Below are 69970 nucleotides of genomic sequence, written 5' to 3' on the forward strand. Positions count from 1 at the left end.
AAGTAATTCTTATTTGTTTTTGTCTTTGTATTTTTACCAAGTAAAAATTTATTGGACATGACCTTCATAAATGTGACTTTTGTAATGCAACTAAATTAAAGGTGCTTTTACAAATGCACAGCTCACTTGATGAACATTTATATGAAATCAATTATAGCGACACTATTCCTCATGCGAATTTAAAATAAGACAAAAAACAAAATGGTCCTAAAAAGTCTATAAAATGAGATTTTTTATTTTTTTCTCTTTATAGTCATGTAAAATGTGTACACCTTGCTAAGAAAATTTAAATTAACACTAAATTATTATTCAACAAATTATATTTACGACGTTCGCTCTGTACCTATATGTAGATATGTATTTACAAAGTGATCAAAAAGAAAATAAATCAAGAGTGCTACGTCATCTTTTGTTTTATCGAAGCGTTTGTCGTGCTCGTTCGTGCTTTAGGTCGTACCGAAAATTATGCTTTCTGTGCACAGTCGTTTTATTAGTTGCCTACCTCTAGAAAAATCACGAGCGTCTAGCTGCAGGGATAAACCCTTCAATGAAAATGTAGAAAAAATACGCATGCGCGAGTACAAATTTTAGGCGATCAAATATAGTCCGGAGAAAATAAATCTGAATCCTGACTTTATTAAGTCAAATTATTTAAGAACATGTTCAAATAAAAATGTAAAGACAACAATAAATACCGAGCGATCATTTAAAAAATAAATCGAGTTTGCTTTGGAGTCTATGCTATAGCATGGGTTGCCATAGGTAACACGCCGACTCGATTTATTTTTTAATTGATCGCACCGTATTATAATAAAGATTTATGATGGGGAACAGATGATTATCTACCACCAAAGTTGCAGGTAGAGAATTTCGAAAACTCGCTGTATTTATACCTGCTCCTTTTCGGGAACGACCTACCATAAATCTTTACTATCGTTATCATGTTGTTAAATAATTTGACTAAATGAAGTCAGGATTCAGATTTATTTTGTCCGGACTATACTAAACCTGGCAATAGGGATTTTACATGAAAAATAATGTTTGCATGATTTCTGGTACCTAGTCGTATCTCATTAAAAAGTTAATCAAAAAATAACATTTGTAAAATGATCAAGTTATTAGAAACGAAAAGAAGTCACATCGTACAAGATCAGTTGATCTGGGCGGTCAGTTTATGGTATGTACCACCACGACCGATCCAGCAATTTGGAAAGGCTTACACCAAAAAGCGCAGGACTTGCTGGAACCAAACCTCTTGATCTTCATGTGCAACTTCTTCAATTGCAGAGCCGACCTCATTTATCAAAATGTCTACATAGGTATGTTTGTAACTTTACATTTCCTACTACCTCAAATGGCCCAATTAGGTATTTGATTATTAAAAATACCGGTCCAAACCTTAATTTTCTAAGGGTACTGCGTTCTTATAGTTAAATTTATCCGCGGATTTTCTTGAGACACATATCGAGTGTTCTGGGTTATTTAACGTAAATGTACCTACACTTATATTTTTATAGGTTTTTGTATAATTTAAAAACGGACTTTTTCTGTCATTTTGCCAAAAGTTATAGCACAGGTTAAGTCTTAATTTAGAGAGAATTTCATTTGAACATTACATTAATATTTGGTCGTGGCACCGTAGGTATGCATTGATAACAGCAGTTAATCTACGTGGCATAGACTGCTCTAAATTCCTACTTTTCTTGTTTAGAAACTTTTGGTATGTGCATTTTTGAATAACTTAAGTGTCACAGTATGACGTTAATAGACGCCAGAACAACAAAATTACACAGGCAAATAATAGTTGTACCGCTGCGCGTCGTGTTTCAAATTAAACTTCGAGCTGCAAAATGTAACTTTCCACCTCGATTGTAAATAGCTATTTTACTTCAAAAATGTAATTTGATTTTTACTGTAAAAATCTTAATTGAACTCAAACAAGAACAAATAAACATCTAAGGTTAACCATAAAATTTAACGCTAATGTTGAAATTGCCGTCCACCAACCATTTGGCACTCAACGACACGAGTGTACGTAAAGCACGTACTGAGTACTTACGCTGTACAAAAACGTTCTACGCCCCTCTCAGCGTCGACCTCCGATTCAAAGACTTCGAGTTGTTGAATCACTACAACCCCACTACCCTAAGACTTCCTTGACCTGTTCATGACAGCCTCGGCTGTAAAATTGTTAATGTCGTCCTCGTCTTTAGCGATAATCAAAAATGTATCCAGCAACATCATCCAATACGTTCCGAAATTTTGAATCAAAAAAGCATGGAGAATTATTTCAAAAAAAGGAGACGAACAAACTTCCTCCTTGATCCATGTCATCACGGACAACAAAAACTCTTGTTTATCGAAGGAATTAACCTCTACGACTAAAATACCGGTGCGAGACGTCTAATTCGAGAGCCCCCACAGTACCTGAGGTGCTTCCAGTGTGTTAACTGGACTCCACCAACAGGCAGATCTGCCTCTGATGCTCTGAGAACCAAGTCTCCAGTAAGTACCCGGCCAAAGACTCCAGGTGTCCTTCTTGCAAGGACATTCACCCCGTCTAGTCCAGGCGTTCTCTCAAATTCAAACAGTTTGAAGTCTCCGACGACACTCCTGTTCTTCCAATTAGTATCACAGTTCCACCATATGTGTTCGGCGATCCAGAGCACAGCGAATCCGAACAGGAGCATTTCAAACGTCCCAAGCTATCTTCAACATGAAGAAAAAATTTCGCACTTCTGCAAAAAGATTCACTTTACGAGTAATTTAAACCAGTAGAGTGTTCCGCCAACCGCCCTCATAGAATTGTTTTGCTGCAGTTGTGTCCATCCACTTAGTTTGCGTGAATATGGTGTTTCCTGAAAAATGCACACATAAAACACTTTATGGCTCAGAACCAAATCTCCATCATGGCACTCTCCGAGACAAAAGCCCACCCCGTCAACTCGGTTTTCAATGTGTCACTGAGGAAGCACCGCTCGGTTTCGGATGACACAGAGGTAGAATGTTATAGGTACGACCCAATGGGAGCTAGGTGACATTCAGGAGGTCGTGGGGTTAGCTAGTAAAGTAATGTGGGGTCAACGGTTAGTTAGCGGAAGCGGCTCTGAGATGTTAACGTAAAGCCCCGCGGCGGTTCTACACCTTGTGGTTTTTCGGTAAATGATTAGTTGGGGAAGGCGGACCTAGGTCTTGTAATGTAAACCCAAATATCGCTAGCTCCGCGCAAATTCAAATATTTGAACAATCAAATAAAACCCGCGAAAATGAACAAATGGTCAAGTCGTGATCGTCATAGAAACGGTAAAAACCCTAGGAAACCCCTACGTTGTGTGTTTTATACAAAATGGCGGAAGACTAGCTCGAGATGCAAATGGCGGACCTACAGGGTGGACAAACTTTGAAATAAATATTCATAAATCGGTGGAAGGACGCCTGTATTCAATTTGCAAATATAGGAATAAATACGTTCTCGTTTTCATTCATTTACAAGCAAATACATAACAACACAATTTATGAACACTAGCCATGAGATTGAACAACAAACAAATAAATGAACAACACGACATCGAGAGACTAAATAATCTTTTCTAATCGTTAAATTTTATACAACATGACATAAGAATGAATAAACAAAACTCGAATTTACAGTAATTAAGGCCCTAACTGAATACTACGCTCTCGCTCTCTCACCTCCTCGCGTAACACATGGTTTACCCTCGCGAAGTTAACCTAGTTCTCGCCCCCCGATCTATGAGTCTCTGACCTACCACGACGCATTCGTCCAAATCCCTGCGACACCTAACTCGTTATGGGTGGAGTGCCCCGGTTTGTGTCCTCCGAAACACCCTTGCGGGTCCCACACCAGATAAAACAGAACCTTCCACCAAGTGCGTGAGAAGCTCCACGGCCAGGGTCACGCTTCATGGAGAAGCCTTGCGGGTCCCACACCGGCAACCCCAGAAGGCCCCCTTGGTAGGCTCTCGTTTTTCATTGCAACGTGGTCAAACTGCCCCCACGTCTCCAGCCTAATTCCGGCCAAACACGTGTCTCGGTTTTCCTTGCGGCAAATGTGAGGCCGTTCCCAAAATGGACTACCGTGTACCGTTTGGGAAAAAAAAACGGTAATTGGTGATGATGAGAAGAAATCATTGACAAAATTTTCTTTTTATAAAAGTTTTTTCGTTTTCGAGATACAAATGATTGAAAATTTGGTCAAAATACTCCACATTTTTTTTCCAAACTTATTTCAGAATCACCCTGTATATGGAATACCGTTAATAAATGACGGCCGTGGCTGATATGACACACATATCAATTGAGAGAGTACTGTTATAGCAGGTTAACAGTATGGTATCATGAAAAAGGTATTTTGCGTCCCTCACTTGTGTGTTTTATTTTGCGGTACTCTTCCAACTGGAACACTCAGCGTTTGCATTCCGAACCTTTTCCGACAAAAGAAAAACCCAACGTAGGGCCCTTAGCTTCGATGACGACCACCACCACACTTGTATCAGTTTGGATATTCGAATATTTGGCGGAAGGAAGTAATGTTTTAGATCATTACAACTAAAAGACTCCCCTTCAGCTCCTCGCTCAATGCTCCGTGCTATCATCTCTCCTCTGTACATTTTTTGCTGCAGTGATTTTCTTGTTGTAGGTGACCATCGAGCGAAGGCGAGGCTACTTGCTGATGACACAATGATATAAAAAAGACACAAAAATCCGACGATGGCCAAAAAGATCCTCCAGGGGAAACTCGAGGCCGTCACCCATTGAACAAGCACTTCAAGTGTCAGTTCCAACGTCCGCAAATCCAACTCCATCTTGATGACATCTTTCGACTTCCGGTACCATCCCGTGAATTCCGGAATCAGGATCTTCGTCTTAACAGCCAACCCATTCTCACGAGCCCCTCCATTCGATTCTTCAAAGTGACTGGACTTTGAACTTCGATGTCCAAAAAGCTCTCAAGAAGACTCGCAACCGAGCGAATCTTCTACTCCACATCCACGGACACTTCATAAGACTAGCTCTGGAAACCCTGCTTATTAATATTCTTCTCTTTCAGGTAGGACCATTAGCAATGAGGACCCAAAAGAAATGAAAAAAGGAGAAACCCTAGCTTGCCATAAATTATTGTATTCATAATAATTATGTAAAAAGTATACAATAGATTATAAGAAAAATCTAGACTTTCATTGAAGAAAATATATTTTTTTAAATGTCAAATTTGACGTTTTTGCCAAAAATTGATTTTTTTAATTAATAATTCGCAGCCGTAGATAAAATGTTGTACATAACACGTGGGCTAAAGCATATTACAGGAAACTCGTGTGTTACAGATGAACTCGGGCTAACGCCCTCGTCATCTGCTATCTTCACACTCGAGTCTTGTAATATTGCTTTTATCCCACTAATTATGTAAATAACTATTATCTTTTTTTGCCAACTGAATCAGTTATTGTTGCTCACCCTGTACATTGGGGTTACCCCGACGTCAAGTGAGAAAAGTACCAGAACCTGGAACGGAAACGTGTGTGATCCTGTTTCGAGGACGACCTGGAGCGCAAGAGACGAGCGTCTCTGGAGATGTCACTGCAGTTTGCGTCGTTTTTCCAGTATGGCGTGCATTACCTACAAAGTGGTCGCTTGTGCGAGCAACCCAAAAGAGAATAGTAGATGATATCATTAAAAGTGGAAGTGAGTCTTTTTGTGCCAGGCCCAGAGATTGAAGACCGAAGCGAAGTCGATGCCGGCAACTGGGCGAACAAAATGCAAGAACTGTGTTATGTATTTACAATAAGTACCTAGCTTTTCTTTTGTATCGTTGTCTTTCAATAAATTTTGTCTGTTTGCTTCTAAATAAAAATGCGTTACGTAATGAAACCAGTGCGGTAATGAATTACATTACGCAACTCAAATGACTATAAATGAATGTGGTTATAAGGTCTTATCCAAGCAGCCGTAGATAAAGTTATTTAACTTTGACTTTAAATTTAAAATAAGGTACGATGCTTATTGTTCTCGGAATGCATTTTATAGCTATTAAGACTACAAGTGTTTTACAGACGATTTAAAAATCGAGGTCCTAGTTTAAATCAGAGCGACCGCAGGGAGCGAGGATTTAATAGATCGAGATTTTTAAACTATGAAACACGCCTTGTCTTCAAGATTTTTTCTAACACTAACATCTTATCAGAAATTTTAATAAATTCAGAAATTATTCGAGGCGCGTCATAATACACAAAATGCGGAGGTTGCCGTGGGTACTATGGTAATAATATCAACAAATTTGGAAAAAAACAATTTTCATCGTTGAAATGTGCCAAAACGTTCCAGAAGAAATAAGAAAAAAGGGGCAATTTGTTACCAATGAAGTCTAAAAGTGCATACGAAAAGGTGTATGTTTCGTTTCAAGGCCGGAACAATAAAAAAAAGCATCACGGAGGTAACGGAAGATGTCATTTTGGCTTTTCTTGATATGGGGTAAGTGTGTAGAACTTCATTAAAAGTTAATTCACACTACGGCAAGAATCATTGGAAGAAAATGTAAAGATTGCCAGTTTTCGATGGCCGGGCACTTGCATTAGATGAAACAGCAGAAGTTAAAGAAGAAGATGTTAGGAACAAGAGCACGAAGCTAATGTGACAGTTCCAACTCAATAATTGTATTTTTCACTTTTGTGATAATTACTGTAAAAATGATGAATAAAATGTTACTTGAATAATATGTGTGAGCGTATTTTATGACTCTATAAGATACGTTGCTATTGACGACGTGTCTTATAGAGAAAACCGTATTTTATGGGAAACATAAGGTGTGAGCTCAAATGCACCATGGAAACAGTATAAGATATTAGTGTTAGAAAAAACTAATTTACCACTTTTATGTAAGGGCTTTGTTGTAAATCACATTATTCCTCCTGAAACAAACAAAAAGACATGGTCGCTGTTACTCACTTAACAGCATAGTTCAATTAAATAAAGGTTTAAAATCCAACTAAGTAGGTACCTACTACTAATACAGGGTTATTCACGAGAGGGGTACTTCTGAATTTTTATTTTGTCGCAACCAACAATACCAATGGCAGTAACTACTAAATCAAATGTGTTATTTCTTTTAAATTAGAAATCAAAGTAAGTTGGATAGATTTGTGAGAAATGTCAGATTGACAGATAACCTGTATTTAATCAAAATTCAACAAATAAATTAACAAATTAATTTAGTGTAAAAGGTGTTCGAAGTGTCTACCATCGGCTTCTAAACATCCGCAGCGGAGACAGAATTCTTTCCACACTCTCCATAAATGAGGAGCATGTCAGTCTTTTCGTCGTTATTGCAAAAACACATTTTTCGAATTGACAAAGATTTTTTCCGTTAACGTCAAAAAGACAGAACCACAGAACTAAGAGCCATCGTGGATTCAGTTATAATTATTTTCAAAATTTTAAATCAAGATATTGTTGCAATGTGTATAATGGGTTGCCGTAAAAAGAAATTCAGAAATACCCCTCTCGTGAATAACCCTGTATTTATGAGCATCGACTTATACGATAAATTACAAATACATAATTTATGATAAACTATCCCTCCGCCACCCGACGGCACGGCAATTTTGCCGGAGTACATACACTATTACGGATATTACTATCAAGTAATCGTGCAGTGCTTATCAACATAATTACCGGCGTCTCGCCTCCGCATTTTGACTTTCTTGTGTATTATGGTCTGTGTCAATGTTAAGGAACTTCCTCACGATATGACATGAGTATAATAATATACCTTTTTGAATTTCAACTACCAATGTGTTCCCTAAAGCCAGAATTTTTAAATTTTTGAAAAGAGATTGCGGTACTATTCCCGTTGCTGAAATTATAAGTGGTAAAATAGATTTTTTTTCTAAACTCCAAAGATTTCTCATAGCAACGGAGAGCTCTAAATATTTATAAATTTTTGTGTTATACGTCTGTGTTATATTATGGGAATTTGGAACAGCTATATCTAAAAGATATGCTTGCTTTTGTTGTTTATTTAAAATAATAATGTCTGGTCTGTTATGCTGAATGTGAATGTCAGTTAAAACTGTGCGATCAAAATATAATTTGTAATTGTCATTTTCTAAACAACTTTCTGGTTTATAAATGTAATGTGGTTGTGTATCCTTTAATAAATTGAATTTAACATCTAAATTCATGTGTATAATTTTAGCGAATATATCATGACGTTTCTTATATTCGCTTTGAGCCAAAACGGTGCAAGAAGAAATGATGTGTTCAATGGTTTCCCCTTCAGTTCCGCAAATCCTACATTTATCAATGATCGATTGTAAACCGCATATGTGTTTTTTATAATTTCTTGTATTGATAACACGATCTTGTATTGCAAATATAAAACCCTCAGTCTCAGGGTGAAAATTTGATTTCTTAAGCCACGCATGAGAAGCCTGAATATTACTTTTTGGTTGTTCCAGTTCTTTAAAATATCTTCCATGTAAAGACTTCTGTTTTATATTTGCTATAGTCTCGTCTCAGGTATATTTGGCTCAACAATATCTGAAATTATATTATCACTTAAATTTAAAGGTGTGTAACCTTTATGATTATGATTATAAACATAATCTACTATGTCTTAAGTTGAAGCGTGAGAACTGGTTAAATATGTGTTTTTAATGCGATTTGTGTCGAGCATTTTGTCACAAATCCTAAAGATGTGAATACTAGGTATATTATAATTCAGAATAAGTGGCATCGCGGTAGGCGTTGGAAATCCAAATTTACGTTGGCAGCGAGACACTTGCTAATAATACCCTAGTTTCGATGCTGTTGGTATCCTTCGCTTTTAATTTGGCCTTGATATTATCATTGGAATCGTTTTGTGTTTATTTTCTTGTTATGGTATTTGGAATTTCCTTATTTCATTTATGAAAAGTGTATTACTTGCCTGGGGGGTTACCTCTGCTGTGGGTGAAAATCATGTCAAAATTATGTAACGCATAACCTCAGAATAAAGTAATGACGGTTTCACATGTTTCCTAAATTTTTTGACATAACATAAAGCTCACTTTAGAGAATCAACGCCTACCGCGATGCCACTTATTCTGAATTATACTATATGTGTCGTCACGAATCAAATAAAAAAAAAAAACACTGCTCACGCCTGAACGACTAAATTGAAACACATGCCGTCTCGATTTTCCGATAGGTACTATTGGGAGCACGGAATTTCGGGCAGACTTGAAATTTGACTGATATAAAATGTGAAATAGGCTTTAGGTGTTAGACGTATTAATGACCTCATTTTAATATCAACTATTGTCTCATATCATTTTGCAAATTGCATTCATCAATTCTGAAGGGCTGCAAGTGCTTAGATGTAATTTTCTGAAAACTAAACCGTCTTTTTTATTAAACTTTGGAAATCAATAACTAAAATGTAAAATAATTGTGCATAATTGTGACAGTTTATTTTGAAGTTCCGTCAAAATTAATTATTATGACATTTATGACAATAAAACTTAGACTACATTGGGTTTTTTAAATAACATGTAAATTGCTGCCCGAAATTCTATAGTACTATAGAATTTTCCTCTACTTATCTTTGTTTTCTTGAAATTTCAAGTGAAACGCTGAAAAACACTAATTTCACATACCTAGATCTTACAACATTAAGATAGTTCTGTACTACAGTCCCGACCAAAACATTTTTAATTGTTTATAGTGAGAAATATGAAATAGGCCACCTTCGGGAGAACAATTTTTAGTAAAGACAATGGGCCGTATCACGGCACCGTTATTAAAGTTGCCGTTAACTAGAGTCGTGATTAAATACTAGTTTATTTAACGAGTTTGTGTGTAAATTTATACACGAACAAGTTGAATACAACGTTTTTTTGTTTGACGAGCCCCTTAAAGGCTCCAAATCGATTAAAATCTTTAAAATTAGCTTGACGTTTCGTTTTGACAAGTTATGACATTTATCAAAGTCCGTTCACACAGGAGAAAATTCTCAAATTCTGACAGTGTCGAACAAAAAATAAACATAAAACGATATATATTTATGCAATTATACCTGCCAGAATGAGATGAATTCGTCACCAAGGTAATTAGAGTCACGATTAAATTTAATAAGGATATCGTGATACGGCCCATTATGTGCTGCCCCCGATTGTATTAAATTCTTGACTATCCAAACTACCCGATGATAGCGACAATGCTGTGTCATTATAATTGTTCACTGTCATGATTTAACTACCAGCATTATGTATGTAACGGGTGTTTTTTTAAATTTGGCGTCGAAGTAGGCGTTGAACTGTCGATTGTGAACGCACTATACAGGTTACGGATCACGGATCGCTTTTACACGAGTGGTGCGATCTCAATCGACTCTCCAACGCCTACTTCGAACTTCGACGCCAAATTTAAAAAAAACACCCTTTATGTTTGTAAGGTAGGTCACTTCTAGCATTCATTAGAGGCAGTGTAACACCAGAGCGGTATACCGGTATATCACCAACATTCTGCAACAGAGTGTTAGGCCGTATCTCTAAATTCGCCCCAATACGATTTTTCAGCAGAATAACGCCACACCCCCTACAACTCGTCGAACTTTATAGTTGTTACAAACCTTTGACATAGACATCTTGACTGACAGATAAAGCGTACAGAGCATATTATGTGGAAAATAACGCTATACCAACTTCGGGTATGAGTAGCTTTTGGACGGTCGTAATTGACTTTAAGTAATAATAATAATTATTATTATTAGTATACCGGGTGTAAAATGGATTTTGGTACATAGGCACTTTACGTATAAAACTAAGTATCCTCGGATATTGGCTTCCCTAATTATTTTAGAACAAATCCTTAAATACAAAAGTTGTAGAGAGTTTTAAAAATGGTTCCCAAGTCTTGTTTGCTTTGTTTTTTAACATCTTCCGGAAGTACGCAATAATGGAAAAAAGAATTAATAGTTATTTACATTACCAGATGCGTATTAGGCATTCACGATCTTTTTGGGACCGAGTTGGCTATGATTTTTTCTTTTCATGTTGGACTAACTAATTCAGTGATGCAACGGATGCAACTCTTTTTTTCTGTCAGTGTCTGTTCGACATTTTTTGCCACCGCATTGCCAGATTTAGTATTTTAATATTCGTAAAAATGTAAATGATTTATTAAGCGTGTAAAAATAAATTTAATTTCCATCAAAGGAAAAATCAAAATTTCCAAAATAATTTTGTTACGACAAAAAATTTCCATTAAACGATGCTACTACCAATTTAAAAACGACAGACCAGATTTAAGAGATGCGGCAACCAGTGGCGGCTGGTCAGGGGCGGCAGATACGGCAGTGCCGACCCAGAAATTTATTTGAAAAGAACACAATTTAAAACAGTTCATTTATACTTTTTTTTTTAAACAAGTTTCATCATTCATATCTCTCTAATATGCATATATTTTTCAAATTTTATGACATTAGCCCTAACTGGAGATTTAAAGGTCCATTAATTCATGGTCCCAGTATCCCGTAAAAGTGAGCGCATTAAAATAAATATACGCGTGAGCATGTCCGATGAAATTGCACGCTGTTTGGGTTTGGGTCGGCAAGTAGTACCAGATCTAGATCAGCGACAGCGAGAGTTGCGTTAAATGCACCGATGCTTGCTTGCCAGATGCGCAGAACGTCGAGATTATTGCAATGCGGTTCCCTAGTTGGTACTGCATGCCGTACCGCACCGTTTTTCAGTCTTTAGATTCATAGATTCGAATTGTTTTTTTTTAACGAATCACTTAATTCTCATTGATCTTATTAATTAAAAAGTAACATTTTTAGTTGTTAATAAAATAATAGAAATTTGTATTTATTGAGAAAACAGCTGTGGGTTTTTGTGAACATTTTCAATAAAGCACTACATAATTAATACCTCCTAGCTCCTATTTTTTTTTATACCTTTAAATATCAATTTAATATTTACAGACCATAAGAAGCTTTAATATTATGTTTAAATTTTCTTCTTCTTCACTAAGTTCGATGAAGAAGAAATATTTAATAAAATTATTGCTCTTAAATTAAATGTTACATTTAGAAATTAAAAAAAAATCTATAGAAAAATAATGAAACTGAAATAATATAATTTAACTGGAAATGTAAGTTGATTGGCATTTGGCTTTGGCATAAAAATAGGAATTTGTTAGGAAGTATTGGGTGGCGACAGCGATTCAGTTTCTGGGTACGGCAGCGCCGTACCTCATTAACGCAGAGTAAGGGTTTTTGTTTATTTCGTTTCGAAGCACAATAGCACTCAACGGTTTAACGTTTAAATTGTGTTACTTTAATTTTTATTGTTCCGTGTTAATAATGGCAAATGTTCGACAAGTGGTGAGCAATAATAATTCAGATACTCTAGATTTTTTGCTGAGAAATAAATTCTCTTCATTATTTTACGATGACAAACTGTTTGTTAAGGATTTGAAACGGCCTCGTCCTGCCATGTCAAATTTAGTAATTAGTAAAGCGGACAGCTCCAATCGTGGTTTTTGTGTTTCATGCTATGAAAAGTGCAAGTGGATTACAGGTAGCGAAATTAGGAATAGATTGTTTTGTTGGCCGTGCTTACTTTTTTCTGAGCAACGTCCAGGTCCGTGGAACTAACTGTACAGGCTTTAACAATCGTAAAGAGATCGGTAGGGTACTGCAAAAATACGGTATTTCAAAAGATCACACACAAGGCCTACTAAAATTTAAATTATTTGGAAGAAAACAAAATATTGCAAACGTCTTAGACAATGCACATCGCCAAAGTGTTATTAATTGGACGATTAATTGACATCACTATTTATTTAGGAACACAAGAGCTAGCGTTTGGAGGGCATAATGAAAACGAAAATTCATTTAATCAGGGCAATCTTAGAGAACTTGCAAAATTACTAAGCGGCATAATGATAAATTTAAACAATTTTTAGACAAATCCACGATTTTCACTGGTTTGTCCAAGACCATACAAAATGAGATCATTCAAAGTATTAATAATGTATAGGCCGTGCCAAACCCAAATAACCACCATCTGTTGAATTATGTTGGTGAAAACAAAATTACACTAAGTGTATAATGGCAATTTTGATATTACTATGATGCTAGACCAATCAAATCTAAGTGTACAACGTTGCCGGTTGATTTTTTGGGTAGAATGCAGTGTTGGTGGTTATTTGGCTTTGGCAAAGACTATAATTACAATTACGGTTGAGGATGAAGTAAAAAGCGCCCCTTGTTTTTCATGGCAAACATAACTTTGCCTACTCGTGGTATATTTTTTTTTTGGAATTTGGTTTTCTTTTACATTTTTATAGTTGTTTCGTTACGTTTTTTTTTTTATAAATTATTAGTTACCTACGTTACCTTACCAAATTCCTTAATCCTCCCCTCCTAGCAAGAATTGCTCTAGCTAGACCTTCCTCTTGGTTCTTGCTGAACAGTGAATTTGTTCTTTATAAAAAAAAAAGTTTTTTTTTAAATTTCCATTATATTATTATTATTATTAAACATTATTTTAAATAAATATGGAACAAATACGGGGACAACTTTGAGCATTTAAAAAAAAATACCAACGAATCTGCCGTACCAGTTGAAATTGTTACGAGCCGCCACTGGCGGCAACAATGTACCTATTCAGAAAATATAACCTTAAACTGAAAACAACCTAACCCAACACAAAAAGTGTCAATTTCCTTTAGGGAATTTAGTTATCACTGAGGTACTGCCAACAGAAACACTAGATGGTCATAGCCAACTCAGTCCCAAAAAGATCCTGAATGCCTAATAAGTAAACTTTTTTTGGCAAGGAGGTAGTTCAAGACCCGAGGCGACAGCCGAGGGCCGTGAAACCTCCGAGGTTACAGAAGAAACTTAGGCATCGTGTATTGTATTAAATTTTTCCTACTACGAAGCACCAACATTTTATAATGTAAAGCTTGTTTGACACGATACTAAATTTTTGAGAAAATTTACTAGTAAATGAGAGAGGACCAATGAACGATCAGGATCTGACAAAGACAGACTATGATCCCGATCGTTCATTGGTCCTGTCGAGGGTCTCTCTCATTTTCTAACAAATTTACTACGAAATTTAGTATCGTGTCAAACAAGCTTTAGAAAAATCGTGCCGTATCGCGACCGTCCTTGGATCTTGGAAGCAAAAACCATAGCAACAGCTTTTACAAACATTTTATTTTTCGTCTTCAAACGGCGTGAATTGTGTAAGTGCGTGTAATCCGTAATAATGTTAATTTGATAGTTTGTGGTTATTGGTATTTATGCAACAAGCCTTCCCGCAAAATATGGAATGTGACGGAATTGAAAGAGCCGCTGGAATTACGTTAGGCCCATTGTTGCCTGTCAAGTCGGGTGAGCGATATAACCTAACTTTCCAACAATTCATAAATCACAATAAATGTGAATAAATAGATTAATTTTCCTTTGTTGTATTCAATTGGACTAATTAAACTACATATTATTATAAAATGTGTTGCTGTTTTCAATTTGATGATTTGGGTACCTCAATCGAAATTGTCGCAAAATAAAATAAATTCTCCTCCTTCCGTAAGGAATCTCCTAGTCGCGTAAGTATTTTACTTTCGTGGCTAGCAACCACACGCAAGATAGGTTTCACTCTCGATTACAAGTGTGTTGCTAGGACAGTAGAAACTTTCTAGATATAGTATAATTCAGAATAAGTGGCATCGCGGTAGGCGTTGATTCTCTAAAGTGAGCTTTATGTTATCTCAAAAAATTTAGTAAACATGTGAAACCGTCATTACTTTATTCTGAGGTTATGCGTTACATAATTTTGACATGGTTTTCACCCACAGCAGAGATAACCCCCAGACAAATAATACACTTTTCATAAATGAAACAAGGAAATTCCAAATACTTATAACAAGAAAATAAACACAAAACGATTCCAATGATAATATCAAGGCCAAATTAAAAGCGAAGGTTACCAACAGCATCGAAAATAGGGTATTATTAGCAAGGGTCTTGCTGCCAACGTAAATTTGAATTTCCAACGCCTACCGAGATGCCATTTATTCTGAATTATAATATACGTAGTAGGAATTTTTTTTTTCAAAACAGCAATAATAGCTGGAAAGTGTAACCGAGGTGACAACCAAAAATGACAATGTATGATATTTGACATCTCAACCTTGGAATTGGTCGCTCGGAATTGGACGTCTCTAAAAGACAATCCGGAGTAATGCCATTTTACGAAGATAACTTTTTCTTCTTTGTTAAAAGAGTTCATTCTTTGAGGAATCAGCAAACTCGTTACGTTTGTCAAAAAATGAACTTTATTGTTGTCGGAAGTCATGGCTATTAGGTACTATTTTATCAGTAGATTTTTAATATTTAATTTTTCTTGTCTAACAGAACCAGAAGGTGTTAGAAAATAATTAGAAAAGGATTTAGGTACAATTTTTTTTACTCTACAACTTTTGTGTTTAAGGTTTTGTTGGAAAATAATTACGGGAGCCAATATCAGAGTTGGCTATGATTTTTTCGTTACATGTTGGATTAACTGACTCAGTGAGGCAACGGATGCAATTTTTTTTCTGTCAGTGTCTGTTCAACATTTTCTCGCCACCGCATTGCCAGATTTATTATTTTAATATTCGTAAGAAACTAAATGATTTATTAAGTGTGTAATAGTATATTAAGTATAAAGAACGGTAATGACAATGTACCGATCGAAGACAATTGTTTGGAGGAGGAGCTTGCGACGACTCCAAAATTGTCTGAGATCGGTACATTGTCATTAACGTTCGTGATGCTTATGAGATTTTTTGCGCGATTGAATATTTATTACAAAACATTCACATCTAGAATAGGCCCAATGCAATACCTACGTGTTTATACCCTTCACATCGTGTTGCCACAATGTCGATTTTTGTATCGCGTTTCTAAGGCAATCTGCAAACAACTACCGCCATTGCAGTTTTTGTGCGCAAATATCGCCAGTTGTGTTGAAAAACAAGCAGTAAAATGAGTGATATTAGTGATTCCGAAAACGAAGTGGATGTTGTAGAAGAAACTTTGAATGTGGGGTGCGTCACAAATAAAGAATTTTTGAAACTAACGATCTCAACGTGTAATTAAGAAAACAAGGAAAATTTGGGTTATGAAAATTTTGATAATACTAATGTCGCGGCAAGTTCCCTAATATTATTTCATTGCAGCGGCAAGGAATGCTGACCACAAGAGCCGTGTAAGTTTCCAGAAAGTGCTAACATCTTGTCTTCAACTTCTGTCTACATAAATCAAGAATTTTTGAAACCAGCGAACTCAATATGTAATCAAGAAGACAAGGAAAATCCGGGGTACGGACATTTTGGCAATTCTAATGTCGCGGCAAGTTTGTTACTAAAATTGTTTCGTTGCAGTGGCAAGGTAGGCCGATTACAAGAGCCGTGTGAGTTTCCAGAAAGTGCTAACATCTTGTCTTCAACTTCCGTCTACATAAATGAAGAATTTTCGAAACCAACAACCTCAATGTGTACCTAATCAAGAAAACAAGGAAAATGCGGGGTATGAAAATTTTGACAATGCCAATGTCGCGGAAAGTTTGCTAATGCTATTTCATTGCAGCACCAAGGAAAGCCGACTACAAGAGCTTTATGAGTTTCCAGAAAGTGCCCCCACATCTTGTCTTCAACTTCTGTCTACATAAAAATTATTATAATAATAATTGATTAATTTTGAATAAACTTTACTTACCGTTCTAGAACACCAAAAATTACTTACCGTCTAGTTTATCGTTAGCAATGAGTAAACAGAGCTTACCGTCTTGGAAACAGACGTGGTAAACAAGCAAATAGAGTACAATCGCGCAAAAAAATTATTTGAATAAATGACACATCAAATGAAATAGTTCGAAAAACACTTCATTATTATCCTATTCCATATTTTTTTCGACATCTACTTTTTGACAGACGATAGCCAACTTTTTTTTTTCAAATTACACTCATATTTTTTTATTCGTTCTTATAAAGAATCTTCTTCTGAATATTCGTACATTAAAAGAAAAAAACAAAAAATGTATTTTAATTGGAAAAAATTGAAAATCAAAAATCAAGTAATCAAATTTGTAAACAATACAAAATCTATTCTGGTTGCTCAGAATTTCCTCAGTACTGTTGCAGACACTGTCGATACCTTCTAGAAATGCCCACTTTTGCATTCAGTAAAAAATTTCGGGGTTTTTCCTGACATACTCGCACTACCCGTTTTTGTAACTCGTTTTGGGTGCCTGGTGGGGTCAAATAAACATTGTCTGAAAAGTTTCCAATGAATATAAAGAAATCCAATGGATTCAAATCTGTGGATCTAGCGGGCCATCGAATAGCTCCATGAGCACCCATTCATCACCAACATAATTTAAATTATTTAAAAATACAAAATTCATGCGTGCATTATGTAGTATGGCGCCGTCCTGATGAAACACGACTCTATTCAACACTGCTAATGGTATCTCATCCAGAAAGTTGCTTATTTCGTTTGATAATAAATAATATGATATTTTGTTTGATTGAGACAACTATCAATAAAAAAAGGACCCACTAGTCCATTCTATCTCCAAAAATGCCACACCACACGTTAACACTAAATCGTCTTTGGAAATTTTCTTCCACAGCAACATTATTATTATTATTATCATGAAACTGTTTTGACAAATGAATATTCAGAGCTTACTTAGTCATTTCGAGCATTTAGAACAAACTTCTCTCTTGTTTATTTTGGCCACTTGATTTTTAAATTTTATACATTTACTCTTTAATTTCTTGACTTTTGTTTAACGAATGGGTATAGTTCTTTGCATTTTTATATTCAGAAGAAAAATCTCTACAATACTGAATAAAAAAAAATGTACAGTGCTATTTGAAAAAAAGAAGCTGATGTTCATCAGTCAAAAACTGGACGGAAGATTTTTTTTAATTAGTTGATAATAAAGTGTTTTCAAAATTATTTCATTTGATGTGTCACTTATTCAAATTGGATAAAAAATAAGCAAAATACAGCATCAAAGATTTTTCGTCAGTCACCCTGTATATTAGGTTTTATTAATACAGTATATTTTACGAGTGATAATGTGCCCGACGGAATTAAAAATACAATACAATATATTTTATTCGGAATCGTATTGTAATATGCACATTCCTAACCTTATACGAGGGCGGAAAGTTGACCATTCCTTTTTATCTTTACTTCCATCTCTTGGTCAGTAATAGGCCACTTTCCGTCCTATTATAAGGATTTTCCAGTGGCGTACTTACTAAAAGTCTAAAAACAGTAGAAATGAAACTGCATCAAATTAATTGTTTATTTGCTAAAAATGTAATGATTCCGAATAAAATAGTTTATTCGGAATTGTATTGTAATATGCACATTCCTAACCTTATTTGAGGGCAGAAAGTTAACCATTCCTTTTTATCTTTACTTCCCTCTCTTGGTCAGTAGTAGGCCACTTTCCGCCCTATTATAAGGTTTTTCCAGTGGCGTACTTGCTGAAAGTCGAAAAACAGTAGAAATAAAACTGCATCAAATTAATTGTTTATTTGCTAAAAATGTAATGATTCCGAATAAAATACGGGGTGATCAAGAAGGACTGTTAAAGTTGGTAACACTGGATCGTATTTTAAATCGTATAACAGGAGTAACTTCCGGTTGTTGGTGGCTTGTCGTTGTTAATAATATACCTATATCAGATATTTGTCAAATAAACCAACAAAACATATCCAGTTGCAGTGTTATAAATAACCGAATTAAAAAATTTTCTTAATTCTACTGCCAACTTAAACAGTCCTTTTTGATCACCCGGTAGTATACAAACCTCGGTGGCAATGTGTTTCACTCCTGTCTCGAGCATTAGTTCACCTCGGCTACGCCTTAATACTACTTAATACTTAATACACTCACTGGCGTTCGGGAGTATATCATGTATGCTCGTTGAAAAATCAGGCACTTTCATCACTTATAGTGTAATATACTATTTCGAATTTCCGAAAAACGCTGTCTAATGAAATTAAAATTTCCAGCTTTTTTCGAAAATGGCTAAACACAAACAAGAGATTAATATTTAATGCATGAACAAAAATTACCTCTGTCTCATTTTCGGTGTTTGTAATGTCACTTAAAGTGTTCATTATGCTAGATTCTTGAAGCACGCTGCACGCTCTCACTTCACAAATTCAAAAAAATCGGCAACGGAACAGATCAAAACAGCAACACGATCAAAATTAATAATGTTTAAAACCAGAGAAACGCAAACCAAAGCTCTAAAGAAAAATCGCAAATCTAAATGCTTAAACTACTTGACAGCACTGATAGTTTCAAATCTGAAATGTCATATACTTTATTTTTCGCTGGGTTTCATAACAACCAATGAGAATCAGTGGCGCCAATGTTTGAAGATATTACCAACACAATCTATGATACTTTGTTAATATTTCAATGTTATGGTTTGGGGATTTTGTTATCTAAGGATATTTAAAAAACTGCGTTCTATCAGTGGACGTAGTCTGCATAGCAGTGGCGGCTTGTCAGGTGAGGCAACTGAGGCCGGGCCTCATCCTCATTTAAGCATGAATTTAAATAAAAATTTATTTTTAAGAATTAGTATTTTGCAGATTTGTTTTTATATTATAATTATTGTATAATTTAATATATTTTCAAACTAGTAAATCCTAGTAAATCCTAGCAAGAATATCAGGAGTAGTATCCAAAGCATCTATTTTGTTTTCTGTGTTCCACTGGAGAGCGATAAATTTTAAATCCAGGGCTCCCAGTGCAACGGGAAATATTCAAATATTTGTCGTCGCGCCGCATCCACTAGTGGCCGCGTCAATTAATCCGAATCGAGGCCGATCTTACGTCACCTTCACTTATGTCACTTTGCGCATGCGTATTAGGGTCTAATTCCAGAGAAAAGAAACTCCAATTGAATGGTTTATCTGCTAGGTGGTATGAAATTTTCCGGACCTCTCGGTGAGCATCGTGGACTCTCGTACTACAATTTTGGCTGCATGCTTTGAGCTACACCATATTTTTTAACGCGCGCCTTTTAACCAATAGGAAATCATGCCCCAAAAATAACGTAAAGATCACGCCACTTTATTACTCCAGCGGGCCGTCGCGACGCGGCGCCTTCGCGCCAAATAATATAATTCAGTAACAGTTTGAATAATAATTTGTTCTGTGCTGGTCACCTTTGTGTCATTTTCCGAGGTTATTTTGATTTGGTTAAGTGTACATTTTTGATTTTTGGTAAGGTAACATAGGTAGATCAACCATCAAACATAAATCTCCAATTTGATTTAGTTATGTCGTTGTTAAATGTTCCAAAATATGCGCCTCACGCTTGGCCTCACCTCACCCAGAGTTCACGAGCCGCCACTGCTGCATAGGCACTTTACGTGTAAAAGTAAAAATCCTCGGATATTGGCTCCCCTAATTATTTTAGAACAAACTCTTAAATACAAGAGTTGTAGAGTTTTAAAAATGGTTCCCAATTCTTGTTTGTTTTGTTTTTTAACATCTTCCGGAAGTACACAATAATGGAAAAAATAATTAAAGAATTTCTCAAAATAGCAATAGCTGGGAAGTGTAACCGAGGTGACAACCAAAGATGACAATGTATGATATTTGACAAGTCAAACTTGGAATTGGTCGCTCCGGACAGAATACAGAAAATGTTGTTTGAATGTCTCTAAAAGACAATTCGGAGTAATTTTACGAAGTTAACTTTTTCTTCTTTGTTAAAAGAGTTCATTCTCTGAGGAATCAGCAAACTCGTTACGTTTGTCAAAAAATTAATTTATTAATTTGTTTTAGCGGTAGATTTTTAATATTTAATTTTACTTGTCTAGCAGAACCAGAAGGTGTTAGAAAATAATTAGAAAAGGATTTAGGTACAATTTTTTTTGCTCTACAACTTTTGTGTGTAAGGTTTTTTTGGAAAATAATTAGGGGAGCCAATATCAGAGGATTTTCACTATTGCACGTAAAGTGCCTATGTACCAAAATCCATTCTACAGTGCGCCCAGAAATGTGGTAGCAACTTTTACACAAAGTGTCACAAGATGGCACTTTCGAAAAGCCAAATTTGTTCAATCTTGCAACATTCAATTTTTGAATTTTTTCAAAAGAATATGTTAAGGAGGTTTTCCGAACAATTTTTACCCGCGACTTGTGCACTAAAATTTATCGAGATGTTGCTCGAAGGGTTCAGTTATGCATTGAGCATAATGGTGGTCAATTTGAACATTTTCAATAAAATTTAAATTTGAATGTTTTACGTTTGACAATTATTGACATTTATTTATCCCAATTTAGATAGCGGCGTTGCCATGCATAAAAAAGGTCTCTGTAAAAAAGTGTCATCTTGTCGGACTAATTGAAAAACTTGCTACCACATTTCTGGGCGCTCTGTACATACATTCTATGGGGTGTCACAAAATTCGCGCGTCAGCCGTAAACCACAAATTCAGTTCTTCCATCTGATTAGGATTTTCAAGAATTTTTTTCTTAAACCATTTAGTTTTTAAATTACATCAATTTTAAGATAGCCAATCACAGAAGGATAATTAACAAAGGGTATTAGGTGAATTGTTCTGTGAAGTGTTGTTACCAGGTAACAAAATTAATGTTAAAAGTCAATATTTGTCTGGTCAACTGTGCAAAAGTGTTATACTAACGTCAAAGTGACATTAATTAGTACATTTTTTGGAAAGTGTCGATTTTTGTACAACACAGTAAGACATGTTCACTTCCGAAGAATATATACCGAATACCGAAATGATGATCATTTACGGGAAAAGTGGTAGGAATTATAAAGCAAGGCTGTATGAAATTGCCGCGAACGTTGATGTTGCCATCTATGGCATTTTCTAGCAAGGACCGTCAATACCCCCATGTGGCAATGCCCATGCCACGACCTGCTGTATAATAACCGGCCTGTTCATTTCATTAAAAAAGCATTGCGAAAATGTTTCCGAGAAAGAGCCAATTTTCACCGATGAGGGCGCCACCGTACGGGCGCTTCTAAAGAATAAAAAATCAGAAAAATATGTTTAGACACGATTTTAGAGTTAAGATTGATTTTAATTTCGAATGTCATTTGAACGAGAAAAACTCTCGGTGACAAAAATTTAAGATGAATAATATCCCCAAAAAGCGCCCGTACACTAGCGCTCTGCGGGGATCACTCAAATTACACTTTTGAACAGGCCGGTTATTATACAGCAGGTCGTGGCCCATGCTATTAAAAAATCTGGCTGACGAAACATCAAAGGTGCCGACCCTAGCTGTCCCGGTAATTGTTCACTTTAACTACTTCTGGAATTTTCGCGTTTTTTCTGGCTAGACAGCCTCAGGGCGTCCTCCTAGATCGTGTCCCACCAATCAAACCTTGTGCAAATGCCTTTTTTTTCTCTCTTGTTGTATTTCAAGGTCGCGCCAAGTCTTAGTATAACTAAAGGGTAAGGAAAATTTTCATTTGCACAAGGTTTGACTGGTGGGAAACGATGTAGGAGGACGTCCTGAGGCTGTCTAGCCAGAAAAAACGCGAAAATTCCAGAAGTAGTTAAAGTGAACAATTACCGCTGTCCCTACTGAACGGGTAAATATACTGTGACTTAACGATGATTTATTTGTAAGACATAAGACTGACATTTCCCTTTACTTCAAAAATTAAATTTAGTTGTCATTTGTGCCGTAACCGTAGCAACGGCAGCAAAAATAACGGCCTCGGTCTGATAATTTTGAATAACGGCCTAGACTGTTATAGGTGTCATATCAATCAAGCATTGAGTACTGATAAATCCTAATAACAGTATGGTATAAAGAAAAAAATATTAAAATTCACAGTTAACGGCTGACGCGCCAGTTCTGGGATACCTGTATAGTCTAGTAATAGTAGTAGTAGTAGGATCTAGTCCCGAAAAGTACGTAATGCTCATGATGAAAAGTATCTGGTTACAAAGGTAAAATTTCTGAGTTCCCTAGAGGAAGAATTATGAATTATTATTGTAGGTTATGTTTGACCGGCGCTTGTGATGTGTGATGAATTCACCGGACCGATCTGACAATAAGAGATATCGAAGATATCTGCTATCTTGTTTAGTTCAAGATACTAATAATTAGTTACAAATCGCGATCATTCACCATTTTGAGAAAGTTTTACCTGGAAATTTGTTGAAAGTACAGTCGCGAGCAATAAATTTTGGCCGTCAATGTCATTCATAATATATAATTATGGAATCAGAGTCAAAATGTTAATTAATGCATTACACATGTAGCTAAATTTTCGAATGGGATATTTTTGACCACTTTTTAATCACATCCTCTATTATATCGGGTGAGGCTGGATGGCGTTGGAAACCGTCAATTGTTTTGCTTTTTTAAAGTGTAAAGTAAATTGACAATTGTAATTAGAGCATAAAATTTATAAACAAAACAATTTTTTTTTCTTTGCAATGTTTTACATTAAAAATAGAATAACTAACGATTCCTATTCTCGAAGCAAATATCTAAAGGCACCCTTTACTGAAAACAAACTGTTCATTCATGTGCCGATTAAACGTAAACAAATATTATTAGTGTCAAACGGTGGGAAATTCAAACTTTACACTGTTCCACATGTTTCAACGCCTGCACGGCCCATTTTTTAAAGATTATTATTGTATTATAGTGGTGCAATTTTTTTAAGCTTGTACATGAGAGAATGAATATTTTGAAAATAATTACATACATGCAAAAGGTAAGTACACCATACTAAAATGTTAACAAACAAAAATTTCTTGAATATCTAAATGCACATTATGCCAAGTCTGATTATTTTTTTTTATGATACACCTTTAAACTTTGTTAGCATGTACGGTCGATGGACAAATAAAATTGGGACACTTAAAATTTAGTCTATGTAAATCAGACTATTCAATTGTCAATAAATTTGTCAGGGTCTATATAATATGTCATTCCAAAGTTAACCTATTTGTGATAAAGCTGTAATTAAACGATGCAAATTTGTAAATTTTGACTTATGTGATTATCATTTTGGTCCCAATTTTATTTGTCCATCGACTGTACCTTTAAAAACATTTTTTGCATACCACTTCAACACAAGTAATTCACTTTTTAAAATAACAAAAATAATTCATTAAGAAATTAGAATTTCATTATGATAATTACAACAGCTATAACAATGTTGTTTTAATAACAGTCACAAAGTATCTTTAACCTTTATGAGTGAGTACACTGATTTTGATTAAGATTTATAGGGAAAGTTACATCATCAAAGATAATATTTCACACTTCAAAATTAGACCTCATAAAACTCAAATCTTAACAATTTACCTGGTAAAAGTTGAAAACATTTGATGCTCTATACAATTTTATTCTAAATTTTCAAAAAATATCAATCTATGAACATGATTATTTATTAGCTGCTTGAAAATATTCTTTAGATCCTTGAGGATCAGGTTTAATAGTCTTACTTCCTTTTTTCCAATTAGCAGGACACACTAAAATAAATCAATGTTACAAAAATGAAACATTATAAAGCTTAACTACCTTCTCCATGTTTCTCAACAAACTGTAAGGCTTCAATTAATCTAAGGCTCTCTTCAACAGAACGTCCTATTGGTAAATCATTAATTGTAATTTGCCGAAGAATGCCATTAGGGTCTATGATAAAAAGCCCTCTCAGTGCAACTCCATCTTTTTCCAGTAGTACTTCATAATCACGAGCAATGTTCTTGTTAATATCAGACAATAAAGGATACTTTAACTGACCTAAACCACCTTCCTGTAAGATTTAATCATTAATCTGATGAGCATATTATCTTTTTGATTGGCTAACAGATCTTTTGGTATTCATCCATCCTAAGTGGGAGAAATGAGAATCAATAGAACATCCAATTACTTCTGTGTTTAACTTTTTAAAATCTTCATAGCGTTCATCTAACGCTATTAATTCAGTAGGACACACAAAAGTGCTAAAAAAAGAATGATAATTTTAATTGTTTTATAATATTATACTACTTACAAATCAAGTGGATAGAAAACTAAAACAACATATTTCCCTTTATAGTCATTTAATTGTATTTCTTTAAAACTGCCATTAATGACAGCTGTTCCTTTAAAATTAGGAGCAGGCTGCTGAACCCGGGGTGCAAATAGAGTTTGACCTTAAAGCAGAAACATTATTAAATATACTTAAATTATATTTTATATTACTTTACCAGCTGAAAGGCTACGTAGCGCATTATTTTTAATTGTGGTGGAAGTAACTTTGAATAATTGGGGACCCTGGAAAAATAAATGAATAAGACATAACCAAATTTTTTTTATATAGTTTTACATACCCTTCTCACTATTGTACTAAATAGTCCTGCCATCATAAAGCAGTCAGTTATTGTTAACTGATCTGACTCAATAAGTCTTTAAAGAAATGAAATAAAATTATGTTCACTAAATTTTAAATCACCTTGAAGTAGAGACAGTTGCTAGTGACTTGCAATTTTGACAACTTTATTACCAACATACCAACTGAATTACTAAACGAGGAATACACAGGAGGAATATGAGCATGAGCAGCTGTGATGAGCAGTAAAGTTATAGTTAACTGATCTGATTGAATCAGTTTTTAACGAAATGAAATACAATTATTTTTACTAAATTTTAAATCACCTTGACCTGTCGACAGTTGTTAGTGACTTGCAATTTTGACAACTTTATGATCACCAACTGAATCACTAAACGAGAAAATACCTACTATGAATAACAAAATGTTTAACGGACGTCGTGATTATTCAAAAATAATGCAATATTAAACTAGTAACATTTATTTGCAAAAAATCAATTAGTTACCTTGCCTAATCGAGATATTTAACTATACAATGAAACATTTGTTTTCTCATTGAAATGTAACAAACGTAGCGTAATATGACTTTTAATGCGAGGTGAAATTTTAGTCCTTTTACTTCGTTAGGACAATGTTTTCAATTTGTTTCCTTGCTATAATAATTTTTTTTAATAACCCTTACATTTGAGGATAGACGCCCCGAGGGTGGGATTTATGCCCCATGAAAGAGAATATAGTTGCCCTGATGGAGACACGTCTCTGAATTAATTGTTTAGGTATTACTAGAGCTGTAGGAAATAAATTCGATTAAAAATATGTATATTTAAGTATTAAGGAAAAATTTAATGTACCTGCTAATGAAACAAAACAAAAATTTAAAAATTATTGATCATCTAATTTTCCTCGTTTTGCAGAAGACAATTTTTTCATTTTAATTTCTGTCTCGCCACATGTATTGGGTATTGCATTGTGTTTCGTAAGCAGTATCTACAGTTCTTTGAACAGCCGATGCAACTGATCCAATCGCAAGTATCTTGTGATAAATAATATATTTCATTACACTCAATCGTCACTCAATACACATTTCCTTATCTTCCTTATCTTTTTTCCGTTTCTTAGTTTCTTTACTTTTTGAATCACAATTTTTTTCATTTGTCTGACTGAGTGACTGTTTTCTTTTAGATTTTGTGATAGGTATTGTAGGAATAGAGGCAACATTAAACAAAATCTTTGTTGGCGTTTCTTCAGGGTTATTTATATTCGTTTCCTCATTAATAATAATTGAAAAAAAATCATTCAGGTATTTCGAACATGTAGGTTTCTGTTCATCGAAAAATTTACTGCCTAAGCGACTTTAAGTTCCTTCTTTTTAGCATTGTGTTCAAATAACTTAATATTTTTTTCTTCAAACATTTCATCTTCTTGTGCCTTATTGGGAATTATAGTTGTCACTTCTTGAATTATGTCATTATTTTTTTTTCCTATGGTGTCTGTCATTTGGTGTTTCATCAAATATGAAAACATACCCAATTGTTATCGTCCTCGAAAAATTCTCTCATCGTAGGATTTTCGATTTCCGAATGATCTGAATCATTTTCATTTTTTGAGTTGTCCTAAATGTTGAAGAAATAATCATCAGGAATTATATTTCCGTTGAAAGGGTAAATTCCTGTAGCAACAAACCCTGAAATGCCATTGGATGGTGTAGCAGCTCTTTTCCATGCCGATGCAATTAACTTTCCAATCACATTTCTACTTAAGTATAGATTTTTCTGTGAAAAAACATTTCATTCTGGGCTTCTTGGTTGTAATTCATTCCTTTAGCCCGTGTCAGAGATAGTCCTTCACTCTTTTGAATGAAAAGTTCTCTAGAGTTTCGTTCCATAAATGAGGCAAACCAATGTTTTCCAGCCAGTTCTTCTCTTAAACCCTTAGGACCAAAAATAGTTACTTTTCCTATCCTGGAAATCCTGATTTTTGAAGACGTTTGATATGCTTAACAAGTCGTTTCTCATTTGTTAAAGCCTAAACCAGGATGTTTTCCTAAGGTAATTTTTTGTGTTTGATGGTTTTTAAAACGCCTTCTAAGTGTTCTACACGGAATATTGAATTTTCGGCTAGCTGCGTTTAGGCCTTTTTTTTATAGTTACTAAGTTCATAGCTTCAATTAAACTTTCCTCTCTCCAGTGAGCACGAAGTGGAGCGTTACTCTTCCTTTGATATTTTCTTGGCATTTTCTCTATAACAAGACATCACTAAAAGTTTTCAATAGATAAAAATAGGGTGATTAATATAAGGGCATTTATCCTCATTCCATGTGGGGCATAAATTCCTCGCATAGGATTTAGGTATGGGATAGTTGCCCCAGTTAATTTTAAACTTCTCACTTAAACGATCTTGTTGAAACAAACACAAAGCGTAACTTATACGCATATTAGATCATGTGATATAAAAAGAAATAATTTACTACGTCAAATAACCTTTAGAAACCTTATTATAAGCACCACGTATATCCCGCAAATTAAGAACAGCAACTAATTCACTTCAGAGACAGTCAAAACAAGGTGAAACTTACCTCGCACCAGTGAAAACGTTATTGCCACCATTACTTTTCATACTATGGACATGCGTAGAGAAAAAATCAGAGTAACATCTGATGTAGTTTCCTTTTTAAAGGTGCTAGGTATGTGGTGCTAGCGCGTCTATCCTCCTAGGGCAACTATCCCCATTTTACCCTATCACAACAAATAGTTTTGAGATAATTAAATAACATCGTCCACGTTTAAGACAATATCAACTTCAACAACTGGTTTGATCAGTTGTTTTTGATGTTCATTTAAGCTGTGTCGATGTTTCTTTTTCCTTCGATAAAAACACAGCCATATTGTAACAGGTACGAGAATTAAACATAAAGGTATTAAAAACAGTAATGAAAATGATTTGTTGGTTTCTTCGCTCTCACTGATGTCTTGAACTTTAATGGTGATATTTTTGTAAGCGGTGCCGTATGATGAAACCACTAAACAGATGTAAGTCCCACTATCTACTCTACGCGAATTATAAATATTAAGTTTGTTGAGATAAATATTATTGCTTATTGCAAAAGCAGAATTCGATGACGGTATGGCACAATAGCAGTGCCCTTTATAGTTTAGTTCACAGGTTTGTACGTCGCATTCTTTAAACCATCGTATTTCAGGAGGTGTTACACTTTTCGCTTTACACTGAATTACCAAGGGTGTATTTGATAATATGGTTGAATTAGACGACGGTATCAACGACAAAACCTCTGGTGGAGGACCGTTGTATTTTGCTGAAACTGCAGAACAAATTATCATTTCGAAAAATTAGACGTACCTATATCACTTACCTACAACATCCACCACATATATTTTTATAACTGACTCATTGTACAAACATCTGTACAGCCCGATGTTCTCTTCAGTGGCATTTTTTATTTCTAACTTTTTTCTCATTTTATTAAAGTTCAACTTCTTCCATTCACCATCAGTGTTGCCCAGTTTATACATATTTCTTTTATTAAAATGGATTCCTTTATAATTATTCTCACAGTGCTGCAAATATTTAAGATTTATTTTTTTGTATCATCATTATTTTTTATTCATCGATTCATTGTTTTGTTAGTACCTAGATATTATACACTTACAGCTATTTTATTAATTCATTTGTGCATACCGGCGTTGGCTAATTCGTTTGAAAATTAAAGTACAAAATGTTTTTGAAAAGTCCAGAATCACGTAATAAAACAAAAACTTAATAACATCAAAAACAACAACCAAAAATATTTATAATTTTGCTTATTTCTTAATTCAACAGAAGCAGTTTCTAATTGTTTAGTTACAATTAATTTTCTTGAATAGGTAATGTACTACTTATAAAGAAAAATATGCTCCTTTAAACACATTGTGGTTGCTATATCTCTTATTGACGAAATTATTTGGTTTTGTATGTAATGTATGTACCTAAAGGATTATGGATGTCTTTATAAATTTCTTCATTTTCTTTGTAGGCACTGTTATTAGTTTCAACCTTTTATAAGACAAAAACCTCATTGTTTAGAATCGATTGTTACTGCATGTGGATCCGATCAGTAATATTTTTGCTATACATATGTAGGTAGATATACATGTTATTCGTTTATTCTGTATATCCAATTAAGTTACTTTAAATAATCGGCTTCAATACAATAATATTTTATTGGGCTTCCTATAATTTCACAATATGTATAATGTATTTAGGTACTTATTATACATTTCTTGTCTGCTTTAGAATGATACGAAACAATTGTTCTAATTGAAATTAACACAATAATATATAATTTTTAATGAAACAGAATAAATGAAACAACATACCTTAAATTCCCAAGTAATATTGTCCTTATTGGGGTGGTGATTATTGCATCCCATCAGTATATCTGATCCAGTTTTATACCGTGAAAATGCCACTTTTGGTAAAGTATCTGGCGAATCATTGGTGTAATCATATTCTACAAGAAAAGAAAATTACAAAAGGTCCATTATTCGAGTGTTAAATCAATCACCAATAAGGCCACAGGTTATCGCAATCTCTCTTTGGAAGTGTGCATAATTAATAGAATTATTGATCGGGTACGATTTTTCAAAACGGTATCAGTTGTTGATGTGTAGTGCAAAGTTTAATAAAAACATATTTTTTATTAGTTTTTGTGACAGTAAAGAATGTTATACGAGAAAAATATTTCATTGTGGCGTTGTTAGTGATCAAATTAACGTTACGATCAATCACAGCAGTCAAAATGATAAGATTGGAGAGGCGGGTGGAAATTGTTGGATAGTGCAAAAGATATGCTTACCTTCGCTTTCAATTCTGGTCGTCTGGCAACAAACAATCAACAAACAAATGCAGCAATAAACAAAAGTGATCATATTTTCATAGCCAGCTAAACAAACAGCGAGCTTTTACGGTCGATATAAATCTTCTTTTCGGCTTTGTAACTATACAACAAACTAACTAGAGTCTGTTTTAAGAGGAAAATAATCGATTTATTTTAAATCTTCAAGTCTGTGTTCGATCAGACAATCCAAACATTTACGAAAACGTCACAACAAATACCCCGGCATGCTTTTATTCAACGAATATTTTTAAAGTAAAACACCAGTAGACTTCTCGTCTTGTGTATTTGCATTACCCTATTTGATTTTATAACACTATTTCGCCATAAAATATTATTGACGGCTCCTGACAAATTTTTGTGATCGTTGAATGTCACCAATGTACAACACTTCGCCGGTTACAATTACACTAATTCTTAATCTAATCTGCAACAACTCCACGTAATTTTACTAATATAAACAGTACAGATTTTTTATTTGTATTTATGCGAAATTAAATCTTATGGGCGTACTATGGTAAGGTGATAACTACTGTATATTTATTGTATTATCCAAATAAAAGTGGCTAACTGGGGGGAGATAAAGATATCTGATAAGATGTAATAATACGATCGATTGAATTTTTCTCCTTTCTTATCGGTGTTCAAATGTGATAATCTACGAACTGCAAAATAATTATTATATGAGTTATAAATATTTATTTAAACTTGCCTCGGTAACAAATTTATTGGCTACCCAAAATAAATTTGTATATGCGACCTGCGCTTGTTTTATTAAATTTTTATTATGCTGGTGCTGGAGGAGGCAAAAATAGACTTTCTGTATCCTGCTAAAGTAAAAACTTTATCGGTTGCACAACTCCTTGAGATCGTTGGTTGGGATTGATGAAGATGAATGATATGTTAGGTTTGACATGTTGGCCTATATTTGGCAAAAACTGATTTAAGTGTTTTCTGTAGTGTTTCTGATAAAACTTCAACAAAATATATTGAATTTTGCCTACTCGTTATAAAGTAACAAGCAAAGTATTTTGATAATTATGGTAAAGCTCTTTTTGTTTTGTAAATACCTATCTCTTTACGTGTGGTAATATGTTTACTAAAATCCAATAATAAATAATATAATAATTAATGTTACAATAATCTGCACCTATCCCTCAAAAATGACCTACATCTAATCTTTTATTATAAAATATTTTTGTTATAAATAAAAAATGCTACATTTAAAGAACCGTATTTTACAATTTAAAAAATAGGTATATCCTAATATCTCAGACCAACTGAATAAAAGTGCAAAAACTAGGTTTTAAAACTTACGTAAAAAAAATAAAACGCAAGTTTAATTCATCAGAAAATCGTTGAAATTTCTGTTAAAAACTTAAAGTGCTGTATTACAGTTCGTTTCTTCATTTTCCTCGAAAACTAAAATAGTTACGGTCTAACTTTTATACCTACACCAAAAGAAGCGTCTTGAAGAGAGGAATCCAATCCAACATAAGTTGGGATATGAATTGATAGTGTGGTATTCATTAATTAATTATTATATGTTTATTGTACCAAGTACCTACATACTATGGTTTGTCCAGCAAGAGATTGGTTGACATAAAAATCACTAAATTCTACGTAGAGAAAGTAGTGGTAGTTAGCGCACGTAAAATTTGAAATATATCCTTCAAGCAGTAACATTTTTGTCCTGAAATTATGCTCTAGTTAATGTATTCTAGTCCATTTTCTAGTGTTGGGTACAAGGTACAAGCCTACAATTTAAAATCTCCCAATCTCTCGCTGGACGAAGTATATAAGTTGACGGTATTCAGCTAACGTTTTTGAAATATTTCCCCATAGCGTGAGATTAAGATATCCCGCTCTGCTATATTCCGGGTGTCCACGCGAAAAGTTCGGACCTAGATAGGTGTCTTTAACATTACAAATTTGAAATTTTAGAATGAAAGCCAACATTTGGGGGACCTAACTTTGTACCCTATATTAGTAATCACGTCATTACTCCGCTCTCACTTCAAAATATTAAATGACACACTAGATTTTTAACAACGCATTATGAAAGAGGATATCTTTTTAAAGTAAAACTTTTTTTATAATTTACATATATTCCACTACTATAAGTACAATATTTATTTAAAAATTATAATGACAACAATAAAAACAGTGACAACAATACCAACTATACCACAGATATTAGGAATAATCAAATTTATTACCAATAAGAATTATTGAAAATACCTTGAATCGTATGACCGCAAATTTTCAAATGGATCCAAACTAATATTTTTGAGAATTAAGAAAAGTTATACTGGCTGGGTCTATACCGCCTAATGATGGCGGGTGGAAAAGCTGGGAATATTCAGAACAGCATTACCATTTTACATCTCGAGCAAAGAATAAAAAATACTAACAAATAATTATAACTGACCGAGCAGGTCTTACTAGCTTCGAAAGACTGACGAAACAATATAAACAAGACACGGACCAGATCTCGATTATTTGTGTGACATGGAGGTGTGAATTGTCACAAAGGTAGTCTTAATCTAGTCTTTGTCTTGTTGGCAATTTTTAGTCAATTTTTCGAAGAGTTGGGTAAACGAGCCCGGTCAATGTCAATTCTCTGTCTAGGCTCTAGAGCGTTTACACTTTTAATCGAAATTTTAAACATTTCTAGTTTTCCATTTATCTCATACGTACAAAAAGTAAACGGGATTCTGAATAAAAGCATTGCAATACCAAAGAGAAACTAATAGAAAAATAAACTTGTAGCAAAAAAAAAACAGATATACGTAAACGAAATCTGTCGTTATAGGATCACGCAACTCAAGTAATCTTTTTCAATTGAAAAAAATGTGGATTATCAATCTTACAGTGAATTTACTAATCATAATCTAAATCGTACGGCTATCTACAACAATCTGTCACCCAATTCAGATGATCAATTTTGATTTATTTTAAGGTTCATTGTGTTTGAGTACAAAATATGATCATTTTGTATTTTGACAGATCTTTATCCATATTATTGTCTTCCATACAACGAAATTACTGTCATGGTTAGATATTATTAAGAAAATAAGTAATATGTACAAAGCCCATTTAAACAACATTAAATAACATAAAATAATGTTCAAACCAAATAATTAGTAGGTACGGTCGGTGGACAAATAAAACTGGGACACTTAAAATTTAATCTATTTAAATCAGACCATTGAATTGTCAATATACAGGGTGATTCATCTTTTACCGCCGGTGGCAAAATTATGATTTCACTTTCATATTTTGCAGACCTAATTTATTATCCATAAGGCACATAATATCAAAAAATGGAATTTATAAGTTAATTAGGTCGAAAGTAAGTTTTTCGACAAATCAACGCTGTAAATTTTATAAATTTTTCTCAATTCTTAAGGGTCATTTTGCCACCGGTGGTAAAAGATGAATCACCCTGTATTTGTTAGTGTCTATGTGGACTGAAGAAGGTGTGTGTGATTTAAAACATCCACGGCGCGCTTGCTTTTTTTTCAAATTCATTAATAAAACATTGTAACGTAATAAAAATGTTGTTTCTTGAATTTTTATTGGACAAAAGTCGACGTGTTAAGGTGGCCTTACACCAAGGCAACAATTGGCAACATGTTGCCTGCAACATTTTTTAGTAATGAACGGCAACATTACTAAAAATGTTGCGTGCTACATGTTGCCAATTGTTGCCTTGGTGTAAGGCCGCCTTTAGACATCATTGAAGTCAGAAAAAAATTCTCTACCAGAATAAAAATAAATAAATACTTATGACACTTATTTGACATAACAATTAATGTTGAAAAATAAAAAATAAGCCGTTTTGTAGTGTTTTTATAACTATTGTATTGTTTAAATAACGGAGCTACGGCTTGCGGAGTTTTTTAGGAAACAGCCCGTATATGTACAGCTTTGGCCACGGAATTTCGTCAGTCGTTGTGATTCAACTGACATTAGCTGTAAGATAGGTTTTATATACAGGGTTATTCTAAATGATTGTAGTCGAAGTAGGCCATGCCCATGTTATTACGTTTTTGCCGCTTTCATGTGAACTGTCAGTTGTGTCGCTGTCACTGTCATTTTTTAGGTGGAAAGTGCGGTGATGAGGATTTTATTTATTTTTGTTAAATTAACGATTGAATCCAGAAATATTGAGTTGTTCTACAATCAATTTTAAAAATATTGAGTTGTTTTGCACCCAATTTTACACATCATTTTGATGATTTTTTTATGTGGAGCGGCAACCATAAATTTTACATTCAGTTTTCACGCCTACTTCGACTACAATCATTTAGAATAACCCTGTATTTATAACCCTGGACATTGGAATTTTTGACATGGATGTGGCATTTTGATTTTTATTGTGCGTGACAGAACTTCTGTCACAACAAAAATTTTGAATGTCAGTCATAGTGACAATAAAGCTTCGACTTCACAAGTTTTTTTCGAATTGACAGTAAAATAACTGACGAAATTCCGTGGCCGTAACTGTACATGTGACAGAGCCCTCCCTCGTCAACGAGTCACGAGCCGCCACTGCATACTATAAACTAGATGTAGATGCTGGCTGGCAATCCATCTAAATGCACCAGCAAAGTGCAATAAGGATTCAGGCACTGATTCTATTTGTCACAACCTTATCCTATTTTCTCAGTGCTCAGCAACCTGAGTAATAAATTATGCATTTTCACTGCTTTTATATAAACTGTCATATTCATGCGGTAAAGTAAACCAATGAAGCAGTTTTGAAAATTGTGTACCTACCCAAGTCACATTTTGGAAATTTTGTAATTACCTTCGAATTAATTGGAACTGTAGCTTTTGGACTTACACTCTTAGTAACCACTGTGAAAATTTATCTCTTTTTTAAGTTTTAATTTTAAGGAGGTTTATCTTATTTCATAATAAATTGGACCTACTTGTGGTTTCAATTTCTACGACTCAGTTGACCAACATTTCGTCATGTTTGTCTTGGTGTGAACAAACTCTAAAATTATACATGTAATATGCTACATATAAGTTTAACCATTGAATGAGAAGACCTCGTCTCCAATGGTTTAACGAATTGTATCGACTATACAAACTTTTAGCTTTCTGTTTTTACAAAATACACAATATCTTTAATGTAATTTCATACGTAAATAAATTTATGTTTCTGAGCTATATGTTTTATTTTCTGAAATTATCTGTATAAGCATAAAAAATACTGGATATTATTTTTTCCATGTAAAGTGGGGGCAAGATTCGCGACACTGACAATCATGAACTAATTTTTTTTTTTTGAAAGAATACTTGTTTAAACAATATTAATGTTACAGTATAATTCTCAAACAATATATGCCCATCTACATCATAATCAGTGTAATTAATCACATGACAAACGTGGTTAAATAAGAAGGCATAAATATTTTCATTTTTTATAAAAACAAATTAATAAATTGGAGAGGTTTTACACTCTTATAAAATTTGCATGCTTCTAACAGTACCTACTAGAATGACTCAAAAATTCACTTTAAATGCTGTTGTCTGTGAGTTTACCACTTTTGTACAATTTGAATTATAAACATCTAAACAGTCATCAAACTTTTTGGTATGCCACATTTTCTTTATGTTTCCGTTCCATATCCAACTGTTTGACTCTAGCATATCCTGCACTTCCAAAAAGCACAGCAAAATTTGAACACCACCAAATAATAGACTTTGTCTCTTGATACCAATAAGTAGCCAAAACCGTTTGAGCACAAGCTTTTGCTGTGCCTGATATGTTATGAGTTAAAGCTGATGTATACTAGAAATAGATATATAAAAATTTGAAAAACTATCTACCAAATCTGTACTTACTTTAATTTGCAAGGAAGTAAAAAATCCTATTGCAAATCCACAAATTCCCCCAACAGTCATGATAATACAAAAATATGTTTGTATGAGCTCCATATAGTTGAATAAGATAACAAATTCATTATTAAAAAGCATCAATGGAATAAATAAAATTGTAGCATATATATTATTATAATATGATAATACCCACACTTCATTATCAATTTTGGGTAAAACTTTTTTTGTAAAAATTGAATAAAGTGACAAGGACAATGATGCTAAAATACCGAAAATAGTACCACTTATTGAAAGACTACCAGCTAAATTCTCTTGATCTACTCCTAAATAAAATCCAAATATAATTACTCCACAAAAAAACAAACATTCTTTGGATGTTTTTTCCCCTAACAATATATAGGTAAAAGAGACATTAAAAATTGTAGTTAGAGACCTTCCAATATAGTAAAATGCCACCGAAACATATTTTAAACATAAGTTATTCATGGCAATCATCATTGTGAACATCAACGACACTGGTAAAATCTGAAATATGATTCAAGTTGCCCAGATTTTTTAACATGCTAGGTATGTACTTACAGTTTTCATTGTCTTTACATTCCAAACATTTGTGTCAGGAAAACTAAAATGCTTAGGAAACACCTTTGCAAGACCTTTCTTCATGAAACATATTAATGCTGTGATCAACGTTTGATATAGAGCAATAAACATAGGCGCGTTTAAATCTATCTCGCTCAGTAGAGTCTTATTAATAAAGACTGTCAAAATTGAAACTATCCTAAAATAAAAGAAATATTTTAAATTTCGCGCTACACCACCTTATCGAATCTTAAGCGACATGTTTTCGAAAAAAAAATTAACAAAAAGTTTAGTCTACTAACCAATATCCACTAACTACAAGAAATATTTTTATATATTTCTGTATTAAACTCTCTCGATTGTCCCTTTCTAGTGCCATTTTATTTAGCAATTTATGCTTCAAGTTTAGCAGCGTCTCATTATTAATGTCAATACGTGTAGTGTAATCTTATCTATTTTGACAAGTTCAAATTTCCAGGAAGGTTTTAACTAATTGCTTTATATTACCAAAATTGTTGACTTATTTAAATCGGATGTCACAGTTGACGTGTACCTAACCTTTAAATGCCTTTTTTAAACCTCAACATCAAAAAAACCCTAACTTGATGCAAATATACAAAATTTTAATTACATTATAAAAATATACATTTAAAAAATCACAATAAGACACTTGTTACGGTTTAGGTTTATCATAAATTGTCAATGGACTGCCCTGTTGTTGCCACAAGTCAACCGATTTGTTCACAATCACTTCAGCAAGTTCTTCAGAAATCTACAAAAACTAGTGTCAAAACTACTCAAATATTATTAGTGTTCCTTACATTTGCGATACTTTCAATAATACATTCTATACCATTACATCTTAATAGTTTGAGTTTTAAACTAGTTAAAATGACAACAGCGGTGTAGACTAAAATCTTGTATGACCCACCCACAATCTTATCCCAAATCCTAAAATAAAATTCTTTATTACAAGAATGGCTTGTATTCTTATCTCACCTTCCCAAAACCATATCATTTAAAATTCCAGCAAAGCAACAATCAAACCAATTTTCTAACGGTAAATTTTCTAAAGCTTCGATTTTAGTTAAATGCTTGTACAGTTTAGAATCTTCTTTCTCTAATAATACATGAGTAGCTTCTATTAGTTTTGGAACTTCATAATGAAACTTTTGTACTATATCATAGAAGGTTTTTGCCAGCCAATATACATCAACATCATAATCGAAATAAAACATCATCGATTTAATTATGGCAAATAATCCTTTTTCATTTTCATATATCATTTCATACCTTAATTTGCCACTTTGTAAAAGCCACATTGCTACAAAAACTTCTGATTTGGGAAGATCTTTGTTTATTTTTAAGACATTTAAGGCATGTACTAAATTTGAATATTCTTCTTTTCGTTGTGCAATTACGAAATCGTGGCATTTTTCTTGTAGAGGAAGTATTCCTACAATTTCATCTTGGCGCTGCACAGTTTAGCCACAATAAAAAGTACAAATTACCTAATAATAATTTCCATACTAAATTTCTATGAACTGCTGGTATACCGAATCTTAAACAAAACTGCTTCAACTTAGATAAATCCAATTGTTTTTCTTTTAATAAAATTTCTAGTGACCGCTTTTCTTCTACACTTTTAAATCCGACTTTTTCGTAGTAAGTAGAACGGAAATTTCGTTCGTCGATCGCCATCTTTATTACTACATGAAGGACGTGATCAATGATCATCCCTTATAAAACAACTGCATATAAATATTTGCATTTTAATATTCGTATAATTTATTGCAATTAATACACATGTACCATTCCATAAATAAACGTCCAACATAGAATATAGGTAAATAATTGACCAAAAAATCCATTTGTAAGAAGTGCCTTTCGGGAAATGAAATAACTTTTCCAGTTAGAAAAGCCAGCTTTACATAATATCATTATCCATAAACTTGTCACTGCAAAAATGTAGAATGCAGCACCATATAACCCAGTCAAACCCAAGACCCCTAAAATTTAATTTTGTGAGTACTGTTAATACCTAATTGACAATTGTCTCCTGACCTGCTGTACAACCTGAAAGGGCTGCCATCGAAGTACGACAATATTCAACCACTGACAAATTGTTTCTAATAGCTACATCACTGTAAGCCACGATATTTGAGTTATTACCATTTTTACTCTTAGCTGACATCCTGATTTAGTATTCCACTAATGAATTGATTATGACCTGTAGAATTATTTCTTAGGATTGAAAATTCACTATTCGTTTCTATTTCTATTATTTCTTTCAAACCAATTGCTAATTTCAATTTAAATATTAAATGCAACACAGGCATAAATGACTAGAATATAACAAATTATTTTACTTTGATTGATGAGTTTGATGTTAATAAATAACGAGAACGACACTTTACAGTTGGTCACTCTGTCAACTGTCAGTTGCTAGTTACATGATACATGTCAGTTGGTAATAAATAAACTTAAATGCGGTACTTTCAAATTATGTAGTATCTTTTTCACTTGCTTTTTTTCACTTCAAGAAAATATTTTGACACATTTGACAATGCTTTCTTTAGTCTAAAATTGACAGTTTAGACAATCAGAACGGTCTTATCAAAATTATTACAAAATTTGAAGTAAATATGGGTATGTTCTTTTCAAAAATAAGGTCTCCAGAAATTTCTACCAAAAAAATCGACACTCGGGTTGATTTTAGAAACGCTATGGAGTGACGATTATATGAGAAGACAAGAACTCATGCAAACTTTGGAAGTGCCAACAATTTCAGAAGTGAAATTGGTTGCCGGCTTGCCGCTAGCTCTTGTACTTTTTGAAGAATGTCATCCAGATTTGCAAGAAGATTTTGGTTTAACGCCGTATTTACAAGGACCCGGTGACGAATTGTGGGTGTCACCGAGTGACTTGCTGATAGGAAAAGTCGCCTTAACGCCCCCTTTAACTCAGAAACATATCCAAGCGTTGACGCATCAAGGAATTCTTGGTAAGAATTACGGGTTTTTTAAAAGTAGGTAGAATAAAATTTCTCCGACACAGAAATTGGGGCGGAAATCGAACAGAAATTCTTGAACGAAATGAGGATAGAAAAAGAAAAAGCTGTTCAAGAACGGGAAGATTATTTACTGAAAATGTTTGAAGTACAGAAAGATAAATTAGTTGCGGAAGCGCGCGAAGAAGAACAATCAAGATATGCGCAGGAAATGGATGAAATGCGGCTTTACTTTGAAAATAAGATCAGCCAGCTTTTGTGGGAGTGTTACGAACAAGTTCAACAATTAGAAGAACAAATGCAAATCGAAATTGATTCACTTAATGTATTGTGGCAAGCGCGACTTGAAGAAGAGATACAAGATACCGTGGAGAAAATAACAGAAGAATTTCTTGAAAAACTAAGATTACAGGAGCAAGTCCTTGTTAGCATTTTTACAAAACAAATCAAGTAACTTATTATGTTTTTACTAACACTGCAATATTGTACGATTTTTTTGTCATGTAGGGCTTTAAAAATGAAAAAGAAATGCGCAATCGACTTTGAACGAACAAAATGTAAGGAAATGATGTTACAACTCAAACATAAACTGCACTGTCAAAACATCGCAAATTTGATGTATCTCCTCTGCAAAGAAAGAAAAAAATGTAAAGCTGAAAAAGATGACATGGAAAATAATTATTTGTCACAAATAAAGAAACACAAATTGAACATAAATGCAAAATCTACTATGATCAAAAAATTAACACGCATAAAAAATAAAAAGATAAGGCAGCTCAATGTGAGGGAACGATGTTTAAAAGAAATATTACGCCAATTCCAAAAATTCATATATTTTGCCTTGAAGGCTGCTCCCACACAAGGAGAATTTTTGCTAAATATTAACAAACTGATAAAATTTGAATTAGACGACTATTGTATCCCTAAATTCCAACAAGACCATCAAAAGAGTACAAGAGAAGTTATTCTAAAACATTCCATAGATGAAAAATCTCCCATTATTGATTACAGCGAAAATGTTGAGAAATACCTTGAAACTGAAAGATCGTCACTAGAAGATGAGGAATTGGAGGAGAGCGATGTTTTACCTGCTTTTTATTTTAACGAAAAAATGTATGTAAGAGAAGATTTTAGAGGCAGGTTTTCTGCAGGAGTTGAAATAGATCAAAAGCATTCATTGTGGAATGCCGATGTGGAAGAGTTGCTGAATATCTTCAAACAATCGATTGGTCAAAAGTATCACAATTAATTTCTTTTTATCACAAGTGTTACGATTCACATGTTATTTTCATTTTCAGATTAGATTGTCAAATTGACAAAGTTAAATCTCATCATTCCAGTGTACATTTTAGCCACGAACATTCTTCAGATGAAAGCGTACTTTCAAGAGAGAATCAAATTTTGACCATTTCACCGCAGATATCACCACCATCGCGGCCAACATCGCCTTTAGAGATACCTAAACTCTCACCTGTTCAATTACAAGAAATAATACCAATGGCTTTGAGTGCTGCGAACAAATTGGAATCTGTGGATGACGATGATGAAAGAGAGATCAGAAAGGTATCCTTGGGGGGATCAACATCAATTGACTACAAAGACGCCAAAAAGGATAACAAAAAAAACCGACGATTATCCATAAACAAAAATATAAGTGCTCGAAATTCAATAAAATCACAAGAGGGTGTTATTAAACCAATGGGCACAAGTTCCATGACACAATCGCGTTTAACATTGGCAAGGGATTCAATAATTCTCCATATTTCTACTATGGAAAGAAAATCGATCCAAATCATGTCCAAAATTGCTGATGAAACTCTATCAAAGATCAGTACAGAAAAAGAAAAAAACGTGAGCACTTCGAGGAGTACTAACGAAGAAATTGTTGAACAAACGTCACAAGAAATTATTGAAAAACAAGATGAAATCAAATCCCTAGAAGGTGTAAAACCACTAGATAGTCAGGAGAGTCTCGTAACAGATATTTCTGAAAAGAAACCAACTACATCTAAATTATTATTAGCCACTGATTCTTATGAAATGATTAAATCAACAATAGCATTAGTTACTGATAAACATAAAGTACCTGAGAAGAGCGATAAGCAGAAGTCGCAATTAACTTTTAAAACTCAAACAATAATGGAAGTTCATTCTACACAAACTCCAACTAAAACAAAGAAAACTAAACACGTGAAGCAAACAAAGTCCCAATGTAAAATCAAAACACCGTCATTTTCTAAATTGTAAAGTAAGAATAATTGCAGGTGGTAAGAAACTTACAACGCCAAAACCAGTAACAACACAACCTACTGTGCCAGTTGCAAGAATTGCTGGATCACGCAAGACTAAAGAACATCAAAAAACTGTTGACGAATTCACAGAGGAACGCATCAAGTCATTAGTGAACGTGATGAAAGAAAATCCAAGTTTAATTCGATTGTTTACTCCATGCTCCAAATAAGCATTATGTACAGTCATTCGTTAAACTTTTGTTCTTTTTTGATTTCTGCATTGTTACTTCATTTAATTTACTTAAGCGTTCTTCCACGTATTTCTCAGCAGAAAATTCCTCCCCCTTTTTACACTGTTGTATCAGTTCTGCTTGGAATGCTTTTTCTTTATTCCATTCTCGCTTTTGACGTCGCTAAAATTAAAAAAAAAAATGGATTATTCAATTCCACAATTTAATATTTTATACTTTTGCCCATTCAAATTTCATTCGCTTCCTTAGTTTCTTTAATTTGTGCCTTTTCATTTTATTCCGTCTTATCACAATCATACGTTCTGCCTGTTTTGGTATTGCCAAGTCAGTTGTTGTTGGCAATTCAAATCCATCAGTTTGACAAGGCTCCTGCAGTGGTGTTATATTCTTTACATAATTAGGCAAATCTATTTGGATCTTTGTTATTAAGGGTATTTCAATTTTAACAATTTTTTGAGAAATCCATGGTTGGTTTGTAATTGTTACTGTAGGTGGAGGAACCACAGATGCAATCGGTACCCTATGTGAGGTTAGGTGTCGAGTTAATGTTACACATTCTAAAATTAAATCATCATTAAATACTATTTAGATAAATTAATAACCTACGTTTAAGACGACTAAATCGTATAATTCTTGTTAAGCAGGCCATCAGTCTGATTAAATTTTCTCAAATTCCATAACTTTGTATTAACAACTTAACATTCACAAACGTTGAATGTCCCTAACACCCTACCATTAAATATTCGGATCTTGATTTTTGGATGTGGAGTATTAAATTTATTGAAAAATATTGTATACATTATTGTGTTAAGGACAAGAGTGTAATCATGTTTTTAAATACATAAAATATTGCCATTTAAATACTATGTATTTAAATACTCCAATTTCTGTTGCAGTGTTCTTTAGTTGGTTTACTTTGAGATAATGAATTTGCCATTTGCTTTAACAGGATTCATGTCGAGTCAATTAGTTTTTTTTTTCTATGTATGTAGAGAAGTTTCATAATTGCCTAAAGTTGACTCAAGTTGCAAAAAACCACTTGTCATTTGCAACAGCGTTTTTTCAATATTTTTAAACCAAACAAAGGCACAAAGGTACCAGAAACTCAAGGCACAAAGGTACCAGAAACTCATAGTTTGGATTGAATATTTTCCATATAAGTACAGTTTTAAAGGAATTTCAAATGACTGATGCCATAAAAGTGCTGTTGCAAAGGCAAAATGGTTTTTTGCAACTTGAGTCAATATTAAATATTAACATTTGATTCTCTTTTACAAAATCGCTAATTTTAAAACTGTGAAATCTATATATTGATAGGTATTTAATTACATCAGCCGTCCATCAGCAACAGATTGCGACAAAAGATAAGCGCTAATATGTATTTACCGGAGAAATAAACATATATGTCAAATTTGATGTTAGTTCTTTATTTCGCCAAAAAAAAAAAATGTCTGTGCACAAAGAGAGCGAAATTCTGAAAACTGAAAGTATAGGATCAACTGGATCAAAAAAATCAGTAACATGTGACCGTAAATGCATACATCAAGGCGATCGCATTTGTTACAATGATGAAGGAAACAAGGAAATTATTAAAAAAATACCAGATGATTCAATTCAAACTGAATCCACTCCATCCATCGATGCAGACAGTGTTCGTTCTGGAGAGTCTTTATTTAAAGTAGGTATACGCGGGCAAATTTTAAAAAGCATATTAACCGAAAAACTTTTAGACATTTAGTTTTGACACCCAAGACAACGATCCTGATTTGGAGAAATGTATGTCATTTTGGAAAAGTATCCTCTCAAAAAATGTAAAGCCAATTAAATGTACATTACTAAAATCTAAAAAACCCAAAGAAAAAGTGGATAAGGAAGAGAAAACAAAACTGAAGCCCTGTGAAGACGAAGAAACAAAGAAAATGTGGTTGAACATTTATAAAGACTTACAACGAAGAAAACTGGATAAGTTAAAGGTATGACTGCGTAGTTCATTATTATTTTATCACTCATCACTTCTCCGACGTAGTTGATGAAGAAACAGATTTGTGATCCGTGTGCTGATTACATCGACGAAGAATACGAAAAGAAGCAAGAAAAAGAAGATATACAAAAATTGAACAATTGGACGTCACAAAACAAACCGAGTCGGTGTAAGATGAGAATAGCGCAACATGAAATTTATAACTACGATTTTCTTTTAAGTTGGAAAAAGTGACGTCAGGTCGCAAATTCAACGTACGTTAAAAGTTCTTCAGGCTGCAAGGAATTCTAAAGATATCCAAAAAAGTTCTGAAACAGTGCCACCCTCACAACTCAAAAAAGAACCATCAACTGCACCAGTGACCAGTTCTCAAAATGAACAGAGTGTCAGAAGTAACCATCTGATTACCTCATCAAAAGAAAAACTTCAATCGAGGTCAATCCAGTCCTTTGAAACTAAACTTGCAATGGAAAAATCGCGAGAAAGGGTTGTAACAAGAAAACAGTTGGAAATCTGCTGCACTTGTGGCTGTGCAGTTGAAGAATGCATTTGTGCTGAAATATCTGATGTCATAGGAGTGGAAGGATTAAAACATGAAAAAATAATTCCAAAAGGTAGGGAGAAATTTGCCGACTGCTGTCGTCCTTGCAGTTGTAGCGTTGACTGCGTTTGTGACGAATTCACTGACCAAAACCAAGTTTGTTCCTGCGGATGTCGAGTTGAAGAGTGCATCTGTCAAAATTTAAATACATGTACCTGTGGGTGCAAGGTTGATGAATGTATCTGTCAAAATTTAGATGAGAAATATACAAAAGAATGTTCCTGTGGATGTGGCACAGATGAATGCATCTGTCAACAGTTATTCACAAGATCATGTAAATGTGGGCATTCTGACTGCAACTGTGACATGATTGAGATCTTGTCAACTTACTTAGAAACTCTGAAAACATCACCTGGTCCTCAAGGTAATTTGGAGAGTGATGAATTAAATTTGATTTCCACTCAAACTCAAACTGGTGAAACACAATGGGTGTTGGAAACCACACAAAAACAGGGCAGCTACTGTGTCATTTGCGGTCATTTTAATTGTTACTGTAAATTGGACACTAAAACACCCATATAAACTTGTAAAAAAAGACTTCTTTGTTTTTGTATCCCATACTTACAGTTGATTGGTTGGACAACACGGTTACAAATGATGCATTCGGGAATCCATTTCGTAGGTAACTACTGGCTGTGATATATTGACAAAATACATATCACACCAGAAGTTCCTTCAAGCCAGATTCCCTACATGACTCTTGCAACTATCATCTTCTTGGGTCCCGTGTCGTACAGTCGAATGCAATCTGCTTTGCTGAACCAGCTTTATGATATATAATACACTCATACAACTAGATCACCAAAGAAGAATAAATCCGACTATATTCTTGCAACCTGTTGCATCAAAAAAGTACATAAAACAATGACGTGAAAACATTTTGACAACACAACGACGACGATCGAACCCAAGTTGCAGGCGAGTGTTCGATCTAGTCACAATTAAAACAAACGTGAAACAATAGATTGAACACTAGCATACACCAAATGAGTTTTGTCGAAAGCAAGGTTATGTGCGTGTTGTGGCGTTGTTACGAAAAAATACGCTACAGAAACACCCAATGTACGCAAAATTATTATCACAACGTATGTTAGTGGTTATGTAAGATAACAAATAAGATGAACAACGTTTATACGGAAAAAATAAATACTTACCACGTGCTTTACACAACGATATTCGCGAAGCAAATGGAAAAAGCAATGGCGAATGGCGCAACTATGGCGCCAAGCGGTACTAATAACGCTCGAGCGCATGCTCACGTCAAAGGACATGGCGGGAAATTACACTCACCAGGTTGAGGTAGATCTATTTTTTTAAGTACAGTCTACGTTGAAGACATTCCATAATGACAGAATGACACCCTCATGAATTTGGTTATTACTCATTAACTCACTTGTAAAATATCTGTAATTTATGAGAATAATTTTAACAAATAAAAAATATGTAATGATTTTTTCCGAGAAATGGCAATACCAAGTTATCAGCAATTCACAGATTCTTTGGATAATGCATAAACTTTTTGGAGTGACTGTACGTTCCAAAATATTCTTACCTGCTCAGGTATAATTCTCGGTGAGCTGCTATTTATTATTCTTAGGGGTAAACGCACGTTAGCACCGATTATTTAAATGATGGTTTTATGAGAACATTTGGCGTTTAGGGAGAAAGATGTACATACGGGGACAGGTAATCTCGCCACCAGTAGTTACCTTAATCTTTGCGCATCCCCGTTGAGTAAAATCCCATCGGTAATTTCGCCACCAATATTTTTCAATACATTTTTATTGAGGGTCATACTCAATAAGGGTGGATTTAAGTAACTACCTGACACCTGACCCAACTTTATTTGTGTTTTTAGAAAAACTGAAAGAATTTGAAATAGACACTTAGGTATGTGAAAATACAAAGTCTACATTTGGTATATAATATGATAAAACGACATAATAATACAGAATTAATCTTTCCATAATAAATTGTTTTTCCATATACATTTGTTTTAATTTTCATGTCTCAGATACAGAAATATTTTTGTGGGCCGTCCGCCGGGGCCCTCCTTATGGTCGGTAGGTGTAGATTAATTCCGGGAAGTACAGTGGCGAAATTACCGGTAGGCTTAGCATGCCGTTTAACGGTGGTGGCGAATTTACCTGTATGTTAATCTCGTAACATTTTATTTACAGAATTTATAATAGAATTATTTTTCCAATATCGCTAAAACTCTTGCCATTAGCTAAGACTAACACACAATAAAGTAAACAAAGTAGCTATGAAACAAAACCCGCTAAATAACCAAAATTTACCCGCTTTTCCAAAAGTATATGGTTCAAGTTATTAAAAAATTTAGTCACAATAAAACTAAAGTTGACTCACTTTGCATTTGCAACAGCACTTTTATGGCATAGTCCAGTCAATAGAGACATAAAAATGGCTCCACCTTGCAAAAGGTACTATGCCGGCCAAAAAATTTTGGCCGTCATTGTCTGTCAATTCCAAAAAAAAATTGTAATCCCTACTTTATTGTCATCATGATTACCGTCTTGATTATGAACGTTATTTTTTGGGTGGTAAATTTCAAAACTCAAAATTATTTTGTCATTTCTACTACACAGAACGTTTACGATTGCTGTAATTTTGTTTATTCACGTCGGTTTTTTGGAATATCTGAGCTTCAAACAGTTTAAATTGATTGTCAAAATGACAAGAATCGAAAGTAGGGTTACGATTCCTAAAGGTTTATTTACACTTTACTTGAATGTCAAGAAAGTGACGGCCAAAATTTTTTGGCCGCCATAGTACAGGAAAGTTTATACTTGGCAGGTATTTTCTATTAGGCAAAAAAAAAATATTATTTATTTGGCGTTTACCTGTTTCATTAGTATACAAGTTGGAGTCCGATATGCCCGTAGACGGACAAACAATAAATACTCGATTTCTACAGGCTGTAACTACGAAATTATTGATCTGACAAAAAAACGTAAAGAATAAAAATTGTAGAGAATTGTATGTTCTACATTTTTTGTAATTAGTTATTTATCTTTTTGGGACCGAGTTGGCTATGATTTTTTCTTTTCATGTTGGACTAACTGACTCAGTGATGCAACGGATGCATTTTTTTTTCCTGTCAGTGTCTGTTCGACATTTTCTTGCCACCGCAGTGCCAGATTTTTTATTTTAATATTCGTAAGAAACTAAATGATTTATTAAGTGTGTAAAAATAATTTAAATTTCCGTCAAAGGAACAGTCAAAATTGCAAAAATAATTTTATTACGATAAACAATTTCTATTAAACGATTTAATTTAATTTAAAAAGGACAGACCAGATTTAAGAGATCCGGCAACAATGTACTTATTCAGAAAATATAACCCTAAACTGAAAACAACCTAACCTAACACAAAAAGTGTCAATTTCCTTTAGGGAATGTAGTTATCACCGAGGTACTGCCAATAAAATCACTAGATGGTCATAGCCAACTCGGTCCCAAAAAGATCGTGAATGCCTTATAGATATACGTATCTCGCACGGATAATGAAATAATCACAGACGTTCCAGAATCTGAAGATCAAGACGAACAAATACCTGAAATCAATGAATTTCTATTTTGGCAAACGCCAGATGATCTTTATGATGATGATGATGACCCTGAGAAACAAGAGGAAACTTCTCAAGAGGAATTCCCGAATTCATAAACTCTGATGAATTCAGCTCATCTATACTGTTCGATCCAGATCATTCGGGTTCGTCTACGTTACAAAGAGATCAAAAAGAGTAAAACAGTAAACTTCTACTGCATCGTGGACTATGCGCACTGGGGACACCACGTCGAAAAAAACGCACCCTATTGCTCTACCTCTGTGGTGGTGTAGAAAAGAATAAAAAGTACAAAATAAAAGAAATTCTTGATTTCTACACGCTGTAACTACGAAACTATTGCTCTGACAAAAAAACATAAAGAACAAAAAATGTAGAGAATTGTATGCTCTACACTTTCTATAATAACTTAAATAGAATTATCTCGCACAGATAATGAAATAATCGCAAAAATGTGATTTTGCACCCCTATTCTCCAGTATGGCGGGGCGAGCGGCAACCCCCCAAGGTCGCAAACTCAACAATATTAATAATATGCCTGATAGAAGATACCTGCCAAGTATAAACTTTTCTGTACCTTTTGCAAGGTAAAACTCCCTATTGATTGGACTAGCATTAGTCATTTGAAATTACTTTAAAACTGTACTTATATGGAAAATATTCAACCCAAATTATGATTTTCTGGTCCCTTTGTGCCTTTATTTCGTTCAAAAATATGAAAAAAAATGCTGTTGCAAATGACAAGTGGTTTTTTGCAACTTGAGTCAACTATAACTAGCCAGCATGTGAAAGAGTCTAAGGAGGCTCCGATCGGTTTTACATTTACTGGAAACAATTTAGAACTAAGTAATTATTGTCCAATTACGGCAATTACGGCCACGGAATTTTGGCCGTCACTTGTCATTCCATTGACATGAGATGTAAAGCGGCCCTTACTTACTCGTAACTTCACTTTCTACTATTACAAGACTTGTTATTTTGATGCTGACTGATTTGCAAGAAAACGCGCTTCCTCATTTCGTGCAATATTGGAACAGGAATACTATCTGCACTTTATTGAAAAAGGGTATTGGTAGCATGTTCGCAACTATGAATGAAATATGACATTGACAAATTTTTGGATGTCAATTCCAAAAGTCAATCATAATGACAATAAAGTATGAACTATGTACATCTTTTTTTTTTTAATTGACATGAAAGTGACGGCCAAAATTCCGTGGCAGCAATTGTCCAAGGAAGAGCACCGAAACCAAAGTTGAATGCTAAGCTAAAATGAACAATACCAAACGTAAAATAGGTACTTAATAGGTATAACTTCTAGTAATTAATATGTACTGTCTCTTTTTTCTTTTAAGTAAAAATAACTACCTACCTAAAATAGCCAGAGAAATCATCATCCCTGAAGAGGATACCATGAAGAATATTCTTGGACCTAATCTATCTGTGAAGAAAGGAATAACTAAACTTGAAAAAATAGAACAAGGCCGACTATAATTATTGATGAAATTTCGGACGGAATATCCTGAAAGTCGAAAAATTCGGGCAAACTGCAAAAATTATAATTTTTGTATGCATTCTCGATCATAATTGACAATAGGAGCTACATATTTGTTTGATGTTTTTTTTTTTGTTTTCAATTGAAAAAAAATCTGGAAGATTTGAAGAAAAATCTGGAAAAACGCAATCCAGTAAATTAAAACAAAATTACATTTGCTTTTACTTTTGTGTTGTTTCGCGATCTGTCAAACAAATGTACAGGCGTTGACCAAAATAAAATGGACAAAGTGTTACCTTAGACAGTTTCACAATTCAAAGATTTGTGTAGTGTAACTGAGGCGTATGTCTCAGATTACAACTTGATTTGACTTGACGATTGATTTACAAAAAGTTAGGTTGTGTTTTTTCACTTGTCATCTCGTCACTGTCACTTTGTTCAATTGAATGATTCTGAGTTTTTGAAATATTGTCGAATGATGACACTTATCAGAATTGTTTTTTTATTTTTGACACTTTTGTTTCCTAAGAGATGGATTTCGCGAAAATATCGAATTACACAATCGAAATTTACTTTGTCCTATTTTATTTTGGTCAACGACTGTACCTAGTAGTTGTTTTATTTCTATTCCAATTTATTTGCCTACATGCACAAATGTCATTTGACAGCTGATTGTGAAATTTGGAATCAAACCAATCGGATTGTTTACTTGAACATCGATCTTGCAATCGAAATCGAAATGTAAATATTGGGTGATTCAAAATAATTGTGGATAAATCTGGCAACTACGTACGAAAATTTATGTGGCAACTGTGGGTAGGATAGAGTTGACATTTATATGACAGTTCATAGTCGCGCAATTTTGAAAATTGTCAAATCAATTGGAATTAAAAAAATCAAATACACGCTTATGAAATGTCAACTCTATCCCATTCACACAGTTGCCACATAAATTTTCGTACATAAAGTTCATTCAAAAATCAAAAAACCACCACCTGTTGCTTTAGGTTGGTAAAATTTAAAAAACCCTAGGTAGATATTTTTTCATACTATGTTGGTAACTATAAATTATGACATTTATTTGATTCAAAATAAAATTCAATTGCTTTGAATTCCGTTCATATTGTTTTATTCGCAGCACGTTTCATTTATTTATTGATTCTTATTATTTGTACCTCTTTAATTTAAAATTTACAATTTAGGTTCTAAATGTTTCATTTAAGAATACCTATTATAGTATTTTTTCTGGGATTTTTTTTTCTTTGGAATTGGGAAATCTTTTAATAATAGGGGTTAAAATGTTTGCTTTTCAATTTTAGAGCTTCGTAATTTATTTCAATGTCAGTGGACATAACCTACTCATTTTAATGAAATATAAAAATGGGTTAAACTTATTAAATTATTTATTACGTTATTTTATTTATTACAAAAAAAAACTATCAGAACTTGTGAACAATTAAGTAAGCTAAAAGTGTGCGAAATAGTTATTTTTGTATTAAGTGCGCAAAATGATTGTTTTTTGTTGGCGCATGAGAATGAGTTTTTGGTCTCGACCTGACGGTCTCGACCAAAAACTCATTCTCAACCTCGACCTGACGGTCTCGACCAAAAACTCATTCTCATGCGCCAACAAAACAATCATCTTGCGAACGAAATACAAACACTATTTTTTCTACAACCGCTTTTTAAACCTTTGCTAATAAAATTCATACTTACTACAAAACGATCAGACATTCAAGTTGGCCGCTTGCGCTGGTTACTTGGTTACGAATTTTTGTAAAATTTTCCTTGGGTGTTTTAATATTTTTTTTGTAATTTGCCTCCATTTTGATTCTCTAATAGACATATTAACGAACGCGACGTCATCATCTGGGATGTCCTTATAGCCATTATTTCACGGAACATTTTACGAAAATTTTTAGGTTGGCAAAGCTTGACTCGTCATGCGTGTCAGTTTAAATTATAAAATGTGCAAAAAATTATTTATCAGGATTTATCAAGCAACAAATTCGCGACCGTATTTTTGGGAATTTCACGTATTTCAGCGGGCGTACATGAAAGATTATCTTTCATATTCGTGTTTTGTGACAGAATTTGGATAAAACAAAAGGCGACTTTGAAGACTTGATCAAATTTTCACTTTTAAAATGAAGACATTACCAACCGCCACGAAAATCCCTAAATCGAGGAAAGTAAACATTTTTGTTTAAAAACGGCTTAAAAAGGGCAAATTACAAAAAATAGTATAAAAAACTCGTTTCATAAGACCTTGAAGCATTCATTCTTTAAAATAACTCGTGGCTACGCCACTCGTTTTTTAATCTTGAATTCGTGCTTCAAGACTGGTCTTATGAAACTTGTCTTTTAATATACTACTTTCACCGTAAAAACAGTGAAAAAAAAAATTAAAACATCCAAGGAAACTTTTTGACAACTATTTTTGATCTATCAAAAAATGACATACTTTGCGACTTGATAATGATGCATAAATGTCGCGTTTTTTTGACGGTTGTAGAAAAAATAATTTTGAAATTAGCAGCAGAAAAACCATTAACACAAAATAAAGTTTTTTGTTCGACACTGTCAGAATTTGAGAATTTTCTCCTGTGTGAACGGATTTTGATAAATTTGACAACTTGTCAAAACGAAACGTTAAGGTAATTTTAAAAATTTTAAGAGATTTAGAGCCTTTAATGGACTCGTCGAACAAAAAAACGTGGTATTCAACTCGTTCTTGTGTAAATTGGCCTTTTTTGGCACTCGTGGGCCCACTCATGCCAAAAAAAGGCCAACTTACACATGAACTCGTTAAATAAACTATTATTACACCATGTAAATCCCTATGGTTCATCGATAAAAAAATTCACTGTATAAAAGTTTGCTAAGAGTAGGGCAAACAACGTGATCCAATTTGATTGGTGGATCACTTTTACCACAGCCTATTTGTTTATTTTATTAAAATATCCGTCATTGTGACATTCATTGCCGTTCGTCAAATAACAAGAAGTCAGACTGCAGTGTAGAAGGATGTAGAAATACAGGGTTATTCTAAATGATTGTAGTCCAAGTTGGTGTAAAAACTGAATGTAAAATTTATGGTTGCCGCTCCATATAAAAATTCAGTATTCTTAAATTCAACCGTTAATTTAAAAAGAAATAAACAAAAATCTCATCACCGCACTTTTCACCTAAAAAATGACAATGACAGTGACAAAAATTGACAGTTCACAGTGAGGCGGCAAAAATTTCATAACATGGGCATGGCTTGCTTCGACTACAATCATTTAGAATAACCCTGTAGAACCAAAGATGGTATAGTTTGTCCAGCGAGAGATCGGTTGACATAGAAGTCACTAAATTCTACGTAGAGAAAGGAGTAGCTAGCGGACGTAAAATTTGAAATATATCCTTCAAACAGGAACACTTTTGCCCTGAAATTATGCTCTAATTAATGTATTTTAGTCCATTTTGTAGTGTTGGATTAATTTAATACAATTTAAAATCTCCCACTCTCTCGCTGGACGAAGTTTGTAATTTTCAAATCTATCTCGAAAAACCCATATAAGCGTTCTGTTTGGAAAAACCATACGAATAGAATGCCACCGAAGAATGGAAGAATATGTGAAGACCATTTTTCAGAAGATCAGTGGGAAATTTATGGGAAAGTACTGAAGAAGCATGCTGTACCTTCTATTTTCGGCTTTCCGAAATTCTCATTAAATTCAAAAATAGAAGAAAAATGTGTGCTGCGTTAGGTACCGGAAAATTTAAACCAACTTAAAAAAAAAATTGATAACGTCCATTTCCAAAAAAAAAAAAATAATCAGAATTTAAAGAAGAGATTGATGATTTTTAAAGTAAATAACAAAAAATTAAGTAATGCCCGCTACTTACAAAAATGTCAAAATAGAGAACTAAAAGAAAAATTGGAAAATGTTTTTACAGAAGATCAACTGCAGGGCATTAGAACAAAAAAATTCAGAAAATGTTATAACCTTCGCGCCTTAGAACCCTCGGGCTCTAATCTTGGCGCTCTGGCTATAATCATGAACTTCTTACCTTGGTGTATAATATACTATTTTCACTGTTTTTACGGTGAAAATAGTTATTTATGTATTAAGGGCGTAATGAAGGCGTTTGTGGCCCGCGGCTACATTAGGGCTCGAAACGTCAGTCGAGAGCCATAACACGCTAGGGTCACAAACGCTAATTATGCCCGTGGTACATACAAAATTTTATGTCCGGTCGAAGTTTTGAATTTTATAATAGTAGTTATATAGTGCTGGTTCTGGCTCACTCAAAAATCACGTTTTAGAATCATGTGTTTTGCGTGATCTCTTCAAAACGCCAGTTTCAGAATAATGTGTTTTGCGTGACCTTCAACTGTATCAGTCATGTCGCGATCAAAACGCTAGTTTTAATTTGCGTTTGTAGTTTAGTCAAAACATAGTTTTTGATTCAGAGTAAATTATCTGATCATTACATCCGTTTTGGTTCCATCAAAAACATGGTTTTGATTAATGTAAGTAAGCGGTATTTTGCGTGACCTATATTTTTCCAAACAGGTGTTGTGTGTATGTGTTCATGTACATAACATTGAGGTAGGTAATGGAGTTTCATATCTCTGTGCGTGCATTGCATTTTATAGTAAGTAAATCATAAAAAATATTTTCAATCTAATTGTTGAATTCTAATAAAAGATAAAAAATTTGCATTGTTTGTGACTTGGAAAAGTGTTTTGTTTGAGGGTAGGGTATTGCGTAAGAAATAGTGGGCGTTATTTTGTTAACAAGGAGGGGATATGGAGTATTAATTAAGGAAGATTTATCGTTTGATATCAGTTTAATATCAACAGTAAGAATATTTTGCTAAAGACTTTTAATATGAGTTCATTTTTGCAAAGTGTTAATGAAGCAACTTTTTTCGTGCCGTTTGTAAAATCAAGCCAGCTGGAAGTTAATAAAAAATTTCAAGTTAATCGGTTTAGTAAAGAGGATTCACAGTTTGGTAAACAAGTTGTGGTTGATTGTGGGGATTTTAAAACATCCTTACCCCAGCGTTTTACATCGCAATTCACTGAAGAGGCCATTACAACTCTCAACCAAGAGTTAAGAGACGGAAAAACAATTTTTATGATTAGTCGGGGGAACGTTGGCAAAACAACAAATATATCTTTCATTGAAGAATAAAGGTGACAACAATGAAAAATCAGAAGAAATTTGTTCAAGATCTGAAAGTAGTGAATAAGAAGAAAAATTTGTTATTATTGTCACATATACAGTCAATAAAAAACTTAAAATATTTAATTGCAATGTATGAAATTAATAAAAAAATTCAAAGTGTTAAAATATAAATAAACTTTTATAAAAGTGAATATGTGGTGTTTTGTTTGTTTATGAGTGGGGAATAAAATATTAATTAGATACGTAAAATTTGATTATTTTATCTTAATTAAATGACAAGAGCTATAATCACAATAGAAAAAACAATCAATAATGAAGAAAGTTAAATTTAGTGATAAAGTTATTATTCATAATTTAGATGACACTGATGACTTTCGAAAATCAGCCTGGGAAATGTATGCTAGAGATAGATTAAGATTTCAAAAACGAATTAGTGAATTAAGGAAAATTATCGATCCTGTGTTAAATAATCTATTAATGAAACAAAAAATAAAGAAAGATGTCAACAAAACACTGTGTTAAATAAGAGCCACAGCATACGGCTGTGTTGGGTGAAATAAAAAGCGATGACAACAAAACATCACATGAAATAGGAGACACGTTATCAGGTTGTGTTGTTTGATTTTTTTTTATATTTTAATAATAATTTTTAATTGAAAATTCTCTGTACTTTAGGTTACAAACAATGTAAAATAAAACAAATTTATTTTTTAAGTATATTTTTTATTTATACATAAAACTATACACTAAAACACATTTTATCTACTATTTTTTCTAATTTTTCTAATTCTACTAAATTTTGTTTTTTTTTCCTAACTAATTGTTGCTTTACCACTAAATATTTGTTAATTTTTTGAATTTTTATGTCAATTTTTTTATTCATTTTTATAATATCCTGATACATATGCTTAACTTTAGTTTCAAATTCTTGTTGAATTTGATCAACTGAAGATTTTTCATCCTCCATATAAAATGAGGAAGTCGAGGAACATGGAGACGCCTCTGGAGGTGTTGTAATTGTTTTACCCTTGCCCTTGCCCTTGCCTTTACCCCTAGTTGGCGGCTTGGTGGTAAAGGCCTCCACTTCCTCATTGTCGTCCACCTGTTCCATAAATCCAATCTGAAAATAATTAAGTTTCTATTATTAATAAAAATTACAATTTTAATAAATATAAACTTATCAATAATCGGAAAAATTTGAATAAAAAAATTACCTCTTGCAACAATGATTCGGAATCAATCAATGAAGGTAGACTAAAGTTAGTTTCCTCATCCTCCATAGGCTGTTGATAAATTTTATTATTAGTTATTAATTTAATAATAATTAAAAAATACATACCTTAATAACTTTATTTTGAAGGATGTTCACTTTTTGAGTAGACATTTTTTTTTTCGTGAAATTACGAACAATTGAACAAATGAAAACTAGTAATTGAAATAAACAAGAATCATGATTTATATAATAAAAAAATGCAAAGTTTACAAAAAACCCCAACAATTTTTCTGCATGTGCCTTGGTCGTTTAAGTCTACCTCTAAATGGGTGGGGGCTAAGAGTGAACGAATGAAACGTCTTATGTGATAACGCGTAGATGAACAGTGGGAGAGAACGTTAATTACTCATTTGTAGCATAATTTTTTATGTTACCGCCCACAGACGTACAGAGCCATTACAGAATGATTTCTTTTGTATTTATTTTGAATGTGACCAACCCCCAATAAAAGTTGCACCAAAGAAGATGAATGCACCCTTAAATGAAGAGATTGAAGGAAAGAAAAATGTGCCAATTAACACAGGACAACATAAAATGTTTACAATTGAAAATGAATTAAATACCGATATTGGCAAAAGTTTATTAGGAAATAATTTTGATTTTTATTTTGCTTTTATGGCTGTGTACATTTTCAATTGGATTGGATATTTATTGGTGATAACATTTTGGCACAAACTTGCAGCAAAATTTGGTGCTCTATCAGGACTTGGATTATCAATATCAAAGTGGACGTTTTTGATTCAATATTCAACAGACTGGATATTAAAAGACTACAGCTGGTTTTGTTGGCTTTTAATAATTTTAGGATTAATCGTTTGCATATTTTCATGTAAACGATATTTAAAAATAGTAAGGAACTGGGACATGCTGTCTGTTAATCAACAAATAACTTTAATTTTTAATTAAGTTTCAACCAATGTAATATTTATAAATGTCATGAATAAAATATTAAAAACAAACAATCGTTTAATTTTTTCTTGATTTTTATTCGTAATATGTATTTGTAATTTTTCACTCTACAAAATTACATTTACAATATAAATTCAAACAGCAAATATATTTGAAAGGGTGGTTTAAGATCAAAAATAATAAAGGAAAAAAAGCTGCATATAGACGATTGAAATTAAATGAAACAAAATTGAAGTTAATAGAATCATAAATATAACCTCAAATTATATTTTAAAGAAAATTTTTTGAAAATTTATTTCGTAAACGGTACGTTGGAGCCCAAAATAATAGAGGAAAAAAAGTTGCAAAAAGTTGTTATAAATCGAATGGTAAAAACTAAAAGTTGATTGATTCACGTGCATAAGCTCAAATTACAATTAAAGAGTAAAATTGTAAAACTTTAATAGCGTTTATCTCAAAAACTATTTGTTTTATTGAAAAATGATCTATGTAAAAAAACATGCGCAAAGAAATGGAAAATCGATTTATTTAAATCAAAATTTTTTTAGGGTTGATCATTTTGTATTTTCTACACCGTTCAATATTTTTTGAATTTGAGTTTTTATTTAAATTTGTGAGTTTAAGCGATGAAGTTTGATATGCAACTTGATATGGTTCTGACAACATTTAAAAAAACTACCCTTAGCTTAAATTAATTTAATTTTGAGATAAAAATTTGAAATTAAAACCACAAGTAGCATTTTTTATGGAGAATTCAAGGATTTAATTAAAAAAATTTTAAAATGTTTTTAAGTGCCTTTTTTTGGTAAAAAAACATCACTTTTTAAAGAAAAAAAATTAAAAAAGTAACAATTTAAAAACATGAATTTTTCTAAATCCAACCATCATAAACATTTTAAAAAATAAAAATGTTTTAAGTGCCAAAAAGTATAAAATTAAAGTCATTTCCGCCCGACCAAAAACGGGGGTTAAACTTTGTTACTGATGTAGGTTCTCCTAAGATATGTCTCATAGCTGGATTGAAAAGTCAGGACATTTCTTCCCATAATCTTTGCCGTTCCGCAGCACCCTCTTTCCACTTGCGGTCCATGTCTTTCATGTACTCCTCACGATGAGCCTTGTACATGTGGATCGACAAACGATGCTCCAAGCATTTATGGAAGGGGTTGTAGGGACATTGAACAATTCCTTTAAAATAATAAATATATGATATACAGTTTTATATTAAAAAAAAAAAAACTTACCATTTTGATTATTGTAACTATCAAAATTTTGGAAATTCATGGTTGTAGTACTTGCAAGTTGACAATTATCAAAGTGTATAAAACTAAGCCAATTACTGCTATATTTATTTCAATGTCCCCACTCTTGTTACATCCCTCTTTTTGTCTCCCACCAACTTTTAAAGAAAGAAACATTTTGCTTATCTTCGGCAAAATATATCCCAATTTATTTTTACTTTAGGTAATTAACATGTTATCACCATTATTTTATTCTTTTTATCTCACTATAAATAAGAATCTTTTTTTGAATATTGACATTGTTTGTGCAGCTTCTTTATTAAACTTCAATGGAAACCGTCACACGTTTATGTAAAAGAGTCTTAAAAGTGGTACGTGAATATTTCTCAAAATTAAAAACTATAGATGAGTTAAATAAATTTCAAATTCATATAAATAATACAATCAAAATTGTTAATAAAGCAATAAAAAACAAATTGCATAAAAATAATGTTTTAGAGTCACTTCATTCTTTAGAATCTAGTTTATCATATTTAAAATATTATCGTTTAAAATTAAAAAAACTTAAACAAAATTTAATTTTGAAAACGGGAGGAAAACTTTCAACTAATTTAAATCGAAATTGCTCTAATGTAAAATGGGAAAATATTGAATCAGCTTTTAATGGAAGAATTCGTACTGGTTTTATATCAACATTAAATATAAAAGATCCTTTAATTTTTTTCAATAAAGCTTTTAAGTGTTTTTCAATTAAAATTAAAAAAATCTTAAAGGAGTCTATGATAAAAGTGAATGTTATTTTCTCCGCTTATTTCATAAAACCTCAAACTGGTGAAATTGACATAAAAAGCTTTTGCACAAAAAATGTTCCAATTGACACTTCAACTAATTTAAAACGGTGGTACAAAGAAAACGTTACCGATAAATTAATGAATAAATTAGAAGAGTTTGCAGAAAAGGATTCTGGATGGGCTCTTCATGAAGTTGTAGGGCTTAAAGTAAATATTAACAGGTATGATCCATTAAAGATAGGTTTTTCAACGTTTGTAACTGTACCAAATTTTATTAAAAAAAAACATGCAGTAATTAATGTTGAAAATGATGATAATTTTTGTTTTTTATGGTCAGTTGTATCTGCTTTGTATCCTGCAAAGAAAAACGCTAATAGAATTTCTTCTTATCCACATTTTAAAGATGTGTTAAAATATCAAAATATCCAGTTTCCAATTACAATTAAAGATGTTAGAAAGTTTGAAAAACATAACAATCTTGCCATTAACTTATATTGTTTTGAGCGTTCAAAAATTTTGCCTTGTTCTTTAAGTTCACAAACACATAAAGCTGATATTAAAGTTATCAATTTATTAATGTTGCCAATTAATACTAAACCAAATTTGTCTTTTGCTTCTAAAAAGTCCTTACTTTATCACTTTGTGTGGATTAAAAATTTATCTCGTTTGTTATCTAAACAATTATCAAATCATAATAATAAATGTTTTGTTTGTGAGAGATGTTTAAATTCTTTTACCACTGACAATCTACTCCAAAATCATTTGCGTTATTGCCTAAAGTCAAATCAATGTTGTGTCAAATTACCTGATGAAACAAAGAAATTTTTGCAGTTTGAAAATCATTCTTATAAAGAAAAAGTTCCCTTTGTTATATACGCAGATTTAGAAAGTATTTTAGAAAAGGCATCAGACAATAATTACTCTACCAAATCTAATTCTAAAATATATCAAAATCATGTTGCATTTAGTGTAGCCTATTATCTAAAATGCTCTTATAACGATTCATTCTCTAAATTTAATATTTATCGTGGTAAAGATTGCATTCAGTGGTTTGTTAAAGAGTTGGAAGAAATTTCACAGTTTTGTGATGAAGAGCTTAAAATAATTTTACCAATGACAACAATAACAACAACAACAACAACAACAAATGACAATTGTCACATCTGCAAACAAACATTTCAACCAAACCAAATGAAAGTACGAGATCATAATCATCAAACAGGAGAATTTCGTGGTTTAGCGCATCAAGCTTGTAACTTAAATTATAAAGATGCTCATTACATTCCTGTTGTTTTTCACAACTTGAGTGGATATGATGCTCATTTTATAATTAAAGAACTATCAACACAGTTTCAAGGAACAATCAAATTGCTACCTATAAATAAAGAAAAATACATTTCTTTTACTAAATATGTTGCAGGCACAAATGTATCTTTACGATTTGTTGATTCTTTTCGTTTTATGTCTCAAGCTCTAGGAAAACTTTCATCAAATTTACAAAACGAACAAAAATCTATAACAAAATTATTTTGTAATACCGAAGAAGAATTCTTGTTATTAACAAAAAAAGGTATATTTCCTTATGATTACATTGATTCATTTGAACGTTTAGAGGAAACCGTTTTACCTTGTAAAGAAGCATTTTACAGTGAACTTACTGAGGAACCTATTAGTGACAGCAACTATTATCATGCTAAAAAAGTTTGGGACTGCTTTCATATTAAAACAATAGGAGAGTATGCTGATTTGTATTTAAAGACTGATGTTCTTTTACTTGCAGATGTTTTTGAAGATTTTCGTGATACATGCAAAAAAACATATGATTTAGATCCTTTACATTACTTTACTACTCCCGGACTTACATTTGATGCTATGCTCAAAACCACAAATATAACATTAGAACGTTTGATGGATATTGATCAAATATTATTTATAGAAAAAGGAATAAGAGGTGGTGTATCACAGTGTTCAAATAGATATGCAAAAGCAAATAATAAATATATGAGAGAAAATTTTATACAAAATTTAGACAGCAAGTACTTAATGTATTTTGACGTGAATAATTTATATGGTGCAGCAATGTCAGAATATTTGCCATATGGTGAATTTGAGTTTTTAGAAAATTTTAACATTCAACAAATATTATATACCTCCAATACTTCTCAAATTGGTTACATACTTGAATGTGATTTAGATTATCCCATTTGCATACATGATATGCATAGCGATTTACCATTGGCGCCTGAACATATGGTGCCACCAAATTCTACATCCAAAATTAAAAAACTGCTTTTAACATTATTTCCAAAAAAAAATTATATTATTCATTATAGAAATTTGAAAATGTATTTAGACCTGGGAATGAAATTAACTAAAGTTCACAAAGTTTTAAAATTCAAACAATCACCATGGCTTAAACAATATATTGACTTAAATACCAAACTCAGGCAACAGTCTAAAAATGATTTTGAAAAAGATTTCTATAAATTAATGATTAATGCTATTTATGGTAAATGTATGGAGAATGTTAGAAAACATAGAGACATTCGATTGGTAACGAAATGGGATGGAGGACGCTGGGGACTACGCGCATTAATTTCAAGACCTAGTTTTCATAGCTCCATTATTTTTGATGAAAATATTGTTGTTGTTGAAATGAATAAATTAGAAGTTTATCTGAATAAACCAATATACGTTGGTTTTAGTATCTTAGATATTTCGAAAACTTTCTTATATCATTTTCATTACAACTATGTTATTAAAACCTTCCAAAACTCTGCAAAATTACTTTATACCGATACTGACAGTTTAATCTATGAATTTAAAGTTTATGACATATATGAATATATTAAAAAAGATTTTCATCTTTTTGATACCTCAGATTATGAAACTAACAATATTTATAACATTATACAAAGAAACAAAAAAGTACCCGGCCTTATGAAAGATGAAAACAATGGTAAAATTATGTTAGAATTTGTTGGTTTAAGATCAAAAATGTATGCTTACACTGTAGATGACGATAAATCAAAAGAGTATTTAGTTAAAAAATCAAAAGGATCTACAAAATCTTCAATAAAAGCCATCACATTTAATGATTATAAAAATTGTTTGTTCGATCAAACAATTTTAGAAAAAGTACAAAAGTTAATAAGATCTAAAAACCACAAGGTCTCATCTATCAAGCAGAAAAAAATTGTCTTAAGTCCATTTGATGATAAACGTATTCTTAATTTTGATACAACTGACACTAAGCCTTGGGGCTATATGTATCAAGCGACACCTAACAGAGAAAAAGAAGAAGAAAATATTAATTATGAGTAAAGTACATATGTGTACATAAGTAAATAATGGAAGGGATATCAACTACAAAATGAGGTACTGCATACAAACTAGCAACACAAATAATTTTATTTTGTTGTTGTTGAAGTGCTAACCAGTGTTTCCAAGATGGATCTTTTGTTACAAATCAAAATCGAAGCCCAAGATGCTCTACAGAAAATTTATATGAAACATTTAAATAACCTGATCCTGTATGAAGACACTCATCAAACGAAACTTAAACTTTTTACTCTGATGAACCGAGAAGACTTTATTATTCCAAGTGAAATTTTTCCAAAAATGTCTCTTTACATAAAAAATGCTAATGTTGAAATATTTGTAAAACTGTTACAGAAAAGAAAATTTTTAGATAAGTATGTACACACATTTGTAGATATCTGTAGGAAAGAAAATGTAAGTTTGCTTTCTTATTCGAAATTATATGCCTTGTTAACTGCTCATGGTTTAGAGAAAAATGTATCACATATTTATTATCTGTTAGATTTATTGTCCAACCACAATTTGCAAAACATTTGCACAAAGGAATTTCCATTGTTGAATATTTTGCAAAACCATCAAACTGTTGTATCATGCATTGATCAATTTGTATGTAATGTTTCATACATAGCTGACTACAAAAAGCTTCAGATAGCGATTTTGTCGTTGAAATTAAATAAAGATGTTTTATATAGATTTAAGCCTCATGAAAATGTTAAACACTCCCAAATATTACAATGGGTAAAGGAAAACATATCCAAAGGAAACAGCGATCCAGAGGCTCAGCTAGGTTGGACTTGCGGTCCAGACTCAGCGAGATGGCCATCAACAAAGCTCCAGGATTATAAAGAAACTTTGACTCTGTTAACATTATTATCATCTATTCAATAAAACACTTTTCATATTTTTTTTGTCTTTTATTTATAAATTTTCTTACATAATTAAGGTGCTACAACTATTTATCTTAAATACTACCTAAGTAATAATAACAATAACTAAATAAATAAATAAATACATGGGTACCTACTTATAACCTATCTAACTAAAGATATTATGTTTTTAATTGGTATATATTTAGCTATTCTATCATGCAAAATTAAACAATAAGCAGTTGTTTTATCAGGTATATTTACACTTGTTTCAAATTCTATTCTAATATCCACTGCACTTCTTTTTAATTCTTCGTTTTGTTTAGAACAATCAATCACTGCAATTGGTGCAATATCTTTAAACTCTTTTGGAGTAAAAATAGGTTCACTTTCTTTGTAAAGAAAAGAATTTTGAAAATTAGTAAACATTTCATATAAGAGAGCATATTGATTGTTAACAAAATTTATATTTAAATTGTCATATGGATAATGTGTATCATTAAGGAAAACTTTAATATTTCTTAAATAACAATGATCAAAACGACTACAGTTTTTAGTAAGTTGATTTTTTCGATCTGTTTGTAATGCAAACATTACATATTGAGGTTTTTCTATAGCAGATTTAATAGCCCATGTATGTTTTTGTGTTTGAGGTAAAACTGGATATTCATGTAATTCTCGACTTCGAAAAGGAATGTACAATTCTTTTGCACTTTTAACAATATCCAATAATTTTAATTGTTCTTTTATTGTTGTTGTAATATGAGGAACTCTCCATGATATTTTTTCTAAAGACAATTTTACTGTCTTATCTAAATCATCATCAAGCAAAAATGCATTACTATCATCACTACCGCGACGTAGTACTAATTCTTGTCGAGCATTTACCAAAACTTTTTTAAAGTCTTCACACAAACCCAAAACCATGTGAAGTGGAATTATAACATCAAAACTACCACTCACTCCATCAATAATAGTAGATTGTTCTTTGGGAAACCAACCACTGTTTTGAAGAGCCTTACTTTGTGATTCGTTGTATGTTGCATATCCTTTTAAAACAGACGCAATTCCCGGATTTCTAACAGTATCAATGGAATCTCCTGATATTTCATAACGTATTTCATTAAACAAAAATAAAATTCCCATGTTAACAAATTCAACGCTTGAAGGTGGTAAAACAGCATTATCTTTACCATACACTTTTACTTTTCCTTGAACATGTAACGTACTGTACCAAGGTAAAGTGTATATGTCTTGTTGTTGTATTGGAATTCTAATTTCATCATTGTTATTAAAAGAACTAGATGCATAAGGTGGATGAGTACGTTTTTCAGCATAAGCAATTGTCATATCAAACAACGGTGGTTCCTGAACATTCAGAATTTCAAAATTCATTTTGCTAAATTTATACTTTTACTCGAAATCCTAAAGATTTTAAAAACAAACGGTTTGCTGTAGTTAACACTTTCACGTTTTTCACTCGACTAGAAATTTTATTTGTTTTTGAGATATTTATATTTTTACCCTTGTATGCTGCACCAATTTTACTATTAACATTAAACACTATTCCCATTGCAGGATCGCTATTTTACTTTACGCAAATGCAACCTTACTGTTAGCACTTCTCCTCTAAAATTGACAATATTTCCATCTTGATCAGTTATTTTAATTGTTATCTCATCTATTTGTTTAGTGTTAACTGGTAGATAAATAACACTAGAAGGTGTTTCTATTATTTTGTATCCAGGAGGTACACAAGGAAAAAATTCATGAATAACATGCACTTCTTTACCATTGCGATAAGCACCAGATACAATATTACACTCCACACATAATGCATTTACTTTGAATATTTTACAAGGATTATCTGATATATGTTTTTTGTTTGCTCTAAGTGTATTACTGCTGAAACCTAGTAAACTACCAATAGTGTCTTTTTTTGTAAAGTCAATATCAAGACTACATTTAATTTCACATTTTAAGGTATTGTTATTTCCTTCTATAAGTAAAGTAGGTTGTTGCATGTAGTGATTTGTTTTTAATGATTCGTTTTTAACATATCTAATAAGTTCTTGACTTAAAAAAGCATTGAGTTCATCAATTTCATAAGAACCCTCAGGAATTTCAATAAAACCTTTTGTTTGATTTATTAAGGTAAAATAAAATTTGTTATTTGAATTAGTTACGTTTGCTATTGAATTAAATGTTTCTAAATTTATTAAACCTAAAGCGTATTCACTGTTATCCAATACTAAAGGAGGATAATATTTACTTGAAAGTATTGAACTTGTTCCTGTTAAAGTAAACGTAACAGACATGATACAAACACATACAAAAGACTGTGCTAAACTAAAAACTATCTACATCCGTTATTAATTATTATAGTTGTACAAAAATTTTAAACACAAATGTCCACAAATTACTGTATCAAATTTTTGTAATGTTTGATGATTATATATTATTTCACACTTATTGTTTTTGTTTAAATATTTAACTAATTCTGTAGGTGGCGGTAAGTTGCCAAAGCTATCAAGATAAATGACCTGGTTATTAATTTTTTTATAAGCAGTCCAGTGAGTTCCATTACCTTTCTGATCATCTAAATTTATGAGACCAGTTTCGTTAACTTTTGCTCCTGATTTAGGCAATGAATCTTTCATAAATACTCCTCTAAAATTATGAATTTCTAATAGTTTTGCAAATTTTTTTAAATCAATATTTGTTAAGGCACGTTTTGGAAGCTTTATAGGAATGTCCTTGGTGATTTCCATGGTCCTAAAAAAAGACCGAATCCCTTTTTATAAGGTTTTAAAAACAATCCTTTTCCTGATTTAGACTTATTTAATGCAATGGCTTCCATATTTTGATTATGTCTTTGAGTTTCTTTAAGTTGTTCTTTAGCTGCTTTAGTATCATTTACTGCTTTTGCAATTGCTGCAGCACCACCACCTAAAGAACCTAAGGCCCCTAATGCAGCAAAAATTGGAATAAGCGGTAAAAATCCGCCAGTTTTTGGTATAGGAATAGTGCGTGTATGTTTAATAGGAATTTTGTTTTTTACTGATTTTACAGCTTTTACTGCTGCTTTTATAACATCAATGTTGTTTTTAAACTTTTTTCCTTTAATTGCTGTTTTTGCAATTTTTCTTAGTTGGTTAAACCCTAATCCTTTTTTACTTTTCTTAAATTTAGTTTTTGAGCGCTGAGATTTTTTTGCTGATGAACAACCCATTCCAAGTGTTAATTTAGCTTTCATTGCAGATGCAACACCCAAAGCCGCAGTTTTTTCTCCAAGTGAAGAATTAGAAGAACGTAATCTAAGCTTTGCTTTCTCTAATAAGACACGGTCTGCTTTATGTCTATTGATTAGATCTAAACTCTTATTATAAGCGATATCATGTTCCTTGCAGGCTTCATCCAAATCATTAACTCCTTTATCGCCTCTGGAAAGCCGTTTTGATAGTTTTGTTCCTGGTCCACAATAATTATAACCCGGAATATGAAGTTCTACGGGTAGCTTATTTATCACCGAATTTAGAATACCACGCCCACTATATCTCTTTTTAACCGTTTTTACTTGACTGTTACGCTTTCGTTTTTTTACTGCCATATATAGACTTTATGAAGTTTAGGTTTTACCAACTAAAACACAACTAAAACAAAACAGGTTTGGATAAGAATATTTATAGTTTACAGAAATTTTTCTCATTAGTTTCATGCAAAATGCGAATAGTACAACAACCAATAACACTACAAGTTTCAAACAATGATTTTAAAACTATTAACAAAAAAAGACATGGAGGACTTTTTCCCTCAACTATACGTTGTCTTATTGTAGGACCATCAAACTGTGGTAAAACCAATACAATGATAAGTTTAATTGAACATCCTAATGGATTGCGATTTGAAAACGTCTATGTTTTTTCAAAATCATTATTTCAACCAAAATATCAGTATTTAGAAACATTATTAAAACCTATAAAAGGAATGAATTTCTTTGCATTTAATAATCTAGAAAATAATATTCCCTCTTCATCAGAAGTTAAACCTAATTCCTTAATAATTTTTGATGATGTAGCTTGCGATAAACAAAATGTTATGAGAGAATATTTTAGTATGGGTAGACATAAAAATATTGACTGTTTCTATTTGTGTCAGACTTATACCAAAATTCCGAAACAATTAATTAGAGACAATGCAAATTTTTTAATAGTATTTAAACAAGATGAGTTAAATTTACTTCGCATTTATAGAGACAACGTTAGTTCGGAGCTCACTTATGAACAATTTAAAGAAATGTGTCATTTATGTTGGCAGGATAAATTCAATTTTTTAGTAATTGACAAAGAAAAAGATTTCAATAGTGGAGGTTATAGAAAAGGTTTTGATTGCTTCATACAACCTTAATTTCAGTAAGAAAAACTATATAAACGAAACAAAGTACCAAATTCCACAGTTTTAGAAGCAGTTTGTTAACGCTTTGTAACGCTTTTACGGTTTGATAACGTTTTGCGTATTTGTATTAACTATGAATTTAAAAAGTAGAGTTAATGATACAGACACAGACAATCTAAAAAAATTAATTAAGAAAAGAGATGAAGTAAAGCGAAAAATGACTTTGCTAAAACAAGATGAGTCTATTTATGAAAACACCTTTTCTCCTATTACCAAAAGACTTGAAACAATATCCAATCAGTTACAAGAAAAAGGCATTGTCAACAACTTTAAACCTAAAGAAGAAAAACAAGAAACATTTAAACAAATTATTCCCGTCGAAAATAAACTTACTCTTTCGGATAGAATCTCTAAACTTCAAAAAAGAATGGATTCAATAAAAGATGATAAAGTTGATTTGAATGAAATTGATAAGCTACTTCAAAGTACATCACATGATGCATCAGTTTTAAAAAGGGAGGTAGAACCAGAAAGTTTTATAGAGGAACCTGAAAATGTAGACAATATAGAACTAGATGAGTTAATTGAAAATTCAGTTGAAGAAAGTAAAAATAATATTTCAAATATTGTTGGAACAGATTTATTTACTGAGTACTTAGAAAGTTTTGATGAAATACCACGACAATATATAAGTGCTATGATTCTTGATAAGAAACGAGAATTTGATCATAGGACTGGCATAAGACACGACAGCTTTCAAGAGAAATTCTTCATTGGTTCATCTGTTGTAGAGTTTATGGGCAAAGACATTAAAGTAGATAACAACTTTTATAAAACAACACCGGGACTCTATGAACTTTTATTTAAAAACAATCCTAAAAAGTATACACAAAATGACTTGAGTACATATAAAGAGATTTTGGATTTAGGCAATGCTTGTCGTCCTAACTTTGATCCTTCTGCTCCAATTCGCCTTAGATCTGATAAATATAAATCAGTTATTGCTCCCTTATACTTTCCATCTCAAAATTATACTGAAACTCCTAAAAGACCAAGAAAAGCCATCGGTAAAGGTATGATAAAAGAAACAAATAATTATCCAATAAATTATGTTTACTGGGATGATCCAAATGAATTAGTCGAAAGACTTCGGTTGTTAGTTGCTTCGCAGACAGCGGGACATTCGGGTCACAATAACGAAATAGTTTCAATTGTAGAAGAATTGCGTGAATCTGGTATTATTGAATGATGACGCTTGATAAATTTGGACGTCACTTAGTTAAAAATCCACAATTGGTATTGACAAAGTTTAGTGACAAAGAAATTCTTTCATCCTCATATATGTTTTATAACGTAATTTTAAAATTTGAAGCTAATGCCATTGTAGATAATAAATATATTATAGGATTTGACAGAGTTGATTATAAATTTCCATTAGAACAGGGTACCATTGAAAAGATTCTTCTAAACAATGAAGAGGTTCTTATAAGTTTAAATGATAAATTATTTACTAAAGAACAAGCGTTGAATTATCAAATGCAATTTGGAACAAGTATATCATTTGTTGTTAAACAAAGTACATCGAAAACTAAAAACAATAAATTTAAATGTTTATTTGCGCAAATAATTGTTAAATGTCCAATAAAATTTGAAAATCAGTCAGTCAATGATGAAAAAGCGATTATAAAACATTAATAATAAGCATGGTTTCCAAATTAAAAGATAATGGTTATAAACCTACTTCCATCAAAATGGATATCGTAAAAGAATTACATAAGCCTGCAAGAAAAAAATTCAAACGTCGTCGTATTATAATTAAAGGACTAAATGAAACATTGCAAGCTGATCTTGTGGAAATGATTCCATATGCCAAAGAAAATCAACAATTTAAATACATTTTAGTTGTAATTGATTGCTTTTCTAAGTACGTCTGGATGGCTCCATTAAAGACAAAAAATTCTATTGATGTGAGTACAGCAATGGAGAATATTTTACTAAAAGTAAAACCACCACCTAAAAACTTACAGACTGACAACGGTAAAGAGTTTTTTAATACAAAATTTCAAAGTTTAATGAAAAAACGTAAAATTA

At 32.6% G+C, this 69970-nt stretch overlaps 8 protein-coding genes and 2 long non-coding RNA genes across 16 annotated transcripts; 4 read left to right on the plus strand and 6 right to left on the minus strand.

Moving 5' to 3' along the window:
• The first annotated feature begins 6229 nt into the window (after window positions 1–6229).
• LOC138126966 (uncharacterized) lies at window positions 6230–6733 on the plus strand. The gene is made up of 2 exons (XR_011158026.1): window positions 6230–6489; window positions 6548–6733. It is a non-coding gene; the product is annotated as an uncharacterized lncRNA (long non-coding RNA).
• Window positions 6734–16238: 9505 nt separating this feature from the next.
• On the plus strand, window positions 16239–16764 carry LOC138125362 (uncharacterized). The gene is made up of 3 exons (XR_011157424.1): window positions 16239–16374; window positions 16438–16582; window positions 16643–16764. It is a non-coding gene; the product is annotated as an uncharacterized lncRNA (long non-coding RNA).
• Window positions 16765–24425: 7661 nt separating this feature from the next.
• LOC138127368 (peroxiredoxin 2-like) lies at window positions 24426–25735 on the minus strand. The gene is made up of 6 exons (XM_069043421.1): window positions 25417–25735; window positions 25294–25360; window positions 25098–25239; window positions 24912–25047; window positions 24623–24857; window positions 24426–24573 (listed from the first exon to the last, which is right to left on the minus strand). Exons 1-6 carry the CDS (start codon window positions 25450–25452, stop codon window positions 24485–24487), a joined length of 705 nt encoding a protein of 234 aa, XP_068899522.1. The 5' UTR covers window positions 25453–25735; the 3' UTR covers window positions 24426–24484.
• Window positions 25736–25880: 145 nt separating this feature from the next.
• On the minus strand, window positions 25881–30953 carry LOC138127366 (CD226 antigen). 3 transcript variants are annotated; one of them, XR_011158197.1, is made up of 5 exons: window positions 30268–30953; window positions 29789–29922; window positions 28786–28990; window positions 27991–28734; window positions 25881–27654 (listed from the first exon to the last, which is right to left on the minus strand). XR_011158197.1 is itself a non-coding variant. In XM_069043418.1 (4 exons), exons 1-4 carry the CDS (start codon window positions 30338–30340, stop codon window positions 28178–28180), a joined length of 969 nt encoding a protein of 322 aa, XP_068899519.1. In that variant the 5' UTR covers window positions 30341–30953; the 3' UTR covers window positions 25881–28177. The 3 variants fall into 3 exon arrangements, 1 of the variants encoding a protein (XP_068899519.1); XR_011158198.1 differs by having other exon boundaries at window positions 25881–26203; window positions 26267–28734; XM_069043418.1 differs by having other exon boundaries at window positions 25881–28734.
• A 4777-nt stretch (window positions 30954–35730) lies between these two features.
• nac (GDP-fucose transporter nac) lies at window positions 35731–37299 on the minus strand. Its single transcript, XM_069043417.1, has 4 exons — window positions 37044–37299; window positions 36742–36940; window positions 36169–36687; window positions 35731–36115 (listed from the first exon to the last, which is right to left on the minus strand). The coding sequence occupies exons 1-4, from the start codon at window positions 37118–37120 to the stop codon at window positions 35906–35908; spliced, it is 1005 nt and encodes a 334-aa protein (XP_068899518.1). The 5' UTR covers window positions 37121–37299; the 3' UTR covers window positions 35731–35905.
• Window positions 37300–37343: 44 nt separating this feature from the next.
• TBC1d7 (TBC1 domain family member 7) lies at window positions 37344–38474 on the minus strand. Its single transcript, XM_069043419.1, has 4 exons — window positions 38253–38474; window positions 37741–38197; window positions 37563–37692; window positions 37344–37513 (listed from the first exon to the last, which is right to left on the minus strand). The coding sequence occupies exons 1-4, from the start codon at window positions 38440–38442 to the stop codon at window positions 37415–37417; spliced, it is 876 nt and encodes a 291-aa protein (XP_068899520.1). The 5' UTR covers window positions 38443–38474; the 3' UTR covers window positions 37344–37414.
• A 37-nt stretch (window positions 38475–38511) lies between these two features.
• Window positions 38512–39211, minus strand: EMC6 (ER membrane protein complex subunit 6). 2 transcript variants are annotated; one of them, XM_069043424.1, is made up of 3 exons: window positions 39111–39211; window positions 38806–38971; window positions 38512–38750 (listed from the first exon to the last, which is right to left on the minus strand). In XM_069043424.1, exons 2-3 carry the CDS (start codon window positions 38933–38935, stop codon window positions 38539–38541), a joined length of 342 nt encoding a protein of 113 aa, XP_068899525.1. In that variant the 5' UTR covers window positions 38936–38971; window positions 39111–39211; the 3' UTR covers window positions 38512–38538. The 2 variants fall into 2 exon arrangements, with proteins under 2 accessions (XP_068899525.1, XP_068899524.1); XM_069043423.1 differs by having other exon boundaries at window positions 38806–39192.
• A 6-nt stretch (window positions 39212–39217) lies between these two features.
• Window positions 39218–42254, plus strand: LOC138127363 (interaptin-like). 3 transcript variants are annotated; one of them, XM_069043414.1, is made up of 7 exons: window positions 39218–39390; window positions 39461–39745; window positions 39799–40201; window positions 40259–40987; window positions 41050–41210; window positions 41247–41963; window positions 42016–42254. In XM_069043414.1, exons 1-7 carry the CDS (start codon window positions 39387–39389, stop codon window positions 42210–42212), a joined length of 2496 nt encoding a protein of 831 aa, XP_068899515.1. In that variant the 5' UTR covers window positions 39218–39386; the 3' UTR covers window positions 42213–42254. The 3 variants fall into 3 exon arrangements, with proteins under 3 accessions (XP_068899515.1, XP_068899514.1, XP_068899512.1); XM_069043411.1 differs by having other exon boundaries at window positions 39219–39390; window positions 41050–41963; XM_069043413.1 differs by having other exon boundaries at window positions 39218–39745; window positions 41050–41963.
• On the minus strand, window positions 42179–42998 carry LOC138127369 (uncharacterized). The gene is made up of 3 exons (XM_069043422.1): window positions 42840–42998; window positions 42450–42790; window positions 42179–42395 (listed from the first exon to the last, which is right to left on the minus strand). The coding sequence occupies exons 1-3, from the start codon at window positions 42880–42882 to the stop codon at window positions 42216–42218; spliced, it is 564 nt and encodes a 187-aa protein (XP_068899523.1). The 5' UTR covers window positions 42883–42998; the 3' UTR covers window positions 42179–42215.
• Window positions 42999–43462: 464 nt separating this feature from the next.
• Window positions 43463–45352, plus strand: LOC138127364 (uncharacterized protein DDB_G0284459-like). Of its 2 annotated transcripts, none has more exons than XM_069043416.1 (4): window positions 43463–43911; window positions 43964–44206; window positions 44260–44377; window positions 44436–45352. In XM_069043416.1, exons 1-4 carry the CDS (start codon window positions 43681–43683, stop codon window positions 45335–45337), a joined length of 1494 nt encoding a protein of 497 aa, XP_068899517.1. In that variant the 5' UTR covers window positions 43463–43680; the 3' UTR covers window positions 45338–45352. The 2 variants fall into 2 exon arrangements, with proteins under 2 accessions (XP_068899517.1, XP_068899516.1); XM_069043415.1 differs by having other exon boundaries at window positions 43464–43911; window positions 44260–44383.
• The last annotated feature ends 24618 nt before the right edge of the window (window positions 45353–69970 follow it).

This window comes from Tenebrio molitor, chromosome 3, assembly GCF_963966145.1.
Source record: "Tenebrio molitor chromosome 3, icTenMoli1.1, whole genome shotgun sequence".
Classification (NCBI taxonomy): Eukaryota; Metazoa; Arthropoda; class Insecta; order Coleoptera; family Tenebrionidae; genus Tenebrio; species Tenebrio molitor.

What these genes read in the sequence shown, in the direction of transcription:
- LOC138127368 (XM_069043421.1), bottom strand. Translation starts at nt 25,452, where the DNA reads ATGATGGCAGGACTATTTAGTACAATAGTGAGAAGG. An exon ending in GTTTTCTATCCACTTGATTT is followed by an intron (nt 25,048 to 25,097) that starts GTAAGTAGTATA and finishes TTCTTTTTTTAG; the next exon opens with CACTTTTGTGTGTCCTACTG. An exon ending in TGTTGAGAAACATGGAGAAG is followed by an intron (nt 24,574 to 24,622) that starts GTAGTTAAGCTT and finishes GATTTATTTTAG; the next exon opens with TGTGTCCTGCTAATTGGAAA.
- LOC138127366 (XM_069043418.1), bottom strand. Translation starts at nt 30,340, where the DNA reads ATGATCACTTTTGTTTATTGCTGCATTTGTTTGTTGATTGTTTGTTGC. An exon ending in GACCAGAATTGAAAGCGAAG is followed by an intron (nt 29,923 to 30,267) that starts GTAAGCATATCT and finishes CTTTTCTTGTAG; the next exon opens with AATATGATTACACCAATGAT. An exon ending in ATATGTGGTGGATGTTGTAG is followed by an intron (nt 28,735 to 28,785) that starts GTAAGTGATATA and finishes TTTGTTCTGCAG; the next exon opens with TTTCAGCAAAATACAACGGT.
- nac (XM_069043417.1), bottom strand. Translation starts at nt 37,120, where the DNA reads ATGGCACTAGAAAGGGACAATCGAGAGAGTTTAATACAGAAATATATA. An exon ending in CTTGTAGTTAGTGGATATTG is followed by an intron (nt 36,941 to 37,043) that starts GTTAGTAGACTA and finishes CTTTTATTTTAG; the next exon opens with GATAGTTTCAATTTTGACAG. An exon ending in TTACTTCCTTGCAAATTAAA is followed by an intron (nt 36,116 to 36,168) that starts GTAAGTACAGAT and finishes ATCTATTTCTAG; the next exon opens with TATACATCAGCTTTAACTCA.
- TBC1d7 (XM_069043419.1), bottom strand. Translation starts at nt 38,442, where the DNA reads ATGGCGATCGACGAACGAAATTTCCGTTCTACTTACTACGAAAAAGTC. An exon ending in AATGATATGGTTTTGGGAAG is followed by an intron (nt 37,693 to 37,740) that starts GTGAGATAAGAA and finishes ATTTTATTTTAG; the next exon opens with GATTTGGGATAAGATTGTGG. An exon ending in TTATTGAAAGTATCGCAAAT is followed by an intron (nt 37,514 to 37,562) that starts GTAAGGAACACT and finishes TAGTTTTTGTAG; the next exon opens with ATTTCTGAAGAACTTGCTGA.
- EMC6 (XM_069043424.1), bottom strand. Translation starts at nt 38,935, where the DNA reads ATGTCAGCTAAGAGTAAAAATGGTAATAACTCAAATATCGTGGCTTAC. An exon ending in CCTTTCAGGTTGTACAGCAG is followed by an intron (nt 38,751 to 38,805) that starts GTCAGGAGACAA and finishes ATTAAATTTTAG; the next exon opens with GGGTCTTGGGTTTGACTGGG.
- LOC138127363 (XM_069043411.1), top strand. An exon ending in AAACAATCGATTGGTCAAAA is followed by an intron (nt 40,988 to 41,049) that starts GTATCACAATTA and finishes TTTCATTTTCAG; the next exon opens with ATTAGATTGTCAAATTGACA. An exon ending in GAAGCAAACAAAGTCCCAAT is followed by an intron (nt 41,964 to 42,015) that starts GTAAAATCAAAA and finishes GAATAATTGCAG; the next exon opens with GTGGTAAGAAACTTACAACG.
- LOC138127369 (XM_069043422.1), bottom strand. Translation starts at nt 42,882, where the DNA reads ATGGCCTGCTTAACAAGAATTATACGATTTAGTCGTCTTAAAC. An exon ending in ACGATTTAGTCGTCTTAAAC is followed by an intron (nt 42,791 to 42,839) that starts GTAGGTTATTAA and finishes ATTTAATTTTAG; the next exon opens with AATGTGTAACATTAACTCGA. An exon ending in TGAAATTTGAATGGGCAAAA is followed by an intron (nt 42,396 to 42,449) that starts GTATAAAATATT and finishes TTTTAATTTTAG; the next exon opens with CGACGTCAAAAGCGAGAATG.
- LOC138127364 (XM_069043415.1), top strand. Translation starts at nt 43,681, where the DNA reads ATGTCTGTGCACAAAGAGAGCGAAATTCTGAAAACTGAAAGTATAGGA. An exon ending in CTGGAGAGTCTTTATTTAAA is followed by an intron (nt 43,912 to 43,963) that starts GTAGGTATACGC and finishes AAAAACTTTTAG; the next exon opens with ACATTTAGTTTTGACACCCA. An exon ending in GAAAACTGGATAAGTTAAAG is followed by an intron (nt 44,207 to 44,259) that starts GTATGACTGCGT and finishes TCTCCGACGTAG; the next exon opens with TTGATGAAGAAACAGATTTG.